This window comes from Drosophila miranda, chromosome XR (genome assembly GCF_003369915.1).
Source record: "Drosophila miranda strain MSH22 chromosome XR, D.miranda_PacBio2.1, whole genome shotgun sequence".
NCBI lineage: Eukaryota > Metazoa > Arthropoda > Insecta > Diptera > Drosophilidae > Drosophila > Drosophila miranda.
This window is the reverse complement of record NC_046674.1, coordinates 39974453-40046541: the sequence shown is the minus strand read 5'-3', so window position 1 is coordinate 40046541 and position 72089 is coordinate 39974453. Positions and strand designations below refer to the sequence as shown.

The window sequence follows — 72089 nt, the reverse complement described above, 5'->3', positions numbered from 1 at the left end:
CTGACCAACTCCAAGGAATCCTCTTTTGTGAAAGCTACCGCCCTGTCTTCCAACATCTCCAGCGATCTCAGCAAAAAGTAAGTGCCACCAGAAGTGATCATCTGCTGACCAAACACCATGTAATATGGCGTAGCACCTACTCCCGAGTGGATGGACGATCTCAGCGCGCAACAAATGCTGCTTAAATTCTCGTCCCAATCTTTTTGATCCGGACGCACATACGCTCTGATGGCGGCAATCACTGAGCGATTGACTCTCTCGGAGGCATTTGCCTGTGGCGCGTGTACCGCTGTCAAGGTATGTGAGATACGGTGGCTTTTTAAAAGGCCTTGGAATTTTTCAGCCCTGAATTGGGATCCATTGTCGGACACTATGGTTTCGGGCACCCCGAAAGTATGAAAGAGATCCTCCTGCAAGTATTTGATAACTACATCAGCTGTCAGCTTCTTAACGGCTTTGAGGAAAACAAATTTAGAATAATGGTCTAACACGATAAAAATAGCGACGTGACCACTTCGAGACCTAGGATATGGACCAAGAAAATCAATGTAAAGTCGCTGAAAGAATCTTTCTGATTCGGCCGGCTTTCCCATGGGTGGCCGCAAAGTAAAGTTCGGCGCTTTTGTGGTCTTACATTCACTGCAATTGTTCACATAAGCTTTGACGTCGTTAACCAATCCTGGCCAAAAGTAGTACCTACGGACGCGCTCCAAGGTCTTATGAATACCCCCATGCGAGGCTAACGGATCATCATGTGACTGTTTTAAGATCTCGCTGATCAAATCCTTAGGCACCCATAATTTCCAGGCAATTCGCATGCTCAGCTCTTCGGTAAACTAAGTTGTCGACCACTTTTACGTCTGGCAATCGTTCCTGGTTGCTCTCTACACGCTCCACCAGTTCACGATACCCTGCCGCTCTGAAGTGAGGAGATTCTAGATCCACCAGAAGCCCACTACTCTTGTCTATCGCTGCGATCTCATCCTGGTGAACCCTTGACAATGCATCTGGGACTATGTTCTGGGTTCCCTTTCGGTGCTCGATGCTAAATCGGAAACCTTGCAGTTTTAGTGCCCATCGAGCTAACCTCGAGTGCAGATCATTTTGGGACATCAACCACTTCAGTGATGCATGATCCGTTATCACGGTGAATTGATGACCTTCGACATAAGCTCTGAACTTTTTTATGCACACTAAGGCCGCCAGGCACTCTAGCTCGGTCACTGTATAATTGCGCTGGGCTTTATTCAGCTTTTTAGACACGAAAGCTATCGGCATTTCATCCGCTTCCTCCGTCTTCTGGACTAGTACACCCCCTACTCCCGTATTGCTCGCATCGCAATGTATATAGAAGGGCTTTCCAAAGTCAGGACTTCTTAAAACTGGAGCTTTGCACAGCGTTTCTTTTAATTTCTCAAAGGCCTCTATTCCACCCTGGGACATGACGAATTGTTTTTTTTGTTTTAGCAAGTCTGTTAAAGGGGCGGATAGCGAAGCAAAATCATGTATAAATTTCCTATACCACCCGGCCATTCCAAGGAAGCTCCTCAGGGCTCGGAGAGTTCTTGGGAGCGGAAACTTAGTAATAGCGGAAATCTTTTCCGGGTCTGTTTTAATACCGCCTTCGCCAATTACGTGACCTAGATATTTTACGGATCTCCTACAGAATCTGCTCTTCTCTATATTTATGGTCAGCCCTGCGTGACGGATGTGTTCTGCCATCGAACGCAGTACCTCAAGATGCGAGGGAAATGTGTCTGAAATGACCAGCAGGTCATCTTAGTAGACAAACACTTGATTTCGAAGAGCTGCGGGTATTACCTTATCCATGAGTCTGGACATGGTTTGTCAGGCGTTGCATAAACCAAAAGGCATGACCTTGTATTGGTACAACGGCCTCCCTGGTATGGTGAATGCAGTCTTGTCTCTCGACGCCACCTCCAAAGGTATTTGCCAAAATGCATCTTTCAAGTCCAGGCTAGTTACATATTCTGCCTTGGGCAATCTACTCAAGATGCCATCAATTTGGGGCAACGGGTACGCATCTTTTTCTGTCACCGCGTTTACTTTTCGACTGTCTAGACAAAGACGAGCTTTCCCAGGCTTTTGGACCAGAACCACCGGAGAAGACCAAGCGCTTCCTGACTCCTCAATCACCCCTAATCTCAGCATCCTATCAACTTCCCCGTACAGCAATTTCTCAACGGCCGGTGAGACTGAGAAATGTCTCTGCTTTACGGGCTTCGCATTCCCCACATCGATGGTATGACAAAGCATATCTGTCCTTCCCAGACCCGACACAGCGAAAGATGGAAATAGGGAAATCACCTGGTTTAACGCTGCCTCCTGAGCAGAAGTAAGTGTATGAACATCTGAACTCTCGCAAATTTCGGAAATCTTCCATTCGGACGGTAATAATTTGAAAAGGGACCAAAAATCAATACCTAAATATAAATCTTGACTTAAATTAGGAATTATGAATAGCTCTATCGTTTTCGACTCCCCGCGGTACTCTATCTTAGTTGTTATCTTGCCTACTATTTGATGCTTCTTTCCATCTGCCGTAAAAGCATTGGACGACACCACTTTAAATGGTTTCTTACTGCATACTACCTCCTTTGCCAATTGACCACCCACGCAACTCATTCCGGCGCCAGTATCTAGCAATCCTACTACGGTTCTATCCAGTAACTTGACCTCGGCATACGGCCTCTTGTCTCCTTCCTTTTTCCTTATTTCATTAATACATTTGAGAGATTTAAAATGGGCCTTAATTCTACGTGCATTTCTAGTTAAACTCCTTGACTTAACAATTTCCACTGGAGGTGCTAACTTCTCACCCTCTATCAAATTTATATGCCATCCCACTATCGGTGGCTCCGCCTCCCAAAAATCCCGAGAAGGCTCTTCTTGCGTTTTGCCACTTGCTACATCTAGTTTTGTTTCGTCGACCCCCTCTGCGGAACACTGGTCAGCCGACGAGACTCTGCCGTGTTCTCCTTGGTGTTTTTTTGACACTTTTTGCAAGATGGCTTATACGTGTTCGGCGCTCCGCAGCCAAAGCAGAATATTTTCCGTTTAGCAACGCAGTCGTGGTAACGGTGTCCTTCTTTTCGACAATTCCAACACACCAAGGATAAAGCCGCTATCTCCTCCCCAAACTCCGATTCCGAGAATTCTTCCGCATCCTCTCCCAAGGCTTCGTCCACTAGCTCCGAGATTTGCTTTCGAAATGGAGCAGGTTTTTGATAGCCATGAGTCCGACGCACCTCTTCCATAAAACATTCTCGCCTCCGACATATATCCCGTAGTGCTTCTATTGAGTCTATTTTCTGATTCAGGATCTCATGCTGTATTTCCGGCCGCAAATTTCGACGAACGATCTCGACCAGAGTTTTATGAGAAAGAGGCTGCTCTAACCTGTCAGTGAGCTTTTGGATTGCGTCAAAAAATACCTCGAAAGTCTCTTTTTCTCTTTGTTTCCTATCGCGAATCATCTGTCTGATGTCTACGTCCGATCTAGAGATCTGCTGATCTAGAGAGCGAAGTCCGGAGTGGAGGGGTGTAAACTGCGCTCTGGTTCCCCTCGGGAATTTCTAGCAATTGGTCCAAAGAAGCGTTCCTATTCAGGCTCCCTACTGACGGCTGCGGAATTTGCGCATTAGAAGCTAACCGAGCTTCGACAGTGGTACTTATCATTTGAGACATCTTCTCCGTCAGGTTGATAAGTAATTCATTCTGCATACCCCTAATAGCCGCCGTGATCTCCCTAGACACTTGATTTGAGCTAAACGCTTGATTTGAAGTAGACGCTTGACCCTCCGACCCCGCTTGGGATTGCTTACTGCCTCCCGCGAGAACTGACTTTGTCTGCTGTCTAGTCTTGCCAGGCACCCGAGGAGGCTGACCAACCGTTGGGGCAATACAAACCGCATTGCAAACTGGACAGGTTGTTTGGGTCTTAAGGTATGTTCGCATGCATGTTTTATGGAATTCATGCTGACAAGGAGTTCTATAAACATCTTCGGGGGCCATTGTGTCTTTGCACAGCCTGCAACAGATTGCTGAGGCGCTTGCCCCTTCATCATCAGACCGATCCAAGCCCATCTCTCTTTTTATAGGTGTTTACTACAAAAAACTATCTGCTTAACTCTGAAATGATATGTATGTATGTTTTCTTATATATATGTAATGAAGAAAATTTAAAAGTGAAATAAAATTTGAAAATTAATTAAAAAAATTCTCAACTCAACAGTTTAAAACAAAAAAAATATTACAAAAAAATCCTAATGGTTTGATCTCCCAGCTAGCCTGGCTCCCTGCAGAGCCTCTCTTAATTGTCCGAATTAATTCACCAAGTACAGCTAAAGAGGAAAATACTTTCTGGCAAGTTAGAACACCTAAGCCGTGGGCAGTGGTAATTCTACGTTCTGCGCACCTGCGTCCAACAGCGCTTATAGAAACAGTGATCCAAACTGCCAAACAAAGATAAGACAATGCAAACTGAGGCACTTAATAAAATGAGCCGTGGACAGGAGTGCACTTAAGCTAAATGCATCACCAGTGAATCCATGACGGTTCAGTTATCCTTTGGTCCCTCAGGCATAAAGTTGAGTAGCCCTCACAGCGCAGACTGAAATGACATGGACAAAAGATAGCTTCTTAAAGCTATTCTAGTAGTGTTCCTATTAATCACGACAATCAGGCTATTTGTACACAAATAAGTAAAACTCACTCAGAACCCTTAGAATCGTGGCCCGGAAACCTGCCCTGGGGCTTAGTTTTCTATCGGTATTCCAAAGATCCGTAAGAGAACCGAATGACAGCGGAAAAAGAAACCCAACTTTGTCTTCAATAAAGACATCGAACAGTCGCCAAGGAAAATTTAAAAAGTGAAGTTTTGTTTTAGGCCATTGCTCGTGAACCACACCCCTAAGTACAAATTTTAATAATTCCTACCTAACAGTGAGGCCCCACGTTGGGCGCCAAAAATAATAATAAATGTAACGTGCAACCACGATGTAGGCGAGATGGTCCTCTCAGATTGGAGCGGCACGCTGTCAATTTTCCGGCTACTGGCTCGTCGGCCACGAGTGTGGTGCTCTTATGTATTTTGCTCCTAAGCTGAGGCCTACCCTATTATTATTTTACATTTAATGCGTTTCACTAAGCTATTTGAAACCGGACGGAAAGCACAACACCTAAAACGAAAGACAATGACTGCACTGGTGAACGGACAACGACAAGAATTCCTCAGCTGTTCATGAGGAGTGATGTTCGCCCACCCTACCTTGGTCTTGTTGTGCCCGATAACACATGATTTGCTACAAGACCCCTTATATTATGGGGGACCTACAGGGGCTTGCTGCAGGAGATCAAACACTATTGCTTCTACTCACACATTATAAACATTTCTTCATTGCTTATGACTAAAATTCTTGATCCCTTGTAATTAAGTTTATTCATTAGTTTCTCCCTTCCCCGAGTATTGGCTACGACTTAATTTTAAATAAAATAGAGTGAAGTAATGTAATTAAGTAAGAAGCTTAGATTAGATATGTTTGAGAACAGATAATTTGAATAGGAATGAAAACAAAAGAAATGTAAGAAATTTTAATCTGAGCATTCGCTGGCATATCGATCCATCAAAAGGGAAGGTGTAATACGCGAGAGACGTAGGGAAAAGAATCAAGAGGAGAGCAATTATCTACGACTTTCCGATGCCCTCTCTTTTCATCCCACTAATTGGGTGTGCTCCCGTGACGAACCTTCAGAGCATTCGCCACACAAAAAAATGGAAGATAATTTATTTGTTTAATTAAAACTACTTACAGGAACCTCCATCGACGAAGCGCTTCCGACTTGGGTTTCTGAAAAGTTAAAAAAAAAGAGAACACACACAATTCGCACACACAAAAAAAAGTGAGACGACGACCGAGTGGCTCAGGCAGGTCGAGCTAATTTTACTGTGAATTTTTATCTCTCTTCTTCCCGTCCCTCACGCCCCTTCCGCATTCCTCTGCGCTCAGTCTCGCATTCCTCTTTGCGGATCACCGGCGCTTATCGAGCACCGGTATGTGGGGGCTCGCCCTCAGCGGCTAAGTTAGGTGGAGAAAAAGGGAAAGGGATAGAGAGATCAAAAAGCCTAAATGAAGAGGGACAATGAAATAACCCGGGTAAAAATGCTTAGAGCATATGACTGTGTTACGTTATTTTTTTTTTTTTGTTATTCTTGCTATTTTTTTTTGTTTCTTTTGGACCAGGCTAGATCTCTGTGACAATTTCAACTTCGATCAGCCACTAACTGCCGAACACTTTTTCCTCTCTGCCTCCCCCCTACGCGCGGGGTATGGACGCATACGCGGAGCGATGAAACAAACCGACGCGGCTGCCGTCTGCCGGGCACTAGCTGGCCTCTCCTCTCTGGCTCGCCGAATTGCTCCAAGGCGACGTCCCAAAGCTCCGGCGAATTTCTATGACCTGCAGCTGGTTGTCGTGGAAGACGAGCCTCCTCCAATTTCCAACCTAGGGAAATTTGCACACACAGAACACCTTTATACACTTCACTCGGCTGTTTTTCTTTTCAACTTACCCAAACGGGTGCCCCGTCGAAAGGGTGTATTGCAAGGGTATCACTATACAACGCCTCACTGCCTGAGATATGTTTCCTTGTCGTTATTTAATTTAAAAGGTTTCTCTCTCTCTTTTTTTTTTGAATATTTAAAAACTCCGCTGCCACTTTAGAAAATGAACACCATCCAATGCTGTCGACCAGGCTTGGAATGCTGCAATGGCGTCCAATGACATCTATTTGTAGCCTCTCTTTTCGTCGAACTTCGACTTCGAACCCGCTCTCCTTTCGACGAGGAAGTCTGACCTGGCTCTGACCCACTCTCTGATCCCAGGCCCTCTTTGCCGACTGTTAAAGAGAATTTCTCTTGCCTCTCGTCAGATGGCGGACCCCCAAAAACCCTAGGCCTCCTCACAGCAGCTACAAGCCTCACCGTACACAACAGACAGGTAATAATAAATACAGAAACCCAGAAACAGATAAACCAGCTCACTGTCACGGTAAACCAAATAATTAAAGCAAAAAAGGCTGATTTGATAGACACACCACACTTATATGAGGCATTATTGGCCAGAAATAGAATGTTAATAAATGAAATCCAAAATTTAATGCTCACAATCACTCTGGCAAAAGCCAATATCATAAACCCAACTATCTTTGATCACGATGACCTAAAATCTGTGCTTATCGAACATCCCACAGAAATTCCTATAGTTAGTCTGATGGAAGCATCTAGTATTAAGATTCTACAGTCCGAAAATATTGTCCACATTTTAATCAAATATCCCAGAATTAAGCTTATATGTAGAAAGGTCAGCATCCTCCCCGTGTCCCATGAGCATACAATACTTCAGCTTCAAGATGACACCGTAGCTGAATGCGACAAGGACGTTCTAGCAGTAACAAGCTGCACCACAGCAACCTACGCATCGATCTGCAAGTTGGCCACACACGACACCTGCGCACGCGAATTGCACGCCGGACGCACAGCGCGTTGTAACACGCAGCCCAGTCACCTGGAAAGTATCACAATGGTAGACGATGGCTTCATGGTCTTGAATGAGAGTCCCGCTAACATCAGCACCGATGACGGCTCGACAATATCAGTCAACGGTACGTTCCTCATCACATTTGAGCGCGTAGCTGTCATCAACGGAACGAAATACGTGAACCAACGTGAGATCATAGACAGGATGCCGGGCATAGTAGCTTCGCCAACACTTACAATCATTGGCCACGACCCAGTCCTGAGCTTGCCACTATTACGAAGGATGAACAACCACAACCTACATGTCATCCAGGAACTTCAAGAAGAGGTAGCATCGGCCGGGTCACCTAGGGCATGGTGTTCTGCCGCAGTTGGGTTCAGCCTGAGTCTCAGCAGTTCCATCCTCCTCTACCAGAAGTTGAGGAGAAGACGAGCCTCACAGAAGATACAGGAAATCGTGGACAACTACAAGATGAACGGGGACGGTCATACTTCTGAGGGGAGAGTAGTTAACGAGTGCCCCTCGCACATTGTTGTGTAACATAAACAACCGCAAATGTTAGCCAACAGTTGCACTCAAGATGCCAAATCAGCGAACTTCAGTTCAGCGCCCTGAATGTGACGGTCAACCGGCGGTAATCTGATATCTTGCACATGCCGCAAGATCAGCATTATCGCTTATGCCAAGTCGGCTTACCGACTGTAGCTTTGTAGCTCTAAGTACATATATTTTGTAGCTTTGCATTCTTTGGCAATTAAATACTTTTGATTCAGCTTATGACCCAGCTTGCTGGTGGCTCCTAGTTTTAGTTCTGTTCTTATAACGAAAGCTAACGCTTGTTAATAAACCTTGCTCCGGCAACCAGCCGTAAACACTTTGAATTATTAATTCTATACCACTGTACCACAAGGCCAGTGATAAGAGAGACAGTTATCTCTCCAACATAATCTTATAAAGGATTCTATACCACGGAACCCGCACGAGGACCACCGCATCAAGCAGCTAAGGCTACTTGGACATACGGACAACTTAATTTACACATGTGTTTTTTTGCGTGGTCCGCGCAAATCTTCAATTTTCTCCTTCCATATGTCAATCAGCAGGCTCTCAAGCGCGGCACTCCATTTCACCCTGCCGCCTGCTGTTGTTCTCTTGTTTGCTGCATTGTGTAATAATATTATATATTATAAACAATAAAAAACAAATATATCTATTCAACGTACCACTGGAGGAGTTTTCTGGCACTAAATCCATTTTATTAATAAGTTTTTCGAAAATTTGTTTTGCTGTCCTTCCGAGCTGTTCTGTTGTTTTTGTTTTTTGTTAATTTTGTCACAATCATTGTTTACGTTTTCGCAGTGAATACCATTTTTCCATTGTGAATGACAATTATTCAGAGTTGCATTTGAAAACCATCGGCTAACTATCGCATAGAAACGTGCGGTCTTGGAACATCCAAAATGGATGGTGGACTAACTGGGAAACTTTCGGGACGGCAAAACCTTACGGACCATACCCGAAATGGATGGTGGATGGTGGATGGTGGATGGTCGTCAGTGTGAATAGCCTATAACTCTGACATTCCAGCAGACATTAGTTGCATATCCTTCCAATATGGGGCCAAGTCATAGTATACGATCATGGTCCACTCAGAAGTTTCTATTCTTGATGTTCCAAGCTTCTCATAGAATATTCCAGGCTTGTTTGCGAATTGTGTCACATTTATTGACTGTGACAATGCTTATAGAAGCATGAGCAACAGCACTAATAATGTTGATGTTAATGTGGGTAACAATATTTTTGTTCGCTGTGTGGGTGGCTCATTAATCTCCGCGGTGTCATTGATCACGTTGTGGCAACGTTTGACTGCCACATCTTCTGGTGTTTGTAGGAGGGCGGATCACCGGAGCGGCTTTCCAGCGACGAGTGGGAAAATATCCAAAAGAAGAAGTCAGAGTGGTTCCAATATGTTCCATGTATTTATGTATATATGTAGATTGTAGGTGCGCGTATGTGCACGACGGCAGCTTGTAGCGGGGTGGGAAACGTAACTCCCTGTAGCTTACATGCTAAGACTACCGTGAGCGACGTGCGGATCGTGGGAGCGCACCGAACCGAGAGCCCGAGAGCGAGGCAGAGGGCTATGTAACTGGCTGTTAACTGAGCGCGGCACCCAGCAGCGATAACAGGCTGTTAGCCTGGGGTGCTAACAGCTCGGTTGCTCTGTTACAGCTTCTGCTCTGAACATTCTCCCCCCCCCCCCCCCTTGCAAGGCTGCAAAAGGTGGACGGAAGATGTTTTTTTTTGTGGAAATGGAAATGTGCTGGAAATGCTTCGTCGAGAGAAGCGCGTGTGTGGCCCATCGTCCCGGTGCAACAACGTATGATGGTTCCGGTGACACACTTTGCACCGATCGCTGCTTCGGCAGTCTCTTCCAGAGTGCTGGTGAGCCAGGCAGTTGGCGCAGTAGCTGTTAGCAAGGACCGCTCGGAGCCTCTTTTCGGAACATAGTTGGAGAAAGCGGCGGCACTTCCGTAGTGGATGGATTTCTGAACAGAGTCGGCACTGGTAGGAATTGATGCCTCGTGAACGTCTGATTTCCAAGGTGCGGCTGGCACGTGGACGTGGAATAAAGGAGTCGAAGACACATTAGTACCGAGCTTGGAACGGATGAGAGGCACATTTAGGACATTGAAAATAGCCACGCGGTTGCATGGTCTGATGAGGCTATGTTGGTCTAAGGACGGATTCACATTCAAGTTCAAGCTTGAATTCGGAACGGAGCACTGAGCCTTCATACAGTGAACATTTTGGAAATATTCCCTTCGGTCAAGGAGACCGTTCGAGAAATTCTGCGGAGGGAGCTGGAAGGAAATTGCTTTTGTAGAAGGACCCCGAGTCTTTTATCCGTTTGATAGGTTGTGTAACGCACCTGCTTCTTGGTTCGCTTGAGTTTCGTGGGCTCGCTCAGCGGTCGGCCGATTCGTCGCAACGTATTTTTATTGTTGCCCCCAACAACAAATGATAAGACCTTCCTTTTCTTTAATCGAATTTCTCTTTATTCGTAATTATATTAGGACTTAGGGCTGGATGCTACAATTCAGCTTATCTATGGATCTCCACCACGCGTGGGCTCTCGTCGGGTGTGCCAGCGTTGAGGCTAATGATTGGGGCAGTTTGACCTCCGCTATTGCTTTGGCCCGCCACGCAAATCCGCACTCTACGTCTCGCACTCCCCTCTTAGCTTCCGCCGGCAACTGTGGATCACCTCTTAACTTAGACTCACTCTGGGGGCAGGCGGGGCCTGTCTTCCTGTTGCTATTCACTTCACTGCACTTCTTCGAACCGTACTGGGTATCACTCTTACGTTTCGGCGGGGTTTCAACGTGCGCGCGCGATCACTTCTCCACGGAAAAAGAGCCCCGCTTCGTTGCCGCAGCCTCCTTTTATAGCCCCTTGACGGGCCCCGGCTCGGCGTTGGTAGTTTTCCATCGCCGTCTCCTGGTTTCCACGGCCTTCGTAACGGGGCCTGGCCGGTGGCGTGATCCCATGCCCATATTTGGTCATGCGTCGGATCGCTGCCGGCCCGATCCCGCCGTCTCCTCTGCCTCTCGCGTTTCTCTCGCTCCGAGAGCGGGACACTTCTCCTCTCGGGGCCCTTGGCCTCTTCGCCGCACCCGGATATCCGTGGGTATCTGGGCTGACCTTCGCCTTATCCAGCCAGCCATCAGCCTTTATCCGACCGTCCCACCGCCTTTATCCGGCTATGCTTTGGTCGAATTCGGCCTGTGAGAACCGCGGTTCCTCACACCCCCCTCTTTCTTCCCGCAGCGGAATACTCCCGTTTTCCGCGACCTTGCGACGGAGTGTGCTTTCGCCATTCAAACGGCCCCATTTTACGCGCGCTCCTTACTGCATCTGGGATCACGGGCGCCCTGGCGCCCTCTGGCGCCTTTGCTCGGGCGGCGCTGCCAGCCCTTGCAATTTTCTGGCTGGGGCCGAATCCCTGCCTATCGATAAGGTGTAGGGGCGTTTAGGCGATCCACTCGATATCTCTCCCCAGTAAGTATTCCACTTTTCTCTTTTTCGTCTTCTCTTTATTCATTTTCTTCCCGCGTGTTTCGCCCTTGTCTTTTCCTTTTTTTTCCCTTTTGCTCTTTTTTTCCTTTCCCCTTTTTTTCCCTTACTTTTGTTCGCGGAACACCTCCGTGCGTGTGGCCGACATCGCAATGCGGTACCGGGTACCCCGCTCGCTCACCAGCTTCTTCACCCTCCTACCCACGAGGCGAATCTGGGTCTGCGCGCGGACCACCGCCGCCGGCCACTCCTCCCGCGGGATATCCGTTCAGTGGACCGCGGCTGCCGGTGCCGAGCTCTGCCGTTGCAGGGCCGGTCGCTTCGGTCCTGCACAGGGCTCCGGGCAGGAGGCCTGCCGCTTCAGAGCCGGGCGCTCGGCCGCCGTCGACCTCTCCGGTGCGGGCCACACCCACGGTCCGCGCTCCCACGCCTCGAGTTCCACCTCCGTCGGTGCTGTCGCCGCCGTCGCTGCTGCCTCGGCCGTTGCTGTCTGGGCCGCCGTCGCCGTTTCCGCGGCCCGCGTCTCTGCTTCTGCCGCTGCCTCGACCGTCGCCGTCTGGGCCGCCATCGCCGTTTCCGCGGTCTGCGTCCCTGCTGCCGCCGTCGCCGCCTTTGCCGCTGCCTCGGCCGTCGCTGTCTGGACCGCCGTCGTCGTTTCCGCGGTCTGCGTCCCGGCTGCTGCGTCGCCGCCTCTGCCGTTCACGTCGCCGCCTCCGCCGTCGCCGTGTCTGCCGCTGCTTCGGCCGTCGCCGTCTGGACCGCCGTCGCCGTCTGGGCCGCCGTCGCCATTTTCGCGGCCTGCGTCTCTGCTGTCACCTTCGCCGCTTCTGCAGTCCGCGTCGCTGCCTCCGCCGTCGCCATTGCTGCCGCTGAGGTCGTGGGGGCGGGTCCGGGGTCCCTCCTCCGCGGGTCCCTGTTGTTGCTGCCGCGTGGACTCTCCTACCACACGCGGGAGCCGGCCTCTGGCTGGGCTTCGCTCGGGGCGGGCCCCGAGGTCCACGTGATGTGCAGGGTCTGGTGGTGCCACACCATCCCCTGGCGCACGGCGGTCCACACCTCCTGCGATACATACGGTCCCATTACGGCCGCCTCCGGTCCCCTCCACTGTGGTTGCTGCTGCCACTGCTCCTGCCCCTGCTGCTGGTGATGCGGCTGCTGGTGCTGCTGTTGCTGCTGCTGGTGCTGCTGCTGCTGGTGCTGCTGCTGCTGGTGCTGCTGGTGCTGCTGCTGCTGGTGCTGCTGCTGCTGGTGCTGCTGGTGCTGCTGGTGCTGCTGGTGCTGCTCCTCCTCGGCCTGCGGCTGCCGCCTCTCGGGGCCCTCGTCATCCTCGGCCGGTGGCGTAGGTTGCCACAGCTCGCCCTCCTCCTCCTCGGCCTGCTGCAGCCGCCGCTGCCACTCGGCCTCGGGGTTCGTAGCCTGCTTGCCCGTGGCCTGGGGCGGCGTTCCCTCGGTCTCTGCCTCGTCGGTCCGGGGCTGCATCGGCGGCAGCACCACCCGGAATGGTGGGGGTGGCGGCACCTCGTCGCTCTCTTGGCCGTGCTCCTCCGTACTGGCGGCTCTTTCCGCCTGTCGCCGCCGCGCCTCCATCCGCTCGTCCCTCCGCCGCCTGATCGCCCGCGCCCTCTCCAGCACTTGGTGCATCCGGCGCTTCTCCTCCGGCGCCGCCTCCTGAAACCTCCGCCTCACCGCCTCGATTTTGTCGCGCAGGGTCAGCGGCCTTCCATTCCTCGTCTCCGGCTCCGCCCCTTGCTGCCGTCTCCATCTGGCCTTCTCCTGAGCGGTTGGCGCGCGCGGGCCGTCGGTGCATATGACCTCGTCGTCGCCCTCCTCGGCGCCCTCATCCAGTGACACCGTCGGCGACACCGAGTCGTGCCCCGATGGCGCCGGTGACACCAACGGCGAGGCCAGCAGTTGAAGGAACTGGGAGCCATCGCACCAATCCTTCTCGTCGCTACGCGAGAGCAGAGACGCCCGTCGCTGACGAGAAGTACCGGCGCGATAGCCCCCTTCTCCCACGATCGCCTGTTGCTCCTCCAGGAAGGCCCTAATATCCTCCATCTTCTTCCTGCCATCCTCGTGGTTGAGCCCGCGTTTCATCTCCATTTTTTTATTCTTGCTACTTTTTCTTGCGTTCTTTCTGGTGATAATTACCTTCAAGTGTTCGCTGTTCCGTTTTCCACCCGCCTATATACACGCGTTGCATTGCCAATCGTTCCCTCTACCGGTGCCGGTGCTCCGTGTTTCGGTCTCTCCTGCCTGGTTCTAACGGTTGTTGCGTTTGTACTCATGGCCCTCAGCCTCGTCTCTCTGCCGGCCGCGCTCTCTAACGGCATCTTTCCTCTGGTTGTGTGAGTGCCGTCGCGCTCTCCGCTCTCTATCCGATTTCGCCTTATCCCTTTTTTTTTTTTGGATACTGTTGTGTTCTCGCCGCGTTTCTCTGTTGGCTCATGGATAACACTTTTCCATCTTTGATGGAATGAACGGGAACATGATTATTTTGCTTTTTATTCCCCCATTTTATTTTTGCTTATTCACAATTTTTATTTAGCCCTTTATTCTTGTTTATTTTAATTGCTATTTAATGGATTAATGGATTGCTAATTATTTACTTTTAATCGTTAGAAAAATTGTTATTTATTCTTACATGCCACCGCCGACCTGTCTTCTTCATCCCGTGCTGCTCGGACCCTCCTTGGCCTGGGTGAGTTCTCCCGACCCGGATGACTTTTACTCAATCCTTTCTCCCTTTCCAGCTCGCCCTCTGCCCTCAATGCGGGCCGCTTGCCGCGATTCCGCTCGTGAACAATGGGTCCTCCGACCCTCCGGCCGGGCTGGAATCTTTGGCTCACATCCCAGGGCAACTCCTATGCGCCACCGGCCGGACTCTTTTGACAGGTGTCTCCCTCACACAGTGGCTCGGACCCGAGGATCATCCGACTCCTCGCCCGGTAGTCCACGCATGAGCGGCACCCGTCGTTCCGGCCCGACGCTCGTAGTTGCCCCGTGAGTCCGCGTTGAGGCGTGAGCCTGGCCCCTGGGTTTTTCCTGGTCATCCGCTGTCTGAGATTACACTCCCCGACCCTGGATTCGCCTCCCAGCTTTGGGTGACGCGTTTCCGTTTCAGGTTTGCTAAGCTTTTCCTCTTCTCGTTTTATTTTCCTTTCTTTTTACTAATTTTCGCTTTTTATACCCGATACTCAAAATGAGTATTGGGGTATATTAGATTTGTGGTAAAAGTGGATGTGTGTAACGTCCAAAAGGAATCGTTTCCGACCCCATAAAGTATATATATTCTTGATCAGCATCAATAGCCGAGTCGATTGAGCCATGTCTGTCTGTCCGTCTGTCCGTCTGTCCGTCCGTCCGTCTGTCCGTCTGTCCGTCTGTCCGTCCCCTTCAGCGCCTAGTGCTCAAAGACTATAAGAGCGAGAGCAACGATGTTTTGGATCCAGACTTCTGTGATATGTCACTGCTACAAGAATATTTCAAAACTTTGCCCCGCCCACTTCCGCCCCCACAAAGGGCGAAAATCTGTGGCATCCACAATTTCGACGATACGAGAAAATTAAAAACGCAGAATCGTAGAAGATGACTATATCTTCTAGAGTGCAAAATCTGAACCAGATCGTATAATTATTATAGCCAGAATCAAGAAAACAATTTAATTTTTTCTCGCCCTATCTCTCTCTAACACACACGTAGAATAGCCGGCTTTGCTTAGAGTAAAACATTAGCGCCTAGATCTCAGAGACTATAAAAGCTAGAGCAACCAAATTTGGTATCCACACTCCTAATATATCGGACCGAGACGAGTTTGTTTCAAAATTTCGCCACACCCCCTTCCGCCCCCGCAAAGGATGAAAATCTGGGGATATTCACAAATCTCAGAGACTATTAAGGCTAGAGTAACCAAATTTGGTATCCGCACTCCTGTTAGATCTCACTATAAAACGTATATCTCAAAATTTCGTTTAATATTAGCGGCGTCTGCCGGAGGAGAGCCATACTGACTTAGTATCGGGTATAACTGTAGAGTTGCGGTGTCCGCAGCAACTCACAGCGTTCCCCCTCGTTTTTTTTCAGATTTCTCCAACCACAGTCTTCCTATTCGCCTTTTTTTTTTTTTTAATCTAAGTGCACAAGTCCATCACCCTGCGTGCTGACGAGTCTCGTGCGTGTCCTGCGCGGCACCCTTCCCCAGTGTCCTGCGTGGCACTCTACCGTTCCTGGTCCTGCGTGACCCTTTAGGGCGACCTATTACAGCCATTCTCCTTCACCCCTGTGTCTCTCGCTCCTCGGGTTGGGGTTTCAGATCTCGTATGTGTGCCGTTCTCTTCTTCCTGTCGCCCTCCTTTCTTAGGTTGCAGATAACCGGGGATATAAAGTCCTCTATCTGGTATGGCCCATCGTACCTTGGTGCCAGCTTCGCGGCGAATCCCTCCGCTGCATTGGAAAGGTGGTGCTGTTTGGCCCACACGACCTCTCCCACTTTGGGTCTCCACGGTCTTCTTCTCATGTTGTAATGCCTGGCCTGATCCTGGGCTGCCCTTTCCAAGTTGCGTCGAACCAACTGAAACAGCTCCTTTAATTTCTTCGCATTTTCATCCGGCGTCTCTGTGCCTTGTCCCGTGCCTACCGTCTCCTCGTCATATAGGGCCTTTGGCAGCCGGGGTTCCCTTCCTTGCACCACGAACGCCGGTGAATATCCCGTTGTATCCGACACTCCCGAGTTCATGGCCAGCATCAGCTCCGGCCATTTTTCATCCCAACACCTTTTATCACCCTCGGTGAACTGAGCTATCATGGTCTTTACCGTTCTGTTCGTTCGCTCTGTCGGATTCTCTTGCGGCGTGTATGGCGCCGTAAACTGGTGGCGAACTCCTAGCTGCTCCAGGAATCTTGTAAATGCCCTGCTTGCAAACTGCACCCCATTGTCCATAATGAAGACTTTGGGCGTGCCAAAACGGGCTATTATGCGCTCTCGACAGGCCTTTATTAGTGCCTCTGCTGTGGCCTTCCTCAGCGGCACCAACTCGGTCCACTTGGAGAATCGATCCACCAGCACCAACAGCATCGAGTTCCCATGTTTCGACCTCGGCAGAGGACCCACAAAGTCCGCGCATACCGTTGCCCATGGTTCTTCCGGCACCTGTGTCAACATTTCTCCTGCCGCTTGTAGCTGACTTGGCTTAAAGCGAAGACATAGTTCGCACTTCCGCACGTAGGCCCTCACGTCCCTGTACATCCCTGGCCAGTAATATCTTGCCGCCACCCGTGCCGCGGTTCTCCTTCCGCCGGCGTGGCCTGCTTCCGGGCTATCGTGGCTTTCCTTTAAAACCCTTTCTCGGGCATATTTCGGCACACATAACTTCCACGAGGCGACTTCTTCGCTCCCTGCCCGGTGAGGAATGTGCCGGTACAAGTTTCCCCCCTTCTCCACATAGTCGGGGTACTTCGGGGATTCTTTTCTGATCTTTTCTACCATGCCCTCTAACCACTTGCAGGGCGGCTCGCCTACTGGTTGTGTTCCCTCCTCATTTCTTATCCGACGGCCTCGCTGCTCCACCGGTTGTCGGGAGAGTGCGTCGGCTACCACGTTGAGCTGTCCTTTCCTGTACGCGACTTCAAAGTCGTACTGCTGTAGCTCTAATGCCCATCTCGCCACTCTTCCCGACGGACTTTCTATGCTATTTAGCCATTTCAGAGCCATGTGGTCCGTGACCACCTTGAAGCGATATCCTTCCAAGTATGGCCTCAACCGGCGGATGGCCCATACAATGGGCAGACATTCTTTCTCGGTCGCCGAATAGTTCCTTTCGGGTCCATTTAGCGTCCTGCTAGCATATGATATTACCCGTTCGCCCCTTTCCGTCTCCTGCGTGAGAATCGCACCCAGCCCGTAATCACTGGCCTCTGTCTGCAGAATGAACTTCTTCGAGAAGTCGGGGCACGCCAGCACGGGGTCCGCCACTAGTCGTCTCTTCACCTCCTCGAACGCTTCCTGCCGTATTTGTGTCCAGACCCATTCCGTCTTCTTCTTGAGGAGCCCGGTCAGGGGCTGCACGAGGGTGGCGAAGTCGGGCACGAACCTCCGGTACCATGAGGCCACTCCCAAGTACTGTCTCAGCTCCTTGACATTTGTCGGCGGTTTCAATTCGGCTATGGCTGCGACTTTCTCGGGGTCTGTACATATCCCCTCGCCGGTCACCTTGTGGCCTAGATACCGCATCTCTTTCCTAAAGAACTCGCACTTGTCTGCGTTCAGCCGTAGGTTAGCCAAGCGCAGCCGTCGAAACACCTCTTTCAGGTTTCTTCGGTGTTCTTCCTCTGTTCGCCCGATGACCACTATGTCATCCTGGTACGCGAATGCGTGCGGCATCATTTCTGGCCCAATCACTTGGTCTACCGCCCGTTGAAAGGTGGCCGACGCGGAGTGTAACCCAAACGGCATCACCTTCCATTGGTATAGCCCCTTTCCGGGCACCGTGAACGCCGTGATCGGCCGGCTGCTCTCGGCCAGGGGGATCTGCCAATATCCATCCTTCAGATCTAGGCTACTTATGAATTTCGCTTCCCGCAGTTGATCGAGGATGTAATCGATCCTGGGCATTGGGTACGCGTCCTTTACTGATCTCGCGTTAACTTGACGAAAGTCCACGCACAATCTCCATTTGCCATTTTTCTTCTTTACCATCACTATAGGCGAACTGTAGGGGCTCTTTGACGGCTCTATGCATCCCATTTCTAATAGTTCGTCCACTTTCTGGTTAATCTCGGCCTGCATTTTGGGGTTCTTCGGGTAATATCTTTGCTTAATCGGTTGCGGGTCACTCATGGTGATTGTGTGCACCGCCACATTAGACACCCCCTCGATCTTGGAAAATGCCTCTAACTCTCGGGCTAAGAATTCCTCCACTGGCTCTTCCCTCGCCCCCTCATTCTGCCTCATGCCCGCTGACACCCCTCTGGCGGCCACTCTTAGGGTCGTGTCCGTTTCGTTGTCGGACTCCGGAGCCGTGTCTCCAGCTTCGGCCTTCGCCACGGACAGTCTTTCCTCCTGGTCTCCTCGTTCCCGATCTTGGGCAGGGATCACCACCCTGTGCCCTGCACAGGTCACCACTGCCCCGACCGCGCGGAGAAAATCCCATCCCAACACTAACTCATCAATCACACCCGGCAATACGAGTAGCACCATTGGGATCTCCTTGTTCCCAAAGCATACCTTCGTTTCAATCTGGCACGTGACCTCCTGGCTATGGCCATCCGCCAACCTCACCCTTTTCCTTGCCGCCGCCTCCCGGCCTTCACCCTTTAGTCGGTCCGCCAGCTCGCGGCTCACGAAACTGCTGGTAGCTCCTGTATCCACCGTGGCTTGCAGCTCCATGCCCGCGACCTCCACTAATGCGGATAACTGTTCCTCCTCGCTGGTCAGCCTGCCGACTAGGCTTGAGGGACCGTTTCTTGCGACCCTGGCACGGCCCTCCGCGGCGTGGGTCGCGGGGCGTTTCCCGTCTTCCTGCAGCATTGCCATGCCGAGATGCCCACTTTTCCGCATCTCCAGCAGTAGGTGAGAGGTCGGCCGTTGCACTCCCGGCTCCAATGATCCGCGCTCCCACACCTTCGGCACGCCTGGGCCGGATTCTTGACATAACCGTTCTCGATATTGCCGTTGGTCGGTGTCGGCATAAGGACACGCGCTCCGCTTTCCTCCCGTGCTGCTCCGTCCAGCGGGCCGTCTTTGCATCGCCGACATGCCGTCGTCTCGGCTGGCTTGTGGAAGGGATTCGCTGCCCGGGCTTTCACGGTTGGATTCTCCCGTTGGAACTTTAGGCGGTCCCTCTCCAACGCCTCGAACTCGTCTGCCAGTTCCATCATGGTGTCGAGGTCCTTGCACCGGTGCGGCCTCATATACGCTCTCAGATCGGGCATGCTATTCTCACGAATCAGCTCCGTTTGCTCCTCTTGGGGACATTTCAGGGGTCGCATAAGTGTCTGCATCTCTACCATATACTCTTTGAATGGCTCGCCCCATTTCTGTTTCCGCATCCTCACTTCCTGCAGCAACTTCTCAAAATATCCCCGCGGCAGAAAGTAAGCCTGGAAGCTGGACGAGAACTCTTTCCACGTTCTCCACTGTCGATTGTTCGCCACGAACCACATCAGCGCCCGCCCTTTTAGCAGCTCCGGCATCGCCCTTGGGATCAGATCCGGATCCAGACCGTACGTCTCGGCGGACCACTCGACCTGCTCCAAGAACTCGAGAGGCATCGTCGTCCCGTCGAACCGGAACGACCACTCTCTCACCTGTTTCGCCACTCTAGCGTAGTCCAGGTGTGCTGGCCGTATGGTGGCTGGTTCGGTATGTCGACTGGGGACCTCCACAGCGCCGCCGCGGCTGCGCCAGGTGGGGGTGCCAGGTGCTCGTACGCGGCTTGTTTGTCGTCCGCCCGGGGTGTCGGCGAGGACCTGTCCGCCCGACACTCCCATACCTCAATCAGATCGGCCCACTCCGACTCATCTTCGTGTTCCCTCATCCACTCCTTAAATGTTCTTCTCATTTCGTCCACTGTGCCCTCCAGCCGCACGCCGAAGGCGTGGCCGCATTGGACAAGCTCCTCCTTTCTCAACCGGTGGATCCATTGTCCCTTCCCCATTCTCTCGTCTATATTTCTCCTCCCTTTGTCCTACTATTTGTCGTTGTAGGCCCCACGTTGGGCGCCAGTTGTAACGCACCTGCTTCTTGGTTCGCTTGAGTTTGCTGGGCTCGCTCAGCGGTCGGCCGATTCGTCGCAACGTATTTTTATACCCGATACTCAAAATGAGTATTGGGGTATATTAGATTTGTGGTAAAAGTGGATGTGTGTAACGTCCAAAAGGAATCGTTTCCGACCCCATAAAGTATATATATTCTTGATCAGCATCAATAGCCGAGTCGATTGAGCCATGTCTGTCTGTCCGTCTGTCCGTCTGTCCGTCCGTCCGTCTGTCCGTCTGTCCGTCCCCTTCAGCGCCTAGTGCTCAAAGACTATAAGAGCGAGAGCAACGACGTTTTGGATCCAGACTTCTGTGATATGTCACTGCTACAAGAATATTTCAAAACTTTGCCCCGCCCACTTCCGCCCCCACAAAGGGCGAAAATCTGTGGCATCCACAATTTCGACGATACGAGAAAACTAAAAACGCAGAATCGTAGAAGATGACTATATCTTCTAGAGTGCAAAATCTGAACCAGATCGTATAATTATTATAGCCAGAATCAAGAAAACAATTTCATTTTTTCTCGCCCTGTCTCTCTCTAACACACACGTAGCATAGCCGGCTTTGCTTAGAGTAAAACATTAGCGCCTAGATCTCAGAGACTACAAAAGCTAGAGCAACCAAATTTGGTATCCACACTCCAAATATATCGGACCGAGACGAGTTTGTTTCAAAATTTCGCCACACCCCCTTCCGCCCCCGCAAAGGATGAAAATCTGGGGATATTCACAAATCTCAGAGACTATTAAGGCTAGAGTAACCAAATTTGGTATCCGCACTCCTGTTAGATCTCACTATAAAACGTATATCTCAAAATTTCGCCCCACCCCCTTCCGCCCCCACAAAGGACGAAAATCTGTTGCATCCACAATATTGAGGATACGAGAAAACTAAAAACGCAAAATCATAAATGACCATATCTATCAGATTGCTGAATCTGGATCAGATCAGATCATTTTTATAGCCAAAAGGAACAAATCAATTTGCACTGGCTACGCAGCACCCGACGTCACGCTCAGACTGATTTTCTGTCTCTCTCGCACGCACTCCTTGTCGTGTCGTTTAATATTAGCGGCGTCTGCCGAAGGAGAGCCATACTGACTTAGTATCGGGTATAACTGTAGAGTTGCGGTGTCCGCAGCAACTCACAGCGTTCCCCCTCGTTATTGTTGCCCCCAACGACAAATGATAAGACCTTCCTTTTCTTTAATCGAATTTCTCTTTATTCGTAATTATATTAGGACTTAGGGCTAGATGCTACAATTCAGCTTATCTATGGATCTCCACCACGCGTGGGCTCTCGTCGGGTGTGGCAGCGTTGAGGCTAATGATTGGGGCAGTTTGACCTCCGCTATTGCTTTGGCCCGCCACGCAAATCCGCACTCTACGTCTCGCACTCCCATCTTAGCTTCCGCCGGCAACTGTGGATCACCTCTTAACTTAGACTCACTCTGGGGGCAGGCGGGGCCTGTCTTCCTGTTGCTATTCACTTCACTGCACTTCTTCGAACCGTACCGGGTATCACTCTTACGTTTCGGCGGGGTTTTAACGTGCGCGCGCGATCACTTCTCCACGAAAAAAGAGCCCCGCTTCGTTGCCGCAGCCTTCTTTTATAGCCCCTTGACGGGCCCCGGCTCGGCGTTGGTAGTTTTCCATCGCCGTCTCCTGGTTTCCACGGCCTTCGTAACGGGGCCTGGCCGGTGGCGTGATCCCATGCCCATATTTGGTCATGCGTCGGATCGCTGCCGGCCCGATCCCGCCGTCTCCTCTGCCTCTCGCGTTTCTCTCGCTCCGAGAGCGGGACACTTCTCCTCTCGGGGCCCTTGGCCTCTTCGCCGCACCCGGATATCCGTGGGTATCTGGGCTGACCTTCGCCTTATCCAGCCAGCCATCAGCCTTTATCCGACCGTCCCAACGCCTTTATCCGGCTATGCTTTGGTCGAATAAGGCCTGTGGGAACCGCGGTTCCTCACAGTTGTCTTGAAATTTGACTCGAAAACGATGAGATATGATTCATCACCTTAGGCACTGGGCCTGTAAGTACCCAGCCGAAAATGGTTTCCTGAATTTTGCGGGATCGGATAGGATGGCAGGTTACCCGCCAGTTCCGGCAGCACGTAGGCTGTGGCGTTTAAGTGCAAGCCCGGCATCGTCGGGAAACGGATGGCCAAATGACAGAGCTTCTTGGCTTGAGCGGATACTGCCTGATTGAGGCCCGAGACCTGTGCCTGGATGAGTTGGAACGGCAACTTGATTCTATTGAAGAGACGTTCCGTGATAAACGTTGTCTCGGATGCCGGGTCGATTAAAGCGCGGGCGCGGAAACTTGTCCCCAGATGGCAAATATCAATGATTGCCGTGCCCAGAAGGACAGCTTTTTGGCCAGAGGCGAAATAATTTTGAACGCTGGGCGGCGCGTCAGAAGAACTCGGATTTGGTACGACAGTGGATTCACTCAAAATTGGATTGCCACGGTGCAGCAGCGTGTGGTGTCGGTCCCCACAAGTACTGCAGTTATGGACACTTTGACATTCCCGGATCTGATGGCCTCGCGCGAAGCAGTTCTGACAAAGCTGTCTTTGTTTGATGCAGCTGGAACGAGCATCAGCCTTCATCTGGAGGAAGTGAGGGCATAGCCGTATTGGGTGATTCTCTTTCGAGCAGAGATCACACGTGCTCCTCTTTGTATTCACTGCGGTCTTGAACGAGTGAACTTCCTTGGGACCGGAACGGATTGCTTCCGGAAGGGGACGGATGCGAATCGCTTTTCGAACTCTGTAAAGCGGACGGGTTGCCCTCGATGGCTTCGAGCGTCAGATATCTCTGGCTGAGGAAGGATTCCATCTCCTTCCATGAAGGAATCTATTTCTTTGTGGTGACGGAATCTTCCCACAAAGCCCGTGTCAACCTCGGTAATTTGGAGGCGCAAATGGTCACCAGCAAGCTGTCCCAATTTTCGGTTGAGACCTTGGAGTGGGCCAGTGCGGTTAAGACCCCTTGGATCGTGCTGAGAAGCTCCTTTAGAGCACGACTTGACTCGGAACCGATGGAAGCCAACGAAAAGAGAATGTTTATCTGGTTGGTCACAAGGAGCCTGTTGTTCTCGTACCGGTCACGAAGGGCATTCCACGCCGCCTCGGAACCGTCATTGGTGAGTGGAGACTTTCCCACTATGGCCTTCGGATCACCACTAGTCTTAATGGTGAGATGGTACAACTTCTCCACGGGAGACAGCCTGGGATTTTGTACATAGATCGCAGTAGAAAGGTCTCGGAACGTAGGCCAGCGGACGTAGTCCCAAGCGAATACTTCTATGTCGCATGGGGGGAGTCTGCAGCCGCCGTGAAAATCTGGCTGTGCGGAAGGACGGACTGCTGGTTGTTGGAGCTGATCAGTGAGATCAGCAACGCACTGTTCGTACACTGTAAAGCAGTCATCGAATTTGGATTGAAGGTCCGCTTCAGCCTGCGGACCCTCTTCAGCCACAAATGCGAAACAGTTCTTATGCTCTGCCTCAACATCGGCCCACATGGTTCGGATTTGGTCACGGCGTACCGTGGCAAGCGAGGCGGATGGAGTGCGGGGATTCGGAAGGTTTATTCGCTCTCCGAAATGCATAAGCTTGCGTGAGGCTGCTTCGAATTTAGCCATTGCGGCAGTGGCGGCGGATTGAGCCATTGTGCGGGAGTGTCGAGAGCCGCTTGGGTTGCTTTGCGTACGCGCTGGCACCTTAAGTGTGACCGGTGACGGGAACAGGACCGATTTGGTCTTCGAACCAGCGGAGCTTGTGGAGGGCCCCGGAGTACCTGGGGACTTCACTTTGCGAGTCACCGAGGTGGGCGTTTCTGGGGCGGAAGAGCTGCGTGGCCTTTTGACACTTGGAGAGGTCACCGGCAGAAGTTGTTTGCTCTCCTCGCGACCTGTTGGCATATTCGGCGCTCACACGCAGAAAAGAGAAAACATCCAAATCGGATGCGGAAGTGTGGAGCGGATGGCTACAACCTTGGCTGGATTCGGAGAGTAGATACGGACACCACAAGAGCAGAAAGAAATATTTATTTTCCAAAGCCACTATGGTCGTAATAGACGGAAAGGTCTCAGGCTTTTGCTAGAATGCAATTGTTGGATCAACTCGGATTGTTTAGGTTTACTCTTGGTAGAGGCTCCCAAACTATGAGTGATCCCAATTGGAGAAGAGCTGAGGAGAGGAACGGTCACATTGGCTGGCAATATTCGAAAATATTGTCAGTATGGTGTTCCTCCGTTTACCTTTGCAACGAATTAGGTAGTGGGATGTTGACTGCGGATGGAATGCAGAAGGAATTTTATTTCTTTCTAGTCATCAAGCTGACTGCTGTATGTGTGGTGGAAGCCTATCGGAACAAATAACATAAGAAAATACACTTGGTATTTGGCACTCGGGCGCATTCAATGGACGTTGAACCGAAAAACCAGTGGAAACAGTTATAAACTGTGGGTTTTGGATTTACTAGTTGTCAAAGCTTTTGGCATTTGTTTCACGATTTAATACAGCTGAGGAAGCCGTATTTATTCGGACGCTGCTCAAACTCGATACTATCGGTATTGATGGTGATCGATCGGTCGCCCAGCTCTGGTCCCACGGGTGATGTACAGAATCAACAATTGCAAATTGAAATGCAATTAATCGCCAAACCACGTACCGTGCCTGGATTGGCGACAATTTATCTTTGATTCGGAGGTGCTTATGCGTACGGAGGATACCGTGCAGCGCAGCAGGACTGGATATATGTGCTACGATCGCGCAATATGCCGAATTGTATGGAGTTGAACGAAAGTAGATGAATATGTAGATGTCGATAATTGTGTAATTTGTACGTATGTATGGAATCAGCTGGTAGCTGGGAGAGGTAGGAATATTATTTACAGACCACTATATATGACTGGATCGGAGGCGGAACGCAGGAGTTAGCTCGGATAAAATTAAACCTTTGAAAATAATCGGAGGCCACAACCGTTGGCGGAACGAAGTATGGTTTAATTTGGAGCTAGAGCGATAACTACATACATATGTACATATGTATGCATGCGGGGGCCGGCGTATTAGCCGGCGGCTTGGATTGAGCTTGCTGCGGGTGAATTATTGTAAATTCACTGTGGCGCGACTGGATGCACAGACCACGGAACTGGGAAACCAACCGTTTAACTTGGTATAGGGATGTGGGTACATAGTAGCATTCGAAGAAACGGAGAACCAACAGGTGGAGCCACTGGAGATGGGCAAGTGACGAATTTGTACTTATCTTGGATTGGAATGATCCGCCGATGCTGGCTGGGGTGCACTTCTCCTTTTGGTTAGGAGAAGATCCGGCTCGAAGGACCAATGTTTGTAGGAGGGCGGATCACCGGAGCGGCTTTCCAGCGACGAGTGGGAAAATATCCAAAAGAAGAAGTCAGAGTGGTTGCAATAAATATGTTCCATGTATTTATGTATATACATATGTAGATTGTAGGTGCGCGTATGTGCACGACGGCAGCTTGTAGCGGGGTGGGAAACGTAACTCCCTGTAGCTTACATGCTAAGACTACCGTGAGCGACGTGCGGATCGTGGGAGCGCACCGAACCGAGAGCCCGAGAGTGAGGCAGAGGGCTATGTAACTGGCTGTTAACTGATCGCGGCACCCAGCAGCGATAACAGGCTGTTAGCCTGGGGTGCTAACAGCTCGGTTGCTCTGTTACAGCTTCTGCTCTGAACATTCTCCCCCCCCCCCCCCCTTGCACGGCTGCAAAAGGTGGACGGGACGCCACGGCTGCGTGTATGAGTTGCCGTGGAAGATGTTTTTTTTTGTGGAAATGGAAATGTGCTGGAAATGCTTCGTCGAGAGAAGCGCGTGTGTGGCCCATCGTCCCGGTGCAACAACGTATGATGGTTCCGGTGACACACTTTGCACCGATCGCTGCTTCGGCAGTCTCTTCCAGAGTGCTGGTGAGCCAGGCAGTTGGCGCAGTAGCTGTTAGCAAGGACCGCTCGGAGCCTCTTTTCGGAACATAGTTGGAGAAAGCGGCGGCACTTCCGTAGTGGATGGATTTCTGAGCAGAGTCGGCACTGGTAGGAACCTGCCTCGTGAACGTCTGATTTCCAAGGTGCGGCCGGCACGTGGACGTGGGTCCATCTCTGGAGACGGAAAACTACGCTGGAATAAAGGAGTCGAAGACACATTAGTACCGAGCTTGGAACGGATGAGAGGCACATTTAGGACATTGGAAATAGCCACGCGGTTGCATGGTCTGATGAGGCTATGTTGGTCTAAGGACGGATTCACATTCAAGTTCAAGCTTGAATTCGGAACGGAGCACTGAGCCTTCATACAGTGAATATTTTGGAAATATTCCCTTCGGTCAAGGAGACCATTCGAGAAATTCTGCGGAGGGAGCTGGAAGGAAATTCCTTTTGTAGAAGGACCCCGAGTCTTTTATCCGTTTGATAGGTTGTCTTGAAATTTGACTCGAAAACGATGAGATATGATTCATCACCTTAGGCACTGGGCCTGTAAGTACCCAGCCGAAAATGGTTTCCTGAATTTTGCGGGATCGGATAGGATGGCAGGTTACCCGCCAGTTCCGGCAGCACGTAGGCTGTGGCGTTTAAGTGCAGGCCCGGCATCGTCGGGAAACGGATGGCCAAATGACAGAGCTTCTTGGCTTGAGCGGATACTGCCTGATTGAGGCCCGAGACCTGTGCCTGGATGAGTTGGAACGGCAACTTGATTCTATTGAAGAGACGTTCCGTGATAAACGTTGTCTCGGATGGCGGGTCGATTAAAGCGCGGGCGGGGAAACTTGTCCCCAGATGGCAAATATCAATGATTGCCGTGCCCAGAAGGACAGCTTTTTGGCCAGAGGCGAAATAATTTTGAACGCTGGGCGGCGCGTCAGAAGAACTCGGATTTGGTACGACAGTGGATTCACTCAAAATTGGATTGCCACGGTGCAGCAGCGTGTGGTGTCGGTCCCCACAAGTACTGCAGTTATGGACACTTTGACATTCCCGGATCTGATGGCCTCGCGCGAAGCAGTTCAGACAAAGCTGTCTTTGTTTGATGCAGCTGGAACGAGCATCAGCCTTCATCTGGAGGAAGTGAGGGCATAGCCGTATTGGGTGATTCTCTTTCGAGCAGAGATCACACGTGCTCCTCTTTGTATTCACTGCGGTCTTGAACGAGTGAACTTCCTTGGGACCGGAACGGATTGCTTCCGGAAGGGGACGTATGCGAATCGCTTTTCGAACTCTGTAAAGCGGACGGGTTGCCCTCGATGGCTTCGAGCGTCAGATATCTCTGGCTGAGGAAGGATTCCATCTCCTTCCATGAAGGAATCTATTTCTTTGTGGTGACGGAATCTTCCCACAAAGCCCGTGTCAACCTCGGTAATTTGGAGGCGCAAATGGTCACCAGCAAGCTGTCCCAATTTTCGGTTGAGACCTTGGAGTGGGCCAGTGCGGTTAAGACCCCTTGGATCGTGCTGAGAAGCTCCTTTAGAGCACGACTTGACTCGGAACCGATGGAAGCCAACGAAAAGAGAATGTTTATCTGGTTGGTCACAAGGAGCCTGTTGTTCTCGTACCGGTCACGAAGGGCATTCCACGCCGCCTCGAAACCGTCATTGGTGAGTGGAGACTTTCCCACTATGGCCTTCGGATCACCACTAGTCTTAATGGTGAGATGGTACAACTTCTCCACGGGAGACAGCCTGGGATTTTGTACATAGATCGCAGTAGAAAGGTCTCGGAACGTAGGCCAGCGGACGTAGTCCCAAGCGAATACTTCTATGTCGCATGGGGGGAGTCTGCAGCCGCCGTGAAAATCTGGCTGTGCGGAAGGACGGACTGCTGGTTGTTGGAGCTGATCAGTGAGATCAGCAACGCACTGTTCGTACACTGTAAAGCAGTCATCGAATTTGGATTGAAGGTCCGCTTCAGCCTGCGGACCCTCTTCAGCCACAAATGCGAAACAGTTCTTATGCTCTGCCTCAACATCGGCCCACATGGTTCGGATTTAGTCACGGCGTACCGTGGCAAGCGAGGCGGATGGAGTGCGGGGATTCGGAAGGTTTATTCGCTCTCCGAAATGCATAAGCTTGCGTGAGGCTGCTTCGAATTTAGCCATTGCGGCAGTGGCGGCGGATTGAGCCATTGTGCGGGAGTGTCGAGAGCCGCTTGGGTTGCTTTGCGTACGCGCTGGCACCTTAAGTGTGACCGGTGACGGGAACAGGACCGATTTGGTCTTCGAACCAGCGGAGCTTGTGGAGGGCCCCGGAGTACCTGGGGACTTCACTTTGCGAGTCACCGAGGTGGGCGTTTCTGGGGCGGAAGAGCTGCGTGGCCTTTTGACACTTGGAGAGGTCACCGGCAGAAGTTGTTTGCTCTCCTCGCGACCTGTTGGCATATTCGGCGCTCACACGCAGAAAAGAGAAAACATCCAAATCGGATGCGGAAGTGTGGAGCGGATGGCTACAACCTTGGCTGGATTCGGAGAGTAGATACGGACACCACAAGAGCAGAAAGAAATATTTATTTTCCAAAGCCACTATGGTCGTAATAGACGGAAAGGTCTCAGGCTTTTGCTAGAATGCAATTGTTGGATCAACTCGGATTGTTTAGGTTTACTCTTGGTAGAGGCTCCCAAACTATGAGTGATCCCAATTGGAGAAGAGCTGAGGAGAGGAACGGTCACATTGGCTGGCAATATTCGAAAATATTGTCAGTATGGTGTTCCTCCGTTTACCTTTGCAACGAATTAGGTAGTGGGATGTTGACTGCGGATGGAATGCAGAAGGAATTTTATTTCTTTCTAGTCATGGCCGTCAGCCATCGGGTGCTACAGGGGGACAAACGGATGACGGGCCGGCTCGCACAACTGTGAACTCGGAACTGAGGCGCAGCCGCTCCGGTTAGTAATACCCGGTGCGGTCTGCGTCTCACACCCCCCCCTAGGACACTGAGGGTTGCGAGCGAACCGTCACCCGCCGTAACTGTGCACACCGGTGGAAGTGCGACTATACTCTCCCCGTGAGGGCGGCTGGAAACAGGTCCTAGCACGGTCATGTCTCTGCTATGATGCTGGCGAATGGTAGTCGGGCGGAGAGAAGAAAACTCTCAGTGAAATTACCCCAATCCAAGGTGACACTGTTATATGCCGAGGGATGCATGGCCGGGGGGGTGCCCGGTCGCTAATATGCGGACTCTGGATACCTGCCGACCTCCAGTTTAAATCAGGCTTCCCGGGGCACGCGGGCTATGCCTCGGGTGACCATCCCCTTCCCGCCTACTCGTGGGAACTACTATGCCAAATAATAAACAAATAAAAACCAACAAAGCCGCAAAGGAGCTCGGTACTCCTCTTAAAGTACCGGAGGGACAAGCCAATCCCTCTGCACCAGCGCCTGGGAAACCGGGTCCAAAGAAGACGGGGAAGGAGACTGAGTCGGTCCACCGTCTTCAGGCAGCAGCCGCAGTGACGGGGGGCCCGAAAAGCCAATCGGGTCCTTCCAAGTCGGGTGGCTCCAAGGGCGAAGCGGATACCGGGGTGGCTGCCAAGCAGAGCGTAATCGCGGCTGGTGAGCGCACCGGGACCGAAGAACCCATGGGAGCCCCGGCGGGCAGCGTCTCTGCACCACGGGGTGGAAAGCCGTCGTACCAGGACAGGAGACGAGCGGCTTTCATCCTGTCCAACGAAGACCCGAACTTCAAGGCGTCAGCCGAAGGAAAGGAGCAGAGGCTGTGGGCCTGCTCAATCCTTCCACTGTTCCAGCCAGCCAAAGCCGGAAAGGGCGCAGCCAAGGCCGCCAACAAGCGGCAACGCTCAGCGGAGGACCCCGCAAATCAGCCTCGTGCGAGGAAGACAACCCGGCGTCGGATGCGGCGTCCATGATGTCGGACGATATCTTGGACGACTACGCGTTCGACGAGAGCGACCTAGCCAGAGGTCTCAGCCACATCGTTGTCGGGGAGGAGCCGGAGTCCCCTGACAGCGATCTAGAAGTAACAATGGTGGAGGCGAGCCTCAGGAATGTCGTTGACGCTCCTGCAGATAAACCTCCACCATTGTAAGGCAGCATGCGCTGCTCTACTGCTCCACCTGGCCAAGGATGGAGCCGACATAGTCCTCATTTAGGAGCCCTGGATCCTCGGAAACAGGGTCTCCGGTCTGAGGACTTCTGACTACAAGCTATATGTAGCTGAAACCGCAGGTAAAATTCGTACCTGCATTCTTGCAAAAAGAGAGTTGCACCTATTTTTGCTCCCAAATTTCAGCAATGAAGACCACACCGCAGTGAGCCTCGAAGGCCAGGAGCGCTCACTGAGGATCTGCTCCGCATACATGGGGCATGAACAACCAGACCCCCCTCCACACGCGCCTTCACACGTCTTCAGGCAGCAGCCGCAGTGACGGGGGGCCCGAAAAGCCAATCGGGTCCTTCCAAGTCGGGTGGCTCCAAGGGCGAAGCGGATACCGGGGTGGCTGCCAAGCAGAGCGTAATCGCGGCTGGTGAGCGCACCGGGACCGAAGAACCCATGGGAGCCCCGGCGGGCAGCGTCTCTGCACCACGGGGTGGAAAGCCGTCGTACCAGGACAGGAGACGAGCGGCTTTCATCCTGTCCAACGAAGACCCGAACTTCAAGGCTTCAGCCGAAGGAAAGGAGCAGAGGCTGTGGGCCTGCTCAATCCTTCCACTGTTCCAGCCAGCCAAAGCCGGAAAGGGCGCAGCCAAGGCCGCCAACAAGCGGCAACGCTCAGCGGAGGACCCCGCAAATCAGCCAGGCCAAGCCCAGCAAGCCAAGCGGGTGAAGACCCACCTCACGAACCGGTCGTTCGCTGAGGTGGCGAGGGGCAGGACCCTGATCGGTGTCCTGGACAGGGGCGCCGAGGACGGCCATGTCCTCGCGATAAGTGGCACCTGGTGGAGAACGAGCTCCAGGACCGGTTCCTACTGGAACTGGAGGAGAACGGCGGACCACCGCCAAAGTGTGAGGACGCAGGGTGGCATCAAGGCAAGGTGAAAGCCATCGCCTGCCAAGACGCTCGCTCTGCGGCCCTCTACATGAAGGCGGTGGCGGCCCTAAAAGAGGTCAATCCAGGGGCGAAACTGGAGGCCGTGAAGTGGGAAGATGTCCCTAGTCGCCCGAGAGCCAGAGCGTGGGTCTCGGCTAAGCCTGCAGAGCCTGAGAAGATCCTCAGGTTACTGCAGGTCTGCAACCCCCACCTTCCTACAGCCGATTGGAAGGTGGCAAAGGTGGAGGATATCCAAGGGCAGAGGCGCCAGGTTATCCTCGTCCTAAATGAGGAATCCATTGATCTCCTCGCAAAGTCGGACGGTGTAGTGGATTATGGCTACAAGAAGGTCACCATATCCACTTACAAGTCCGATCGCAAGGGCAGGCAAGTGGAGGTCGAGCCAGACCCGGAGCTGCCGGAGATCCCGAAAGAGAGGGCCTCGTGCGAGGAAGACAACCCGGCGTCGGATGCGGCGTCCATGATGTCGGACGATATCTTGGACGACTACGCGTTCGACGAGAGCGACCTAGCCAGAGGTCTCAGCCACATCGTTGTCGGGGAGGAGCCGGAGTCCCCTGACAGCGATCTAGAAGTAACAATGGTGGAGGCGAGCCTCAGGAATGTCGTTGACGCTCCTGCAGATAAACCTCCACCATTGTAAGGCAGCATGCGCTGCTCTACTGCTCCACCTGGCCAAGGATGGAGCCGACATAGTCCTCATTCAGGAGCCCTGGATCCTCGGAAACAGGGTCTCCGGTCTGAGGACTTCTGACTACAAGCTATATGTAGCTGAAACCGCAGGTAAAATTCGTACCTGCATTCTTGCAAAAAGAGAGTTGCACCTATTTTTGCTCCCAAATTTCAGCAATGAAGACCACACCGCAGTGAGCCTCGAAGGCCAGGAGCGCTCACTGAGGATCTGCTCCGCATACATGGGGCATGAACAACCAGACCCCCCTCCACACGCGCCTCTCCGGGCTCTAATCGCAGACTGCTCGGCCAAGGACATCGGCCTAATTGTGGGGTGCGATGCCAATGCACATCACTGTCAGTGGGGAAGCACTGACACAAACGAAAGGGGTGAGTACCTTTTCAGTTACTTACTGACCACTCAGATGGTCTTACTAAACCGGGGTAGTGATCCCACCTTTATCATTAAAAACCGCAAGGAGGTCCTGGACCTCACGCTTGCCTCTCATGAGATACAGCGTAACATTGTATCCTGGAGGGTCCTGGAAGAGCACTCCTTCTCGGACCACAGGTACGTGGAAACTGTCTTCTCCTTCTCAGTACCGAAGCCAGTCCGATTCCGAAACATCAGGCGGACAAACTGGACTCGGTACTCTGATTACCTCTGTCGTGTTCTCCCTGAGCCCCCATCTGAGGAGGAGTTCTCCACGGAGGCCACGACTCGTCTTCTTAAGATCTTTACCGACGCCTGCAATAAGGCGCTCGACAAAGCATGCCCCTCTGGCAAGAACAGAGGCCGGAAGAAACCTGAATGGTGGAATCCGAAACTGGGTGAACTCCGGAAAGCCTCCCGGAGACTCTTCAATAAAGCTAAGGCTGAAAACGTTGAGCAAAACTGGGCCGAATACAAGGCCAGTCTGTCAACCTACAACAAAGAACTTAGAAAAGCCAAACGCGCCTCCTGGCGTAAGTTCTGCAGCGAAATCGAGAGTAACTCAGAAGCCTCACGCTTGCGCAGAGTTCTCTCGAAGACAACACCCACCCTGGGCTACTTGAAGAACACCGACCAGTCGTGGACTACGTCCAGCGAGGAGTCGCTAAATCTTCTCCTAAATACCCACTTCCCTGGCTGCGATGAAAACAGACCCAACTACCTCGCGCCTCCTTCTGTCGCCTCAAATGCCATCTTGGGACTGCTAAGCCAGGAAAACATTTCCTGGGCGATCAGAAGCTTTAAACCCTACAAGTCCGCGGGGCCAGACGGCATTTTCCCTGCCCAACTGATTCACGCGGGACATAAAGCCATTAACTGGCTCAAAATAATTTACGAGGGAATCTTCTCCCACGGGTGCATTCCTGACACCTGGCTTCAGACCAAAGTCGTATTCATACCCAAGGCAGGCAAGCCCTCGCACACTGCCCCAAAAGATTTCAGACCCATAAGTCTATCGTCTTTTCTTCTAAAGGCGATGGAGCGGCTCCTGGGGCTGCATCTAACGGCGTGCATTCCGTCCAGTCTGATCTCAGACTCCCAGCATGCCTATCGGAAGGGAAGATCCACCGAAACGGCCCTACACTCGATCACATCGATCATCGAAGCATCCCTTAATTTTAAGGAGTACACCCTAGTAGCCTTCCTCGACATAGAAGGCGCCTTTAACAACATCCTTCCGACCGCCATCACGGGCGCACTGACGGATCTGGGCGTTGACTCCAGGACGGTGAGCCTGATCGATCAGATGCTACAATGCAGGACGGTTGAGGCATCACTGGGGACGTCAACGTGTACCAGATTTGTCAGCAGACGCACACCGCAGGGCGGAGTCCTCTCGCCCCTCCTATGGAACGTGGCAGTGAACACACTGCTGCGGGAGATAGAGGGGGGTGGCTGCCGTGTGGTGGCGTACGCGGACGATGTTGCCATAGCATTCTCCGGAAAATTTCCGCAGACATTGTGTGAGTGCATGACAAGTACTCTCACGAAAATGTCGAAATGGGCAGACAAATGCGGGTTAGGCGTCAACCCGTCTAAAACGGAACTGGTGCTTTTCACTAGGAAGTACAAAGTTCCGGTACTGATTCCCCCAAGACTATGTGGGGAAACGCTAGTCTTCAGCAACAACGCCAAGTATCTTGGCCTAATCCTCGATAGAAAGCTCGATTGGAAATTGAGCATAGAGGATAGAGTAAAGAAGGCCACAGTGGCCCTCTATACCTGCAGGAAAGCCATCGGACTAAAATGGGGAATGACCCCCTATATAGTTCGGTGGCTCTACACCGCCATCATACGACCAATCATGCTCTATGGAGTGGTGGTATGGTGGCCAGCCTTGGACAGAAGGACATGCCTCAATAAACTCAGCAGAGTTCAACGCATGGCAGAGCTATGCATAACTGGCGGGCTACGCACTACTCCAGGGGAAGCCCTGGATACTGTGCTGGACCTCCTCCCTGTGGATCTCATGGGAAAGAAGGTGGCAACACTTTCCGCCCTCAGAATGAGAGAAGCCAGACTGTGGAAAGCATCCGCGGTTGGGCACTCGGGAATCCTGATGAGACTCCCGCAATTACCAGAGAGGACAGATTACTGTATCCCCAGTGATCACCTCTCGACGCCCTTCCAGGTATCACTCCCATCTAGGGAGGACTGGGAGATGGGCGAACCAGGACCTGCAAATGCGGTCCACTTCTACACTGATGGCTCAAAGCTAGACGGCCGCGTGGGAGGCGGAGTCTACTGCAGCGAGCTGAACATCAGTCATTGCTTCAGGCTCCCGGATCACTGTAGTGTGTTCCAAGCGGAGGTTGAAGCCATCAAGGAGGCCATTTCGATTGTCTCCAAATTACTTCTAGATACGCACTTAGTGTGCGTCTTCTCGGACAGCCAAGCAGCTATCAAAGCTCTAGGCTCAATATCGTCGAACTCAGCGACTGTAAATGACTGCCGCAGGTCTCTGCACGAGATCGCAGAGCAGTTAGATCTCTTCCTTATATGGGTCCCCGGCCACAGGGACATCGAGGGGAATGACGCCGCCGACGAGCTAGCCAGGCAGGGTACTACGATTCCTCTCCTACCGGAGAGGGAGCAAGTAGCGATGCCCTTGGCTACCTGCAGGCTCCTAACGCACGAATTGTTCGAGCAAAATGCCAATAGGAGATGGCAGCAAACCGTTTCCTGTAAAGTCTCAAGATTGATATGGCCATATCGATCGAAGAAGCGCTCAGCAGAGCTGTATAAACTCAGCAGAGCACAGTGCTCTGCAGTTACTAGAGCCATTACGGGACACTGGCAGATCGGCACTCACGCGTCTAGACTGTCAATCCCTCATAACGACTTCTGCAGGAGTTGTCGCGACGAGGAGGAGGAGGAATCGGTCCCCCACTTCTTCTGCCACTGCCCAGCCCTTGGAAATCGTCGTCTTCGTATTCTCGGGGCCGCTTTCCTCACGGACATTTCGGACCTGTCCGTAATCAAACCAGGGACCTTGTCCAAATACATCCAAGCCACCGGATGGGACTGCCCTTAACCTGCAGTAGTATGCTCTCACGGTTCGGGCAACGCGAAGGGGCACATGCCCATGCGGCAACACAACGGACCTTTTATAGGTCCAAGTGAGCTTGGGGGCGGGAGGCTCTTATCCCCCCCCCTCCCGGCTACCGCCTTAACCTAACCTAACCTAGTCATCAAGCTGACTGCTGTATGTGTGGTGGAAGCCTATCGGAACAAATAACATAAGAAAATACACTTGGTATTTGGCACTCGGGCGCATTCAATGGACGTTGAACCGAAAAACCAGTGGAAACAGTTATAAACTGTGGGTTTTGGATTTACTTGTTGTCAAAGCTTTTGGCATTTGTTTCACGATTTAATACAGCTGAGGAAGCCGAATTTATTCGGACGCTGCTCAAACTCGATACTATCGGTATTGATGGTGATCGATCGGTCGCCCAGCTCTGGTCCCACGGGTGATGTACAGAATCAACAATTGCAAATTGAAATGCAATTAATCGCCAAACCACGTACCGTGCCTGGATTGGCGACAATTTATCTTTGATTCGGAGGTGCTTATGCGTACGGAGGATACCGTGCAGCGCAGCAGGACTGGATATATGTGCTACGATCGCGCAATATGCCGAATTGTATGGAGTTGGACGAAAGTAGATGAATATGTAGATGTCGATAATTGTGTAATTTGTACGTATGTATGTATGGAATCAGCTGGTAGCTGGGAGAGGTAGGAATATTATTTACAGACCACTATATATGCCCTGATCGGAGGCGGAACGCAGGAGTTAGCTCGGATAAAATTAAACCTTTGAAAATAATCGGTGGCCACAACCGTTGGCGGAACGAAGTATGGTTTAATTTGGAGCTAGAGCGATAACTACATACATATGTACATATGTATGCATGCGGGGGCCGGCGTATTAGCCGGCGGCTTGGATTGAGCTTGCTGCGGGTGAATTATTGTAAATTCACTGTGGCGCGACTGGATGCACAGACCACGGAACTGGGAAACCAACCGTTTAACTTGGTATAGGGATGTGGGTACATAGTAGCATTCGAAGAAACGGAGAACCAACAGGTGGTGCCACTGGAGATGGGCAAGTGACGAATTTGTACTTATCTTGGATTGGAATAATCCGCCGATGCTGGCTGGGGTGCACTTCTCCTTTTGGTTAGGAGAAGATCCGGCTCGAAGGACCAATGTTTGTAGGAGGGCGGATCACCGGAGCGGCTTTCCAGCGACGAGTGGGAAAATATCCAAAAGAAGAAGTCAGAGTGGTTCCAATAAATATGTTCCATGTATTTATGTATATACATATGTAGATTGTAGGTGCGCGTATGTGCACGACGGCAGCTTGTAGCGGGGTGGGAAACGTAACTCCCTGTAGCTTACATGCTAAGACTACCGTGAGCGACGTGCGGATCGTGGGAGCGCACCGAACCGAGAGCCCGAGAGTGAGGCAGAGGGCTATGTAACTGGCTGTTAACTGAGCGCGGCACCCAGCAGCGATAACAGGCTGTTAGCCTGGGGTGCTTACAGCTCGGTTGCTCTGTTACAGCTTCTGCTCTGAACATTCTCCCCCCCCTTGCAAGGCTGCAAAAGGTGGACGGGACGCCACGGCTGCGTGTATGAGTTGCCGTGGAAGATGTTTTTTTTTGTGGAAATGGAAATGTGCTGGAAATGCTTCGTCGAGAGAAGCGCGTGTGTGGCCCATCGTCCCGGTGCAACAACGTATGATGGTTCCGTTGACACACTTTGCACCGATCGCTGCTTCGGCAGTCTCTTCCAGAGTGCTGGTGAGCCAGGCAGTTGGCGCAGTAGCTGTTAGCAAGGACCGCTCGGAGCCTCTTTTCGGAACATAGTTGGAGAAAGCGGCGGCACTTCCGTAGTGGATGGATTTCTGAGCAGAGTCGGCACTGGTAGGAATTGATGCCTCGTGAACGTCTGATTTCCAAGGTGCGGCTGGCACGTGGACGTGGGTCCATCTCTGGAGACGGAAAACTACGCTGGAATAAAGGAGTCGAAGACACATTAGTACCGAGCTTGGAACGGATGAGAGGCACATTTAGGACATTGGAAATAGCCACGCGGTTGCATGGTCTGATGAGGCTATGTTGGTCTAAGGACGGATTCACATTCAAGTTCAAGCTTGAATTCGGAACGGAGCACTGAGCCTTCATACAGTGAATATTTTGGAAATATTCCCTTCGGTCAAGGAGACCGTTCGAGAAATTCTGCGGAGGGAGCTGGAAGGAAATTGCTTTTGTAGAAGGACCCCGAGTCTTTTATCCGTTTGATAGGTTGTCTTGAAATTTGACTCGAAAACGATGAGATATGATTCATCACCTTAGGCACTGGGCTTGTAAGTACCCAGCCGAAAATGGTTTCCTGAATTTTGCGGGATCGGATAGGATGGCAGGTTACCCGCCAGTTCCGGCAGCACGTAGGCTGTGGCGTTTAAGTGCAAGCCCGGCATCGTCGGGAAACGGATGGCCAAATGACAGAGCTTCTTGGCTTGAGCGGATACTGTCTGATTGAGGCCCGAGACCTGTGCCTGGATGAGTTGGAACGGCAACTTGATTCTATTGAAGAGACGTTCCGTGATAAACGTTGTCTTGGATGCCGGGTCGATTAAAGCGCGGGCGCGGAAACTTGTCCCCAGATGGCAAATATCAATGATTGCCGTGCCCAGAAGGACAGCTTTTTGGCCAGAGGCGAAATAATTTTGAACGCTGGGCGGCGCGTCAGAAGAACTCGGATTTGGTACGACAGTGGATTCACTCAAAATTGGATTGCCACGGTGCAGCAGCGTGTGGTGTCGGTCCCCACAAGTACTGCAGTTATGGACACTTTGGCATTCCCGGATCTGATGGCCTCGCGCGAAGCAGTTCAGACAAAGCTGTCTTTGTTTGATGCAGCTGGAACGAGCATCAGCATTCATCTGGAGGAAGTGAGGGCATAGCCGTATTGGGTGATTCTCTTTCGAGCAGAGATCACACGTGCTCCTCTTTGTATTCACTGCGGTCTTGAACGAGTGAACTTCCTTGGGACCGGAACGGATTGCTTCCGGAAGGAGACGGATGCGAATCGCTTTTCGAACTCTGTAAAGCGGACGGGTTGCCCTCGATGGCTTCGAGCGTCAGATATCTCTGGCTGAGGAAGGATTCCATCTCCTTCCATGAAGGAATCTCTTTCTTTGTGGTGACGGAATCTTCCCACAAAGCCCGTGTCAACCTCGGTAATTTGGCGGCGCCAATGGTCACCAGCAAGCTGTCCCAATTTTCGGTTGAGACCTTGGAGTGGGCCAGTGCGGTTAAGACCCCTTGGATCGTGCTGAGAAGCTCCTTTAGAGCACGACTTGACTCGGAACCAATGGAAGCCAACGAAAAGAGAATGTTTATCTGGTTGGTTACAAGGAGCCTGTTGTTCTCGTACCGGTCACGAAGGGCATTCCACGCCGCCTCGAAACCGTCATTGGTGAGTGGAGACTTTCCCACTATGGCCTTCGGATCACCACTAGTCTTAATGGTGAGATGGTACAACTTCTCCACGGGAGACAGCCTGGGATTTTGTACATAGATCGCAGTAGAAAGGTCTCGGAACGTAGGCCAGCGGACGTAGTCCCAAGCGAATACTTCTATGTCGCATGGGGGGAGTCTGCAGCCGCCGTGAAAATCTGGCTGTGCGGAAGGACGGACTGCTGGTTGTTGGAGCTGATCAGTGAGATCAGCAACGCACTGTTCGTACACAGCAAAGCAGTCATCGAATTTGGATTGAAGGTCCGCTTCAGCCTGCGGACCCTCTTCAGCCACAAATGCGAAACAGTTCTTATGCTCTGCCTCAACATCGGCCACCATGGTTCGGATTTGGTCACGGCGTACCGTGGCAAGCGAGGCGGATGGAGTGCGGGGATTCGGAAGGTTTATTCGCTCTCCGAAATGCATAAGCTTGCGTGAGGCTGCTTCGAATTTAGCCATTGCGGCAGTGGCGACGGATTGAGCCATTGTGCGGGAGTGTCGAGAGCCGCTTGGGTTGCTTTGCGTACGCGCTGGCACCTTAAGTGTGACCGGTGACGGGAACAGGACCGATTTGGTCTTCGAACCAGCGGAGCTTGTGGAGGGCCCCGGAGTACCTGGGGACTTCACTTTGCGAGTCACCGAGGTGGGCGTTTCTGGGGCGGAAGAGCTGCGTGGCCTTTTGACACTTGGAGAGGTCACCGGCAGAAGTTGTTTGCTCTCCTCGCGACCTGTTGGCATATTCGGCGCTCACACGCAGAAAAGAGAAAACATCCAAATCGGATGCGGAAGTGTGGAGCGGATGGCTACAACCTTGGCTGGATTCGGAGAGTAGATACGGACACCACAAGAGCAGAAAGAAATATTTATTTTCCAAAGCCACTATGGTCGTAATAGACGGAAAGGTCTCAGGCTTTTGCTAGAATGCAATTGTTGGATCAACTCGGATTGTTTAGGTTTACTCTTGGTAGAGGCTCCCAAACTATGAGTGATCCCAATTGGAGAAGAGCTGAGGAGAGGAACGGTCACATTGGCTGGCAATATTCGAAAATATTGTCAGTATGGTGTTCCTCCGTTTACCTTTGCAACGAATTAGGTAGTGGGATGTTGACTGCGGATGGAATGCAGAAGGAATTTTATTTCTTTCTAGTCATCAAGCTGACTGCTGTATGTGTGGTGGAAGCCTATCGGAACAAATAACATAAGAAAATACACTTGGTATTTGGCACTCGGGCGCATTCAATGGACGTTGAACCGAAAAACCAGTGGAAACAGTTATAAACTGTGGGTTTTGGATTTACTAGTTGTCAAAGCTTTTGGCATTTGTTTCACGATTTAATACAGCTGAGGAAGCCGTATCTATTCGGACGGTGCTCAAACTCGATACTATCGGTATTGATGGTGATCGATCGGTCGCCCAGCTCTGGTCCCACGGGTGATGTACAGAATCAACAATTGCAAATTGAAATGCAATTAATCGCCAAACCACGTACCGTGCCTGGATTGGCGACAATTTATCTTTGATTCGGAGGTGCTTATGCGTACGGAGGATACCGTGCAGCGCAGCAGGACTGGATATATGTGCTACGATCGCGCAATATGCCGAATTGTATGGAGTTGGACGAAAGTAGATGAATATGTAGATGTCGATAATTGTGTAATTTGTACGTATGTATGTATGGAATCAGCTGGTAGCTGGGAGAGGTAGGAATATTATTTACAGACCACTATATATGACTGGATCGGAGGCGGAACGCAGGAGTTAGCTCGGATAAAATTAAACCTTTGAAAATAATCGGAGGCCACAACCGTTGGCGGAACGAAGTATGGTTTAATTTGGAGCTAGAGCGATAACTACATACATATGTACATATGTATGCATGCGGGGCCGGCGTATTAGCCGGCGGCTTGGATTGAGCTTGCTGCGGGTGAATTATTGTAAATTCACTGTGGCGCGACTGGATGCACAGACCACGGAACTGGGAAACCAACCGTTTAACTTGGTATAGGGATGTGGGTACATAGTAGCATTCGAAGAAACGGAGAACCAACAGGTGGTGCCACTGGAGATGGGCAAGTGACGAATTTGTACTTATCTTGGATTGGAATGATCCGCCGATGCTGGCTGGGGTGCACTTCTCCTTTTGGTTAGGAGAAGATTCGGCTCGAAGGACCAATGTTTGTAGGAGGGCGGATCACCGGAGCGGCTTTCCAGCGACGAGTGGGAAAATATCCAAAAGAAGAAGTCAGAGTGGTTCCAATAAATATGTTCCATGTATTTATGTATATACATATGTAGATTGTAGGTGCGCGTATGTGCACGACGGCAGCTTGTAGCGGGGTGGGAAACGTAACTCCCTGTAGCTTACATGCTAAGACTACCGTGAGCGACGTGCGGATCGTGGGAGCGCACCGAACCGAGAGCCCGAGAGTGAGGCAGAGGGCTATGTAACTGGCTGTTAACTGAGCGCGGCACCCAGCAGCGATAACAGGCTGTTAGCCTGGGGTGCTTACAGCTCGGTTGCTCTGTTACAGCTTCTGCTCTGAACATTCTCCCCCCCCTTGCAAGGCTGCAAAAGGTGGACGGGACGCCACGGCTGCGTGTATGAGTTGCCGTGGAAGATGTTTTTTTTTGTGGAAATGGAAATGTGCTGGAAATGCTTCGTCGAGAGAAGCGCGTGTGTGGCCCATCGTCCCGGTGCAACAACGTATGATGGTTCCGTTGACACACTTTGCACCGATCGCTGCTTCGGCAGTCTCTTCCAGAGTGCTGGTGAGCCAGGCAGTTGGCGCAGTAGCTGTTAGCAAGGACCGCTCGGAGCCTCTTTTCGGAACATAGTTGGAGAAAGCGGCGGCACTTCCGTAGTGGATGGATTTCTGAGCAGAGTCGGCACTGGTAGGAATTGATGCCTCGTGAACGTCTGATTTCCAAGGTGCGGCTGGCACGTGGACGTGGGTCCATCTCTGGAGACGGAAAACTACGCTGGAATAAAGGAGTCGAAGACACATTAGTACCGAGCTTGGAACGGATGAGAGGCACATTTAGGACATTGGAAATAGCCACGCGGTTGCATGGTCTGATGAGGCTATGTTGGTCTAAGGACGGATTCACATTCAAGTTCAAGCTTGAATTCGGAACGGAGCACTGAGCCTTCATACAGTGAATATTTTGGAAATATTCCCTTCGGTCAAGGAGACCGTTCGAGAAATTCTGCGGAGGGAGCTGGAAGGAAATTGCTTTTGTAGAAGGACCCCGAGTCTTTTATCCGTTTGATAGGTTGTCTTGAAATTTGACTCGAAAACGATGAGATATGATTCATCACCTTAGGCACTGGGCTTGTAAGTACCCAGCCGAAAATGGTTTCCTGAATTTTGCGGGATCGGATAGGATGGCAGGTTACCCGCCAGTTCCGGCAGCACGTAGGCTGTGGCGTTTAAGTGCAAGCCCGGCATCGTCGGGAAACGGATGGCCAAATGACAGAGCTTCTTGGCTTGAGCAGATACTGTCTGATTGAGGCCCGAGACCTGTGCCTGGATGAGTTGGAACGGCAACTTGATTCTATTGAAGAGACGTTCCGTGATAAACGTTGTCTTGGATGCCGGGTCGATTAAAGCGCGGGCGCGGAAACTTGTCCCCAGATGGCAAATATCAATGATTGCCGTGCCCAGAAGGACAGCTTTTTGGCCAGAGGCGAAATAATTTTGAACGCTGGGCGGCGCGTCAGAAGAACTCGGATTTGGTACGACAGTGGATTCACTCAAAATTGGATTGCCACGGTGCAGCAGCGTGTGGTGTCGGTCCCCACAAGTACTGCAGTTATGGACACTTTGGCATTCCCGGATCTGATGGCCTCGCGCGAAGCAGTTCAGACAAAGCTGTCTTTGTTTGATGCAGCTGGAACGAGCATCAGCATTCATCTGGAGGAAGTGAGGGCATAGCCGTATTGGGTGATTCTCTTTCGAGCAGAGATCACACGTGCTCCTCTTTGTATTCACTGCGGTCTTGAACGAGTGAACTTCCTTGGGACCGGAACGGATTGCTTCCGGAAGGAGACGGATGCGAATCGCTTTTCGAACTCTGTAAAGCGGACGGGTTGCCCTCGATGGCTTCGAGCGTCAGATATCTCTGGCTGAGGAAGGATTCCATCTCCTTCCATGAAGGAATCTCTTTCTTTGTGGTGACGGAATCTTCCCACAAAGCCCGTGTCAACCTCGGTAATTTGGAGGCGCCAATGGTCACCAGCAAGCTGTCCCAATTTTCGGTTGAGACCTTGGAGTGGGCCAGTGCGGTTAAGACCCCTTGGATCGTGCTGAGAAGCTCCTTTAGAGCACGACTTGACTCGGAACCAATGGAAGCCAACGAAAAGAGAATGTTTATCTGGTTGGTTACAAGGAGCCTGTTGTTCTCGTACCGGTCACGAAGGGCATTCCACGCCGCCTCGAAACCGTCATTGGTGAGTGGAGACTTTCCCACTATGGCCTTCGGATCACCACTAGTCTTAATGGTGAGATGGTACAACTTCTCCACGGGAGACAGCCTGGGATTTTGTACATAGATCGCAGTAGAAAGGTCTCGGAACGTAGGCCAGCGGACGTAGTCCCAAGCGAATACTTCTATGTCGCATGGGGGAGTCTGCAGCCGCCGTGAAAATCTGGCTGTGCGGAAGGACGGACTGCTGGTTGTTGGAGCTGATCAGTGAGATCAGCAACGCACTGTTCGTACACAGCAAAGCAGTCATCGAATTTGGATTGAAGGTCCGCTTCAGCCTGCGGACCCTCTTCAGCCACAAATGCGAAACAGTTCTTATGCTCTGCCTCAACATCGGCCACCATGGTTCGGATTTGGTCACGGCGTACCGTGGCAAGCGAGGCGGATGGAGTGCGGGGATTCGGAAGGTTTATTCGCTCTCCGAAATGCATAAGCTTGCGTGAGGCTGCTTCGAATTTAGCCATTGCGGCAGTGGCGGCGGATTGAGCCATTGTGCGGGAGTGTCGAGAGCCGCTTGGGTTGCTTTGCGTACGCGCTGGCACCTTAAGTGTGACCGGTGACGGGAACAGGACCGATTTGGTCTTCGAACCAGCGGAGCTTGTGGAGGGCCCCGGAGTACCTGGGGACTTCACTTTGCGAGTCACCGAGGTGGGCGTTTCTGGGGCGGAAGAGCTGCGTGGCCTTTTGACACTTGGAGAGGTCACCGGCAGAAGTTGTTTGCTCTCCTCGCGACCTGTTGGCATATTCGGCGCTCACACGCAGAAAAGAGAAAACATCCAAATCGGATGCGGAAGTGTGGAGCGGATGGCTACAACCTTGGCTGGATTCGGAGAGTAGATACGGACACCACAAGAGCAGAAAGAAATATTTATTTTCCAAAGCCACTATGGTCTTAATAGACGGAAAGGTCTCAGGCTTTTGCTAGAATGCAATTGTTGGATCAACTCGGATTGTTTAGGTTTACTCTTGGTAGAGGCTCCCAAACTATGAGTGATCCCAATTGGAGAAGAGCTGAGGAGAGGAACGGTCACATTGGCTGGCAATATTCGAAAATATTGTCAGTATGGTGTTCCTCCGTTTACCTTTGCAACGAATTAGGTAGTGGGATGTTGACTGCGGATGGAATGCAGAAGGAATTTTATTTCTTTCTAGTCATCAAGCTGACTGCTGTATGTGTGGTGGAAGCCTATCGGAACAAATAACATAAGAAAATACACTTGGTATTTGGCACTCGGGCGCATTCAATGGACGTTGAACCGAAAAACCAGTGGAAACAGTTATAAACTGTGGGTTTTGGATTTACTAGTTGTCAAAGCTTTTGGCATTTGTTTCACGATTTAATACAGCTGAGGAAGCCGTATCTATTCGGACGGTGCTCAAACCGATACTATCGGTATTGATGGTGATCGATCGGTCGCCCAGCTCTGGTCCCACGGGTGATGTACAGAATCAACAATTGCAAATTGAAATGCAATTAATCGCCAAACCCCGTACCGTGCCTGGATTGGCGACAATTTATCTTTGATTCGGAGGTGCTTATGCGTACGGAGGATACCGTGCAGCGCAGCAGGACTGGATATATGTGCTACGATCGCGCAATATGCCGAATTGTATGGAGTTGGACGAAAGTAGATGAATATGTAGATGTCGATAATTGTGTAATTTGTACGTATGTATGTATGGAATCAGCTGGTAGCTGGGAGAGGTATTAATATTATTTACAGACCACTATATATGACTGGATCGGAGGCGGAACGCAGGAGTTAGCTCGGATAAAATTAAACCTTTGAAAATAATCGGAGGCCACAACCGTTGGCGGAACGAAGTATGGTTTAATTTGGAGCTAGAGCGATAACTACATACATATGTACATATGTATGCATGCGGGGGCCGGCGTATTAGCCGGCGGCTTGGATTGAGCTTGCTGCGGGTGAATTATTGTAAATTCACTGTGGCGCGACTGGATGCACAGACCACGGAACTGGGAAACCAACCGTTTAACTTGGTATAGGGATGTGGGTACATAGTAGCATTCGAAGAAACGGAGAACCAACAGGTGGAGCCACTGGAGATGGGCAAGTGACGAATTGGTACTTATCTTGGATTGGAATGATCCGCCGATGCTGGCTGGGGTGCACTTCTCCTTTTGGTTAGGAGAAGATTCGGCTCGAAGGACCAATGTTTGTAGGAGGGCGGATCACCGGAGCGGCTTTCCAGCGACGAGTGGGAAAATATCCAAAAGAAGAAGTCAGAGTGGTTCCAATAAATATGTTCCATGTATTTATGTATATACATATGTAGATTGTAGGTGCGCGTATGTGCACGACGGCAGCTTGTAGCGGGGTGGGAAACGTAACTCCCTGTAGCTTACATGCTAAGACTACCGTGAGCGACGTGCGGATCGTGGGAGCGCACCGAACCGAGAGCCCGAGAGTGAGGCAGAGGGCTATGTAACTGGCTGTTAACTGAGCGCGGCACCCAGCAGCGATAACAGGCTGTTAGCCTGGGGTGCTAATAGCTCGGTTGCTCTGTTACAGCTTCTGCTCTGAACATTCTCCCCCCCCCTTGCACGGCTGCAAAAGGTTGACGGGACGCCACGGCTGCGTGTATGAGTTGCCGTGGAAGATGTTTTTTTTTGTGGAAATGGAAATGTGCTGGAAATGCTTCGTCGAGAGAAGCGCGTGTGTGGCCCATCGTCCCGGTGCAACAACGTATGATGGTTCCGTTGACACACTTTGCACCGATCGCTGCTTCGGCAGTCTCTTCCAGAGTGCTGGTGAGCCAGGCAGTTCGCGCAGTAGCTGTTAGCAAGGACCGCTCGGAGCCTCTTTTCGGAACATAGTTGGAGAAAGCGGCGGCACTTCCGTAGTGGATGGATTTCTGAGCAGAGTCGGCACTGGTAGGAATTGATGCCTCGTGAACGTCTGATTTCCAAGGTGCGGCTGGCACGTGGACGTGGGTCCATCTCTGGAGACGGAAAACTACGCTGGAATAAAGGAGTCGAAGACACATTAGTACCGAGCTTGGAACGGATGAGAGGCACATTTAGGACATTGGAAATAGCCACGCGGTTGCATGGTCTGATGAGGCTATGTTGGTCTAAGGACGGATTCACATTCAAGTTCAAGCTTGAATTCGGAACGGAGCACTGAGCCTTCATACAGTGAATATTTTGGAAATATTCCCTTCGGTCAAGGAGACCGTTCGAGAAATTCTGCGGAGGGAGCTGGAAGGAAATTGCTTTTGTAGAAGGACCCCGAGTCTTTTATCCGTTTGATAGGTTGTCTTGAAATTTGACTCGAAAACGATGAGATATGATTCATCACCTTAGGCACTGGGCTTGTAAGTACCCAGCCGAAAATGGTTTCCTGAATTTTGCGGGATCGGATAGGATGGCAGGTTACCCGCCAGTTCCGGCAGCACGTAGGCTGTGGCGTTTAAGTGCAAGCCCGGCATCGTCGGGAAACGGATGGCCAAATGACAGAGCTTCTTGGCTTGAGCAGATACTGTCTGATTGAGGCCCGAGACCTGTGCCTGGATGAGTTGGAACGGCAACTTGATTCTATTGAAGAGACGTTCCGTGATAAACGTTGTCTTGGATGCCGGGTCGATTAAAGCGCGGGCGCGGAAACTTGTCCCCAGATGGCAAATATCAATGATTGCCGTGCCCAGAAGGACAGCTTTTTGGCCAGAGGCGAAATAATTTTGAACGCTGGGCGGCGCGTCAGAAGAACTCGGATTTGGTACGACAGTGGATTCACTCAAAATTGGATTGCCACGGTGCAGCAGCGTGTGGTGTCGGTCCCCACAAGTACTGCAGTTATGGACACTTTGGCATTCCCGGATCTGATGGCCTCGCGCGAAGCAGTTCAGACAAAGCTGTCTTTGTTTGATGCAGCTGGAACGAGCATCAGCATTCATCTGGAGGAAGTGAGGGCATAGCCGTATTGGGTGATTCTCTTTCGAGCAGAGATCACACGTGCTCCTCTTTGTATTCACTGCGGTCTTGAACGAGTGAACTTCCTTGGGACCGGAACGGATTGCTTCCGGAAGGGGACGGATGCGAATCGCTTTTCGAACTCTGTAAAGCGGACGGGTTGCCCTCGATGGCTTCGAGCGTCAGATATCTCTGGCTGAGGAAGGATTCCATCTCCTTCCATGAAGGAATCTCTTTCTTTGTGGTGACGGAATCTTCCCACAAAGCCCGTGTCAACCTCGGTAATTTGGAGGCGCAAATGGTCACCAGCAAGCTGTCCCAATTTTCGGTTGAGACCTTGGAGTGGGCCAGTGCGGTTAAGACCCCTTGGATCGTGCTGAGAAGCTCCTTTAGAGCACGACTTGACTCGGAACCGATGGAAGCCAACGAAAAGAGAGTGTTTATCTGGTTGGTCACAAGGAGCCTGTTGTTCTCGTACCGGTCACGAAGGGCATTCCACGCCGCCTCGAAATGACCAATGACGATTGGTGAGTGGAGACTTTCCCACTATGGCCTTCGGATCACCACTAGTCTTAATGGTGAGATGGTACAACTTCTCCACGGGAGACAGCCTGGGATTTTGTACATAGATCGCAGTAGAAAGGTCTCGGAACGTAGGCCAGCGGACGTAGTCCCCAGCGAATGGGGGAGTCTGCAGCCGCCGTGAAAATCTGGCTGTGCGGAAGGACGGACTGCTGGTTGTTGGAGCTGATCAGTGAGATCAGCAACGCACTGTTCGTACACTGCAAAGCAGTCATCGAATTTGGATTGAAGGTCCGCTTCAGCCTGCGGACCCTCTTCAGCCACAAATGCGAAACAGTTCTTATGCTCTGCCTCAACATCGGCCACCATGGTTCGGAATTGGTCACGGCGTACCGTGGCAAGCGAGGCGGATGGAGTGCGGGGATTCGGAAGGTTTATTCGCTCTCCGAAATGCATAAGCTTGCGTGAGGCTGCTTCGAATTTAGCCATTGCGGCAGTGGCGGCGGATTGAGCCATTGTGCGGGAGTGTCGAGAGCCGCTTGGGTTGCTTTGCGTACGCGCTGGCACCTTAAGTGTGACCGGTGACGGGAACAGGACCGATTTGGTCTTCGAACCAGCGGAGCTTGTGGAGGGCCCCGGAGTACCTGGGGACTTCACTTTGCGAGTCACCGAGGTGGGCGTTTCTGGGGCGGAAGAGCTGCGTGGCCTTTTGACACTTGGAGAGGTCCCCGGCAGAAGTTGTTTGCTCTCCTCGCGACCTGTTGGCATATTCGGCGCTCACACGCAGAAAAGAGAAAACATCCAAATCGGATGCGGAAGTGTGGAGCGGATGGCTGCAACCTTGGCTGGATTCGGAGAGTAGATACGGACACCACAAGAGCAGAAAGAAATATTTATTTTCCAAAGCCACTATGGTCGTAATAGACGGAAAGGTCTCAGGCTTTTGCTAGAATGCAATTGTTGGATCAACTCGGATTGTTTAGGTTTACTCTTGGTAGAGGCTCCCAAACTATGAGTGATCCCAATTGGAGAAGAGCTGAGGAGAGGAACGGTCACATTGGCTGGCAATATTCGAAAATATTGTCAGTATGGTGTTCCTCCGTTTACCTTTGCAACGAATTAGGTAGTGGGATGTTGACTGCGGATGGAATGCAGAAGGAATTTTATTTCTTTCTAGTCATCAAGCTGACTGCTGTATGTGTGGTGGAAGCCTATCGGAACAAATAACATAAGAAAATACACTTGGTATTTGGCACTCGGGCGCATTCAATGGACGTTGAACCGAAAAACCAGTGGAAACAGTTATAAACTGTGGGTTTTGGATTTACTAGTTGTCAAAGCTTTTGGCATTTGTTTCACGATTTAATACAGCTGAGGAAGCCGTATCTATTCGGACGGTGCTCAAACTCGATACTATCGGTATTGATGGTGATCGATCGGTCGCCCAGCTCTGGTCCCACGGGTGATGTACAGAATCAACAATTGCAAATTGAAATGCAATTAATCGCCAAACCCCGTACCGTGCCTGGATTGGCGACAATTTATCTTTGATTCGGAGGTGCTTATGCGTACGGAGGATACCGTGCAGCGCAGCAGGACTGGATATATGTGCTACGATCGCGCAATATGCCGAATTGTATGGAGTTGGACGAAAGTAGATGAATATGTAGATGTCGATAATTGTGTAATTTGTACGTATGTATGTATGGAATCAGCTGGTAGCTGGGAGAGGTATTAATATTATTTACAGACCACTATATATGACTGGATCGGAGGCGGAACGCAGGAGTTAGCTCGGATAAAATTAAACCTTTGAAAATAATCGGAGGCCACAACCGTTGGCGGAACGAAGTATGGTTTAATTTGGAGCTAGAGCGATAACTACATACATATGTACATATGTATGCATGCGGGGGCCGGCGTATTAGCCGGCGGCTTGGATTGAGCTTGCTGCGGGTGAATTATTGTAAATTCACTGTGGCGCGACTGGATGCACAGACCACGGAACTGGGAAACCAACCGTTTAACTTGGTATAGGGATGTGGGTACATAGTAGCATTCGAAGAAACGGAGAACCAACAGGTGGAGCCACTGGAGATGGGCAAGTGACGAATTGGTACTTATCTTGGATTGGAATGATCCGCCGATGCTGGCTGGGGTGCACTTCTCCTTTTGGTTAGGAGAAGATTCGGCTCGAAGGACCAATGTTTGTAGGAGGGCGGATCACCGGAGCGGCTTTCCAGCGACGAGTGGGAAAATATCCAAAAGAAGAAGTCAGAGTGGTTCCAATAAATATGTTCCATGTATTTATGTATATACATATGTAGATTGTAGGTGCGCGTATGTGCACGACGGCAGCTTGTAGCGGGGTGGGAAACGTAACTCCCTGTAGCTTACATGCTAAGACTACCGTGAGCGACGTGCGGATCGTGGGAGCGCACCGAACCGAGAGCCCGAGAGTGAGGCAGAGGGCTATGTAACTGGCTGTTAACTGATCGCGGCACCCAGCAGCGATAACAGGCTGTTAGCCTGGGGTGCTAACAGCTCGGTTGCTCTGTTACAGCTTCTGCTCTGAACATTCTCCCCCCCCCCCCCCCCCCCCCCCTTGCACGGCTGCAAAAGGTGGACGGGACGCCACGGCTGCGTGTATGAGTTGCCGTGGAAGATGTTTTTTTTTGTGGAAATGGAAATGTGCTGGAAATGCTTCGTCGAGAGAAGCGCGTGTGTGGCCCATCGTCCCGGTGCAACAACGTATGATGGTTCCGGTGACACACTTTGCACCGATCGCTGCTTCGGCAGTCTCTTCCAGAGTGCTGGTGAGCCAGGCAGTTGGCGCAGTAGCTGTTAGCAAGGACCGCTCGGAGCCTCTTTTCGGAACATAGTTGGAGAAAGCGGCGGCACTTCCGTAGTGGATGGATTTCTGAGCAGAGTCGGCACTGGTAGGAATTGATGCCTCGTGAACGTCTGATTTCCAAGGTGCGGCCGGCACGTGGACGTGGGTCCATCTCTGGAGACGGAAAACTACGCTGGAATAAAAGAGTCGAAGACACATTAGTACCGAGCTTGGAACGGATGAGAGGCACATTTAGGACATTGGAAATAGCCACGCGGTTGCATGGTCTGATGAGGCTATGTTGGTCTAAGGACGGATTCACATTCAAGTTCAAGCTTGAATTCGGAACGGAGCACTGAGCCTTCATACAGTGAATATTTTGGAAATATTCCCTTCGGTCAAGGAGACCGTTCGAGAAATTCTGCGGAGGGAGCTGGAAGGAAATTGCTTTTGTAGAAGGACCCCGAGTCTTTTATCCGTTTGATAGGTTGTCTTGAAATTTGACTCGAAAACGATGAGATATGATTCATCACCTTAGGCACTGGGCTTGTAAGTACCCAGCCGAAAATGGTTTCCTGAATTTTGCGGGATCGGATAGGATGGCAGGTTACCCGCCAGTTCCGGCAGCACGTAGGCTGTGGCGTTTAAGTGCAGGCCCGGCATCGTCGGGAAACGGATGGCCAAATGACAGAGCTTCTTGGCTTGAGCGGATACTGCCTGATTGAGGCCCGAGACCTGTGCCTGGATGAGTTGGAACGGCAACTTGATTCTATTGAAGAGACGTTCCGTGATAAACGTTGTCTCGGATGGCGGGTCGATTAAAGCGCGGGCGGGGAAACTTGTCCCCAGATGGCAAATATCAATGATTGCCGTGCCCAGAAGGACAGCTTTTTGGCCAGAGGCGAAATAATTTTGAACGCTGGGCGGCGCGTCAGAAGAACTCGGATTTGGTACGACAGTGGATTCACTCAAAATTGGATTGCCACGGTGCAGCAGCGTGTGGTGTCGGTCCCCACAAGTACTGCAGTTATGGACACTTTGGCATTCCCGGATCTGATGGCCTCGCGCGAAGCAGTTCAGACAAAGCTGTCTTTGTTTGATGCAGCTGGAACGAGCATCAGCATTCATCTGGAGGAAGTGAGGGCATAGCCGTATTGGGTGATTCTCTTTCGAGCAGAGATCACACGTGCTCCTCTTTGTATTCACTGCGGTCTTGAACGAGTGAACTTCCTTGGGACCGGAACGGATTGCTTCCGGAAGGGGACGGATGCGAATCGCTTTTCGAACTCTGTAAAGCGGACGGGTTGCCCTCGATGGCTTCGAGCGTCAGATATCTCTGGCTGAGGAAGGATTCCATCTCCTTCCATGAAGGAATCTCTTTCTTTGTGGTGACGGAATCTTCCCACAAAGCCCGTGTCAACCTCGGTAATTTGGAGGCGCAAATGGTCACCAGCAAGCTGTCCCAATTTTCGGTTGAGACCTTGGAGTGGGCCAGTGCGGTTAAGACCCCTTGGATCGTGCTGAGAAGCTCTTTTAGAGCACGACTTGACTCGGAACCGATGGAAGCCAACGAAAAGAGAATGTTTATCTGGTTGGTCACAAGGAGCCTGTTGTTCTCGTACCGGTCACGAAGGGCATTCCACGCCGCCTCGAAACCGTCATTGGTGAGTGGAGACTTTCCCACTATGGCCTTCGGATCACCACTAGTCTTAATGGTGAGATGGTACAACTTCTCCACGGGAGACAGCCTGGGATTTTGTACATAGATCGCAGTAGAAAGGTCTCGGAACGTAGGCCAGCGGACGTAGTCCCAAGCGAATACTTCTATGTCGCATGGGGGGAGTCTGCAGCCGCCGTGAAAATCTGGCTGTGCGGAAGGACGGACTGCTGGTTGTTGGAGCTGATCAGTGAGATCAGCAACGCACTGTTCGTACACTGTAAAGCAGTCATCGAATTTGGATTGAAGGTCCGCTTCAGCCTGCGGACCCTCTTCAGCCACAAATGCGAAACAGTTCTTATGCTCTGCCTCAACATCGGCCACCATGGTTCGGATTTGGTCACGGCGTACCGTGGCAAGCGAGGCGGATGGAGTGCGGGGATTCGGAAGGTTTATTCGCTCTCCGAAATGCATAAGCTTGCGTGAGGCTGCTTCGAATTTAGCCATTGCGGCAGTGGCGGCGGATTGAGCCATTGTGCGGGAGTGTCGAGAGCCGCTTGGGTTGCTTTGCGTACGCGCTGGCACCTTAAGTGTGACCGGTGACGGGAACAGGACCGATTTGGTCTTCGAACCAGCGGAGCTTGTGGAGGGCCCCGGAGTACCTGGGGACTTCACTTTGCGAGTCACCGAGGTGGGCGTTTCTGGGGCGGAAGAGCTGCGTGGCCTTTTGACACTTGGAGAGGTCACCGGCAGAAGTTGTTTGCTCTCCTCGCGACCTGTTGGCATATTCGGCGCTCACACGCAGAAAAGAGAAAACATCCAAATCGGATGCGGAAGTGTGGAGCGGATGGCTACAACCTTGGCTGGATTCGGAGAGTAGATACGGACACCACAAGAGCAGAAAGAAATATTTATTTTCCAAAGCCACTATGGTCGTAATAGACGGAAAGGTCTCAGGCTTTTGCTAGAATGCAATTGTTGGATCAACTCGGATTGTTTAGGTTTACTCTTGGTAGAGGCTCCCAAACTATGAGTGATCCCAATTGGAGAAGAGCTGAGGAGAGGAACGGTCACATTGGCTGGCAATATTCGAAAATATTGTCAGTATGGTGTTCCTCCGTTTACCTTTGCAACGAATTAGGTAGTGGGATGTTGACTGCGGATGGAATGCAGAAGGAATTTTATTTCTTTCTAGTCATCAAGCTGACTGCTGTATGTGTGGTGGAAGCCTATCGGAACAAATAACATAAGAAAATACACTTGGTATTTGGCACTCGGGCGCATTCAATGGACGTTGAACCGAAAAACCAGTGGAAACAGTTATAAACTGTGGGTTTTGGATTTACTAGTTGTCAAAGCTTTTGGCATTTGTTTCACGATTTAATACAGCTGAGGAAGCCGTATCTATTCGGACGGTGCTCAAACTCGATACTATCGGTATTGATGGTGATCGATCGGTCGCCCAGCTCTGGTCCCACGGGTGATGTACAGAATCAACAATTGCAAATTGAAATGCAATTAATCGCCAAACCACGTACCGTGCCTGGATTGGCGACAATTTATCTTTGATTCGGAGGTGCTTATGCGTACGGAGGATACCGTGCAGCGCAGCAGGACTGGATATATGTGCTACGATCGCGCAATATGCCGAATTGTATGGAGTTGGACGAAAGTAGATGAATATGTAGATGTCGATAATTGTGTAATTTGTACGTATGTATGTATGGAATCAGCTGGTAGCTGGGAGAGGTAGGAATATTATTTACAGACCACTATATATGACTGGATCGGAGGCGGAACGCAGGAGTTAGCTCGGATAAAATTAAACCTTTGAAAATAATCGGAGGCCACAACCGTTGGCGGAACGAAGTATGGTTTAATTTGGAGCTAGAGCGATAACTACATACATATGTACATATGTATGCATGCGGGGGCCGGCGTATTAGCCGGCGGCTTGGATTGAGCTTGCTGCGGGTGAATTATTGTAAATTCACTGTGGCGCGACTGGATGCACAGACCACGGAACTGGGAAACCAACCGTTTAACTTGGTATAGGGATGTGGGTACATAGTAGCATTCGAAGAAACGGAGAACCAACAGGTGGTGCCACTGGAGATGGGCAAGTGACGAATTTGTACTTATCTTGGATTGGAATGATCCGCCGATGCTGGCTGGGGTGCACTTCTCCTTTTGGTTAGGAGAAGATTCGGCTCGAAGGACCAATGTTTGTAGGAGGGCGGATCACCGGAGCGGCTTTCCAGCGACGAGTGGGAAAATATCCAAAAGAAGAAGTCAGAGTGGTTCCAATAAATATGTTCCATGTATTTATGTATATACATATGTAGATTGTAGGTGCGCGTATGTGCACGACGGCAGCTTGTAGCGGGGTGGGAAACGTAACTCCCTGTAGCTTACATGCTAAGACTACCGTGAGCGACGTGCGGATCGTGGGAGCGCACCGAACCGAGAGCCCGAGAGTGAGGCAGAGGGCTATGTAACTGGCTGTTAACTGAGCGCGGCACCCAGCAGCGATAACAGGCTGTTAGCCTGGGGTGCTTACAGCTCGGTTGCTCTGTTACAGCTTCTGCTCTGAACATTCTCCCCCCCCCTTGCAAGGCTGCAAAAGGTGGACGGGACGCCACGGCTGCGTGTATGAGTTGCCGTGGAAGATGTTTTTTTTTGTGGAAATGGAAATGTGCTGGAAATGCTTCGTCGAGAGAAGCGCGTGTGTGGCCCATCGTCCCGGTGCAACAACGTATGATGGTTCCGTTGACACACTTTGCACCGATCGCTGCTTCGGCAGTCTCTTCCAGAGTGCTGGTGAGCCAGGCAGTTGGCGCAGTAGCTGTTAGCAAGGACCGCTCGGAGCCTCTTTTCGGAACATAGTTGGAGAAAGCGGCGGCACTTCCGTAGTGGATGGATTTCTGAGCAGAGTCGGCACTGGTAGGAATTGATGCCTCGTGAACGTCTGATTTCCAAGGTGCGGCTGGCACGTGGACGTGGGTCCATCTCTGGAGACGGAAAACTACGCTGGAATAAAGGAGTCGAAGACACATTAGTACCGAGCTTGGAACGGATGAGAGGCACATTTAGGACATTGGAAATAGCCACGCGGTTGCATGGTCTGATGAGGCTATGTTGGTCTAAGGACGGATTCACATTCAAGTTCAAGCTTAAATTGGGAACGGAGCACTGAGCCTTCATACAGTGAATATTTTGGAAATATTCCCTTCGGTCAAGGAGACCGTTCGAGAAATTCTGCGGAGGGAGCTGGAAGGAAATTGCTTTTGTAGAAGGACCCCGAGTCTTTTATCCGTTTGATAGGTTGTCTTGAAATTTGACTCGAAAACGATGAGATATGATTCATCACCTTAGGCACTGGGCTTGTAAGTACCCAGCCGAAAATGGTTTCCTGAATTTTGCGGGATCGGATAGGATGGCAGGTTACCCGCCAGTTCCGGCAGCACGTAGGCTGTGGCGTTTAAGTGCAAGCCCGGCATCGTCGGGAAACGGATGGCCAAATGACAGAGCTTCTTGGCTTGAGCGGATACTGTCTGATTGAGGCCCGAGACCTGTGCCTGGATGAGTTGGAACGGCAACTTGATTCTATTGAAGAGACGTTCCGTGATAAACGTTGTCTTGGATGCCGGGTCGATTAAAGCGCGGGCGCGGAAACTTGTCCCCAGATGGCAAATATCAATGATTGCCGTGCCCAGAAGGACAGCTTTTTGGCCAGAGGCGAAATAATTTTGAACGCTGGGCGGCGCGTCAGAAGAACTCGGATTTGGTACGACAGTGGATTCACTCAAAATTGGATTGCCACGGTGCAGCAGCGTGTGGTGTCGGTCCCCACAAGTACTGCAGTTATGGACACTTTGGCATTCCCGGATCTGATGGCCTCGCGCGAAGCAGTTCAGACAAAGCTGTCTTTGTTTGATGCAGCTGGAACGAGCATCAGCATTCATCTGGAGGAAGTGAGGGCATAGCCGTATTGGGTGATTCTCTTTCGAGCAGAGATCACACGTGCTCCTCTTTGTATTCACTGCGGTCTTGAACGAGTGAACTTCCTTGGGACCGGAACGGATTGCTTCCGGAAGGGGACGGATGCGAATCGCTTTTCGAACTCTGTAAAGCGGACGGGTTGCCCTCGATGGCTTCGAGCGTCAGATATCTCTGGCTGAGGAAGGATTCCATCTCCTTCCATGAAGGAATCTCTTTCTTTGTGGTGACGGAATCTTCCCACAAAGCCCGTGTCAACCTCGGTAATTTGGAGGCGCAAATGGTCACCAGCAAGCTGTCCCAATTTTCGGTTGAGACCTTGGAGTGGGCCAGTGCGGTTAAGACCCCTTGGATCGTGCTGAGAAGCTCTTTTAGAGCACGACTTGACTCGGAACCGATGGAAGCCAACGAAAAGAGAATGTTTATCTGGTTGGTCACAAGGAGCCTGTTGTTCTCGTACCGGTCACGAAGGGCATTCCACGCCGCCTCGAAACCGTCATTGGTGAGTGGAGACTTTCCCACTATGGCCTTCGGATCACCACTAGTCTTAATGGTGAGATGGTACAACTTCTCCACGGGAGACAGCCTGGGATTTTGTACATAGATCGCAGTAGAAAGGTCTCGGAACGTAGGCCAGCGGACGTAGTCCCAAGCGAATACTTCTATGTCGCATGGGGGGAGTCTGCAGCCGCCGTGAAAATCTGGCTGTGCGGAAGGACGGACTGCTGGTTGTTGGAGCTGATCAGTGAGATCAGCAACGCACTGTTCGTACACAGCAAAGCAGTCATCGAATTTGGATTGAAGGTCCGCTTCAGCCTGCGGACCCTCTTCAGCCACAAATGCGAAACAGTTCTTATGCTCTGCCTCAACATCGGCCACCATGGTTCGGATTTGGTCACGGCGTACCGTGGCAAGCGAGGCGGATGGAGTGCGGGGATTCGGAAGGTTTATTCGCTCTCCGAAATGCATAAGCTTGCGTGAGGCTGCTTCGAATTTAGCCATTGCGGCAGTGGCGGCGGATTGAGCCATTGTGCGGGAGTGTCGAGAGCCGCTTGGGTTGCTTTGCGTACGCGCTGGCACCTTAAGTGTGACCGGTGACGGGAACAGGACCGATTTGGTCTTCGAACCAGCGGAGCTTGTGGAGGGCCCCGGAGTACCTGGGGACTTCACTTTGCGAGTCACCGAGGTGGGCGTTTCTGGGGCGGAAGAGCTGCGTGGCCTTTTGACACTTGGAGAGGTCACCGGCAGAAGTTGTTTGCTCTCCTCGCGACCTGTTGGCATATTCGGCGCTCACACGCAGAAAAGAGAAAACATCCAAATCGGATGCGGAAGTGTGGAGCGGATGGCTACAACCTTGGCTGGATTCGGAGAGTAGATACGGACACCACAAGAGCAGAAAGAAATATTTATTTTCCAAAGCCACTATGGTCGTAATAGACGGAAAGGTCTCAGGCTTTTGCTGGAATGCAATTGTTGGATCAACTCGGATTGTTTAGGTTTACTCTTGGTAGAGGCTCCCAAACTATGAGTGATCCCAATTGGAGAAGAGCTGAGGAGAGGAACGGTCACATTGGCTGGCAATATTCGAAAATATTGTCAGTATGGTGTTCCTCCGTTTACCTTTGCAACGAATTAGGTAGTGGGATGTTGACTGCGGATGGAATGCAGAAGGAACTTTATTTCTTTCTAGTCATCAAGCTGACTGCTGTATGTGTGGTGGAAGCCTATCGGAACAAATAACATAAGAAAATACACTTGGTATTTGGCACTCGGGCGCATTCAATGGACGTTGAACCGAAAAACCAGTGGAAACAGTTATAAACTGTGGGTTTTGGATTTACTTGTTGTCAAAGCTTTTGGCATTTGTTTCACGATTTAATACAGCTGAGGAAGCCGTATTTATTCGGACGCTGCTCAAACTCGATACTATCGGTATTGATGGTGATCGATCGGTCGCCCAGCTCTGGTCCCACGGGTGATGTACAGAATCAACAATTGCAAATTGAAATGCAATTAATCGCCAAACCACGTACCGTGCCTGGATTGGCGACAATTTATCTTTGATTCGGAGGTGCTTATGCGTACGGAGGATACCGTGCAGCGCAGCAGGACTGGATATATGTGCTACGATCGCGCAATATGCCGAATTGTATGGAGTTGGACGAAAGTAGATGAATATGTAGATGTCGATAATTGTGTAATTTGTACGTATGTATGTATGGAATCAGCTGGTAGCTGGGAGAGGTAGGAATATTATTTACAGACCACTATATATGACTGGATCGGAGGCGGAACGCAGGAGTTAGCTCGGATAAAATTAAACCTTTGAAAATAATCGGAGGCCACAACCGTTGGCGGAACGAAGTATGGTTTAATTTGGAGCTAGAGCGATAACTACATACATATGTACATATGTATGCATGCGGGGGCCGGCGTATTAGCCGGCGGCTTGGATTGAGCTTGCTGCGGGTGAATTATTGTAAATTCACTGTGGCGCGACTGGATGCACAGACCACGGAACTGGGAAACCAACCGTTTAACTTGGTATAGGGATGTGGGTACATAGTAGCATTCGAAGAAACGGAGAACCAACAGGTGGTGCCACTGGAGATGGGCAAGTGACGAATTTGTACTTATCTTGGATTGGAATGATCCGCCGATGCTGGCTGGGGTGCACTTCTCCTTTTGGTTAGGAGAAGATTCGGCTCGAAGGACCAATGTTTGTAGGAGGGCGGATCACCGGAGCGGCTTTCCAGCGACGAGTGGGAAAATATCCAAAAGAAGAAGTCAGAGTGGTTCCAATAAATATGTTCCATGTATTTATGTATATACATATGTAGATTGTAGGTGCGCGTATGTGCACGACGGCAGCTTGTAGCGGGGTGGGAAACGTAACTCCCTGTAGCTTACATGCTAAGACTACCGTGAGCGACGTGCGGATCGTGGGAGCGCACCGAACCGAGAGCCCGAGAGTGAGGCAGAGGGCTATGTAACTGGCTGTTAACTGAGCGCGGCACCCAGCAGCGATAACAGGCTGTTAGCCTGGGGTGCTTACAGCTCGGTTGCTCTGTTACAGCTTCTGCTCTGAACATTCTCCCCCCCCTTGCAAGGCTGCAAAAGGTGGACGGGACGCCACGGCTGCGTGTATGAGTTGCCGTGGAAGATGTTTTTTTTTGTGGAAATGGAAATGTGCTGGAAATGCTTCGTCGAGAGAAGCGCGTGTGTGGCCCATCGTCCCGGTGCAACAACGTATGATGGTTCCGTTGACACACTTTGCACCGATCGCTGCTTCGGCAGTCTCTTCCAGAGTGCTGGTGAGCCAGGCAGTTGGCGCAGTAGCTGTTAGCAAGGACCGCTCGGAGCCTCTTTTCGGAACATAGTTGGAGAAAGCGGCGGCACTTCCGTAGTGGATGGATTTCTGAGCAGAGTCGGCACTGGTAGGAATTGATGCCTCGTGAACGTCTGATTTCCAAGGTGCGGCTGGCACGTGGACGTGGGTCCATCTCTGGAGACGGAAAACTACGCTGGAATAAAGGAGTCGAAGACACATTAGTACCGAGCTTGGAACGGATGAGAGGCACATTTAGGACATTGGAAATAGCCACGCGGTTGCATGGTCTGATGAGGCTATGTTGGTCTAAGGACGGATTCACATTCAAGTTCAAGCTTAAATTGGGAACGGAGCACTGAGCCTTCATACAGTGAATATTTTGGAAATATTCCCTTCGGTCAAGGAGACCGTTCGAGAAATTCTGCGGAGGGAGCTGGAAGGAAATTGCTTTTGTAGAAGGACCCGAGTCTTTTATCCGTTTGATAGGTTGTCTTGAAATTTGACTCGAAAACGATGAGATATGATTCATCACCTTAGGCACTGGGCTTGTAAGTACCCAGCCGAAAATGGTTTCCTGAATTTTGCGGGATCGGATAGGATGGCAGGTTACCCGCCAGTTCCGGCAGCACGTAGGCTGTGGCGTTTAAGTGCAAGCCCGGCATCGTCGGGAAACGGATGGCCAAATGACAGAGCTTCTTGGCTTGAGCGGATACTGTCTGATTGAGGCCCGAGACCTGTGCCTGGATGAGTTGGAACGGCAACTTGATTCTATTGAAGAGACGTTCCGTGATAAACGTTGTCTTGGATGCCGGGTCGATTAAAGCGCGGGCGCGGAAACTTGTCCCCAGATGGCAAATATCAATGATTGCCGTGCCCAGAAGGACAGCTTTTTGGCCAGAGGCGAAATAATTTTGAACGCTGGGCGGCGCGTCAGAAGAACTCGGATTTGGTACGACAGTGGATTCACTCAAAATTGGATTGCCACGGTGCAGCAGCGTGTGGTGTCGGTCCCCACAAGTACTGCAGTTATGGACACTTTGGCATTCCCGGATCTGATGGCCTCGCGCGAAGCAGTTCAGACAAAGCTGTCTTTGTTTGATGCAGCTGGAACGAGCATCAGCATTCATCTGGAGGAAGTGAGGGCATAGCCGTATTGGGTGATTCTCTTTCGAGCAGAGATCACACGTGCTCCTCTTTGTATTCACTGCGGTCTTGAACGAGTGAACTTCCTTGGGACCGGAACGGATTGCTTCCGGAAGGGGACGGATGCGAATCGCTTTTCGAACTCTGTAAAGCGGACGGGTTGCCCTCGATGGCTTCGAGCGTCAGATATCTCTGGCTGAGGAAGGATTCCATCTCCTTCCATGAAGGAATCTCTTTCTTTGTGGTGACGGAATCTTCCCACAAAGCCCGTGTCAACCTCGGTAATTTGGAGGCGCAAATGGTCACCAGCAAGCTGTCCCAATTTTCGGTTGAGACCTTGGAGTGGGCCAGTGCGGTTAAGACCCCTTGGATCGTGCTGAGAAGCTCTTTTAGAGCACGACTTGACTCGGAACCGATGGAAGCCAACGAAAAGAGAATGTTTATCTGGTTGGTCACAAGGAGCCTGTTGTTCTCGTACCGGTCACGAAGGGCATTCCACGCCGCCTCGAAACCGTCATTGGTGAGTGGAGACTTTCCCACTATGGCCTTCGGATCACCACTAGTCTTAATGGTGAGATGGTACAACTTCTCCACGGGAGACAGCCTGGGATTTTGTACATAGATCGCAGTAGAAAGGTCTCGGAACGTAGGCCAGCGGACGTAGTCCCAAGCGAATACTTCTATGTCGCATGGGGGGAGTCTGCAGCCGCCGTGAAAATCTGGCTGTGCGGAAGGACGGACTGCTGGTTGTTGGAGCTGATCAGTGAGATCAGCAACGCACTGTTCGTACACAGCAAAGCAGTCATCGAATTTGGATTGAAGGTCCGCTTCAGCCTGCGGACCCTCTTCAGCCACAAATGCGAAACAGTTCTTATGCTCTGCCTCAACATCGGCCACCATGGTTCGGATTTGGTCACGGCGTACCGTGGCAAGCGAGGCGGATGGAGTGCGGGGATTCGGAAGGTTTATTCGCTCTCCGAAATGCATAAGCTTGCGTGAGGCTGCTTCGAATTTAGCCATTGCGGCAGTGGCGGCGGATTGAGCCATTGTGCGGGAGTGTCGAGAGCCGCTTGGGTTGCTTTGCGTACGCGCTGGCACCTTAAGTGTGACCGGTGACGGGAACAGGACCGATTTGGTCTTCGAACCAGCGGAGCTTGTGGAGGGCCCCGGAGTACCTGGGGACTTCACTTTGCGAGTCACCGAGGTGGGCGTTTCTGGGGCGGAAGAGCTGCGTGGCCTTTTGACACTTGGAGAGGTCACCGGCAGAAGTTGTTTGCTCTCCTCGCGACCTGTTGGCATATTCGGCGCTCACACGCAGAAAAGAGAAAACATCCAAATCGGATGCGGAAGTGTGGAGCGGATGGCTACAACCTTGGCTGGATTCGGAGAGTAGATACGGACACCACAAGAGCAGAAAGAAATATTTATTTTCCAAAGCCACTATGGTCGTAATAGACGGAAAGGTCTCAGGCTTTTGCTGGAATGCAATTGTTGGATCAACTCGGATTGTTTAGGTTTACTCTTGGTAGAGGCTCCCAAACTATGAGTGATCCCAATTGGAGAAGAGCTGAGGAGAGGAACGGTCACATTGGCTGGCAATATTCGAAAATATTGTCAGTATGGTGTTCCTCCGTTTACCTTTGCAACGAATTAGGTAGTGGGATGTTGACTGCGGATGGAATGCAGAAGGAACTTTATTTCTTTCTAGTCATCAAGCTGACTGCTGTATGTGTGGTGGAAGCCTATCGGAACAAATAACATAAGAAAATACACTTGGTATTTGGCACTCGGGCGCATTCAATGGACGTTGAACCGAAAAACCAGTGGAAACAGTTATAAACTGTGGGTTTTGGATTTACTTGTTGTCAAAGCTTTTGGCATTTGTTTCACGATTTAATACAGCTGAGGAAGCCGTATTTATTCGGACGCTGCTCAAACTCGATACTATCGGTATTGATGGTGATCGATCGGTCGCCCAGCTCTGGTCCCACGGGTGATGTACAGAATCAACAATTGCAAATTGAAATGCAATTAATCGCCAAACCACGTACCGTGCCTGGATTGGCGACAATTTATCTTTGATTCGGAGGTGCTTATGCGTACGGAGGATACCGTGCAGCGCAGCAGGACTGGATATATGTGCTACGATCGCGCAATATGCCGAATTGTATGGAGTTGGACGAAAGTAGATGAATATGTAGATGTCGATAATTGTGTAATTTGTACGTATGTATGTATGGAATCAGCTGGTAGCTGGGAGAGGTAGGAATATTATTTACAGACCACTATATATGACTGGATCGGAGGCGGAACGCAGGAGTTAGCTCGGATAAAATTAAACCTTTGAAAATAATCGGAGGCCACAACCGTTGGCGGAACGAAGTATGGTTTAATTTGGAGCTAGAGCGATAACTACATACATATGTACATATGTATGCATGCGGGGGCCGGCGTATTAGCCGGCGGCTTGGATTGAGCTTGCTGCGGGTGAATTATTGTAAATTCACTGTGGCGCGACTGGATGCACAGACCACGGAACTGGGAAACCAACCGTTTAACTTGGTATAGGGATGTGGGTACATAGTAGCATTCGAAGAAACGGAGAACCAACAGGTGGTGCCACTGGAGATGGGCAAGTGACGAATTTGTACTTATCTTGGATTGGAATGATCCGCCGATGCTGGCTGGGGTGCACTTCTCCTTTTGGTTAGGAGAAGATCCGGCTCGAAGGACCAATGTTTGTAGGAGGGCGGATCACCGGAGCGGCTTTCCAGCGACGAGTGGGAAAATATCCAAAAGAAGAAGTCAGAGTGGTTCCAATAAATATGTTCCATGTATTTATGTATATACATATGTAGATTGTAGGTGCGCGTATGTGCACGACGGCAGCTTGTAGCGGGGTGGGAAACGTAACTCCCTGTAGCTTACATGCTAAGACTACCGTGAGCGACGTGCGGATCGTGGGAGCGCACCGAACCGAGAGCCCGAGAGTGAGGCAGAGGGCTATGTAACTGGCTGTTAACTGAGCGCGGCACCCAGCAGCGATAACAGGCTGTTAGCCTGGGGTGCTAACAGCTCGGTTGCCCTGTTACAGCTTCTGCTCTGAACATCTGGAAATAGTGGTGCTAGACGAGTAATAGGGCGCTTGTAGGGCAGCCAGATGCTGTCCTAACGTCGACCACTCGTACGTGGTTGTCCTGTCCAGGATATGTCTTAATGATGCGACGGTACGTTTGGTGAAGCGGTCTTCCATTTGTGCCGAGCTTGCAATTCTTGGAGGTATTCTGTAGACCATTGTTTCCAGAATGAATGCGTTAGGCGCGACACCACTTCCCAGCGCTTTACCAGTGGTTTTCCTTGATGATCAGCATTGACGTGAGGTGGCGTTGTCAATGGTTCCCCAATCAAGAAGTGTCCTGGGGTGAGCGTTGTTGTGTCAGTGGGATCATTTAACATTGAAGTGATGGGTAGAGAATTGAGAATCGCTTAAATTTCGATTATCACTGTGTTTAGTTCCTCAATGTCAATGTTGTTATCAACAGTTTTTTTTTCTGATTTTACCGCCGCTTCCCAGAGGCCGCCAAACGATGGAGCCCTGGGAGGAATGAATTTAAACTCCACTTGTTTTTTGTTGCAATGATTCGTGAATATGGATTCTTCTAATTCTTTAAGCTGGTTGTTTACATTCACAAAGTTCGTTGCATTGTCGCAATAAATAGTTTGGCACTTCCCACGTCTGCTTAAAAATCGACGCAGGGCGGCCAAGAATGCGTCTAAGGTCAGATCGCTTACCAGCTCCAGGTGCACTGCCTTTGTGGAAAAACAGCAGAACACGGCGATGTATGCCTTATCTGGTCTTTTAACTCGGATCTTATGGTAGATCTAGATTGGTCCACAGTAGTCGACGCCTGCATTGAGAAATGGGCGTGCTTGTGTGACTCTTTGTGCTGGAAGATTGCCCATGATCTGGTGCATCAGCTTTGGTCTAGCCTTGGTGCATCTAACACAGCTGTGAATGATGCTTCTAGCCATTGTCTTGTCATTGATGATCCAATATTGTTGTCTTGCAATCGCCTTCAATGCTTGAGCACCACAATGCATGTTCTTCTCATGGAGTTCACGCAAGATCATTTTGACGATTGGGTCATTGTATGGTAGCAAAACTGGGTGTTTTGCGTTGTATGGAAGTATAGCTTTTTCAAGTCTACCACCAACTCGGATGAGCTCATAGTCTCCTAGGAAGGGGGAAAGCGATATGATCGAGCTCTTTCTATCCACATTCTTATAGCGTTGTAACTGTTTGAACTCTGCTGTAAATTCGACTTGTTGGATGGTTCGCAGGATTATAGTGCGGGCATGATTCAGTTCTCCTGCGCAGAGTGTCGTTGTATGCGCTCTGTTAGTTTTGTAGCAGAAGCGTAAAATATATGCTACAATACGTTGCAGTCTATAAAACGAGTTGGTATGTCTGCACGTATATAATTCGTCCCCAAGTGCGTAAGGTGCGATTGGCAAGCTGACATGTTTAGCCTTTCTCTCAAGATTGCTGAGTTCTATGATGGGTGCCTTCATCCATTTGTCTCGAGATCCGTGCAGAAAAAATGGTCCATATAACCACAAAGTGTGATCTGCCAATCTGCTTGCTGCGATCCCCCTCGACAAGACATCGGCTGCGTTGTTGGCCGATGACACATAACGCCATTGTGACTGGTTTGCTAACGCCTGGATTTTGGCTATTCGATTTTCCACAAAGGTATGGTATGTTGAGGATGATGCGTTTATCCAGGATAGCAGAACGGTGGAGTCACTCCAAAAGCATCCTGGAACCGTGTTAATGTCCATGTGTCCTGTCGGACTCGGTTTGTGAGTTCGGAACCAAGGACTGCAGCACACAGTTCTAACCGTGGTAATGATTGTTTGGCTGTCGGCGCCACACTTGATTTGGAACAGAGCAGTCTTACTGATACTTGGTTGTTTTTGTATGTAGCGCGTACATATGCTGCTGCGCCATATGCTCGTTCTGATGCATCTAGAAAAGTATGGAGCTGGGTAACTGGAATTTCATCATCGTAGATATGCCGGGGAATTTGCATTTTTTTTAATATCTGTAAGTCTTCCCGGTATTCTTTCCATTCGGTTTGGTGTTTATTTATTTATTTATTCGCCAACGGAGTAAAATATCCTTTTATTTATTTATTTATTAAATTAACAAATTATCTGTTAATAATGGTGCTTAGTTACTAAAGGCGGAAAAAGATAAGTTAAAAGTTAGCTAAATTTAAATGATTATAAATATTGCATGCAATTAGTTTAAGAGACAGTTCAGGGGATAGGGTTTGACAGAGGGAGTTATAATTATGGCATAAAACCCTAAAAGGTTCATGATCAGCATAATTAGACCTACATATGGGTAGACGGATAGGCCTAAAAGTACGGGTAGGTCTAGATGGAACGGCCAAGTCAATCTGACCCAAGAGAGTTTGGGAGTCAACAGTCCCAAGAAGGAGCTTGTGCACGAACATTACACCATTGCATATTCTGCGATGGTGCAACGATGGCAGGTCAATAAGATTTAGCCTAGACCGGTAGGGTGGCAAGATTCTACCCGAGTCCCAGTTAAAGTTCCGAAGGGCAAAAATTAAAAATTGCTTTTGCACGGATTCAATAACAGCCTGCTGCTCTTTATACTGCGGGCTCCACACACAAGAACAATACTCCAATATAGGACGTACTAACGAGATGTACAGTTGTTTCGTAACGTACGGGTCGTCAAACTCCTTGGACCAACGCTTGATGAACGCTAAAACACCCTTAGCTTTATTTACAGTTGCAGCTATATGGGTGTTGAAACACATCTTATGATCAAAAAGGACTCCGAGGTCATTTGAACTCGAAATTCGCTCAAGGACATGATTTCCTAGAACATATGAGACAAAATGAGGAGCGCGACGGTAAAATGTCATAAGATTGCATTTGGAAAGGTTCAGAAAAAGAAGATTAGTTGAACACCACAACAGTAGTTCACTTAGATCAAGTTGAAGGCGTGTGTGCAAATACCAATCAGAGTAAGAAAGACAGATTTTGACATCATCAGCATACATTAGTGTAGTAGAGTATGTTATAACTTGAGGAAGGTCGTTCACAAATAAAATAAACAGAAGCGGGCCCAGATGACTTCCCTGTGGCACACCTGAAGTAACATTAACAGTATTTGACAACACGTTAGAAAACAAAACACGTTGAGTACGGTTAGAGAGATAGGACAAAATCCAATCAAGAAGATTCGTTGGGAACCCTAACAAAGAGAGCTTGTGAATAAGCAGAGCATGGTTCACAGAATCGAATGCCTTGCTGAAGTCCGAAAAAACTACATCCGTCTGCAAACCAATTTGAAAACCACGGTGGATTAGGTTAGAAAACTCAAGAAGGTTAGTCGATGTTGACCGATGTCTGAAAAAACCGTGTTGCGACGGAGATATCAAGCTGCAACAAAGATGTTGCAGTTGCCGGGTGACCAGGAACTCAAGAAGCTTCGGGATGGCGGAAAGCTTTGCGATACCACGATAGTTTTCAATGTTTGATCTTGAACCTTTTTTGTGAAGCGGAATGATGTAGGACTCATTCCAAATTACTGGGAGACAAGACTGTTCCAAGGAGAGGTTGAAGAGAAAGGTCAAGGGTTTGCAAAGGGACTGGGCACAGTGTTTTAAGATGCAACTTGGTACCTTATCTGGACCCGCAGAAAACGATATGTCCATAGATGACAAACCTTCCAGAACAACGCTCTCCTCGAAAAAGGGCAGAAAAATGCTGTTAGCTTGAGGTAGCTGGTACGGATACGGAGTGGATGCGTTGTAAATATGAGACGAGTACGTTGTTTGGAAAAAGTTAGCGAATAAATTTGCAATACCAACAGCAGAAGCTTCTGTTTTGTTCTGGTAATGAAGGGACGGAGGTAAAACGTTTGACTTGCGCTTAGAGTTAACGAACGAATAGAATTTTTTAGGATCACTACGAAAGTTACTACTACATTGTGAAAGGTAATGATTATAACACTGACTATTGACGGCAAGGAACAGAGAGCGAGCGGAGGAGTATAGAGCTAAGGCCAACGTGGAGCCCGACTTCTGGTACTTTTTATAGAGCCGGGATTTATTATTATACCCGATACTCAAAATGAGTATTGGGGTATATTAGATTTGTGGTAAAAGTGGATGTGTGTAACGTCCAGAAGGAATCGTTTCCGACCCCATAAAGTATATATATTCTTGATCAGCATCAATAGCCGAGTCGATTGAGCCCTGTCTGTCTGTCCGTCTGTCCGTCCGTCCGTCCGTCCGTCCGTCCGTCCCCTTCAGCGCCTAGTGCTCAAAGACTATAAGAGCTAGAGCAACGATGTTTTGTATCCAGACTTCTGTGATATGTCACTGCTACAAAAATATTTCAAAACTTCGCCCCGCCCACTTCCGCCCCCACAAAGGACGAAAATCTGTGGCATCCACATTTTTAAAGATACGATAAAGCCAAAAACGCAGAATCGTAGAGGATGACTATATGTTTTAGAGTGTAAAATCTCAACCAGATCGTATAATTATTATAGCCAGAATCAAGAAAACAATTTCATTCTTTCTCGCTCTGTCTCTCTCTAACACACAGGTTTCATGGTCGGTTTTGTCAATTGCAAAATATGAGTTCAAGGATCTCAGAACCTATAAGAGCCAGAGCAACCAAATTTGGTATCCACACTCCTGTGATATCGGACCTTGACCGTTTCGCCCGCCCCCGCCCCCTTCCGCCCCCGCAAAGGACGAAAATCTGGGGCATCCACAAATCTCAGAGACTATTAAGGCTAGCGTAACCAAATTTGGTATTCGTACTTCTGTTAGATCTCACTATAAAACGTTTATCTCAGAATTTCGCCCCACCCCCTTCCGCCCACACAAAGGACGAAAATCTGTTGCATCCACAATATTGCAGATTCGAGAAAACTAAAAACGCAGAATCATAGATAATCATAGATCATAGATCTATCAGATTGCTGAATCTGGATCAGATCAGATCATTATTATAGCCAAAAGGAACAAATCAATTTGCAGTGGCTAAGCAGCGCCCGACGTCACGCTAAGACTGATTTTCTGTCTCTCTCGCACGCACTCTTTGTCGTGTCGTTCAATATTAGCGGCGTCTGCCAGAGGAGAGCCATACTGACTAAGAAGCTGGTACAGTTGACCGGGGCCAAGAAGAAGATTCTGCCACCGCCGCCGAAGACAAAATACACATGGGACATGCTGCACGAGCCACCGATGACGAGGGCAAGGTCACCCACAAGCGTCCGCCAGCACCCACCTGGATTCGCAGTAAGTTAGCGTTTTCTTTAGCCAGTGTCTGATCTAATCTAAAATTTTGTGACCCATTTTCAGGCCATGTACGCGGCGAAGCGATTGCCATGCAGAGCCACTGTCCCACCGATGTCATCGACAGCTTCTTCTCGGTGGCCCCCACCACTCCGGACCTGAAACTGATTTTCCCCAACATCGATCCCAGCCAGCTGAAGCGCAACTCCAGCGTGCTCTGGTCCACGCCCCCACGCTACTCGGAGCTCCCAAAATACTAGTTATACACAAACACGTATGTATATAAAATAATCCCCTGTTTTTATACCCGATACTCAAAATGAGTATTGGGGTATATTAGATTTGTGGTAAAAGTGGATGTGTGTAACGTCCAAAACGAATCGTTTCCGACCCCATAAAGTATATATATTCTTGATCAGCATCAATAGCCGAGTCGATTGAGCCATGTCTGTCTGTCCGTCTGTCCGTCCGTCCGTCTGTCCGTCTGTCCGTCCCCTTCATCGCCTACTGCTCAAAGACTATAAGAGCGAGAGCAACGATGTTTTGGATCCAGACTTCTGTGATATGTCACTGCTACAAAAATATTTCAAAACTTCGCCCCGCCCACTTCCGCCCCCACAAAGAACGAAAATCTGTGGCATCCACAATTTTAAAGATATGAGAAAACCAAAAACGTAGAATTGTAGAGAATGACCATATCTTTAAGACTGCGGAATCTGAATTGGATCGTATTTTTATTATAGCCAGCATCAGGAAAACAATTTAATTTTTTCTTGCCCTGTCTCTCTCTAACACACACGTAGCATAGGCGGCTTTGCTTAGAGTAAAACATTAGCGCCTAGATCTTAGAGACTACAAAAGCTAGAGCAACCAAATTTGGTATGCACACTTCTTATATATCGGACCGAGACGAGTTTGTTTCAAAATTTCGCCACACCCCCTTCCGCCCCCGCAAAGGACGAAAATCTGGGGATATTCAAAAATCTCAGAGACTATTAAGGCTAGAGTAACCAAATTTGGTATCCGCACTCCTGTTAGATCTCACTATAAAACGTATATCTCAAAATTTCGCCCCACCCCCTTCCGCCCACACAAAGGACGAAAATCTGTTGCATCCACAATATTGCACATTCGAGAAAACTAAAAACGCAGAATCATAGATAATGACCATATCTATCAGATTGCTGAATCTGGATCAGATCACATCATTTTTATAGCCAATAGGAACAAATCAATTTACAGTGGCTACGCAGCGCCCGACGTCACGCTCAGACTGATTTTCTGTCTCTCTCGCACGCACTCTTTGTCGTGTCGTTTAATTTTAGCGGCGTCTGCCGGAGGAGAGCCATACTGACTTAGTATCGGGTATAACCGTAGAGTTGCGGTGTCCGCAGCAACTCACAACGTTCCCCCTCGTTTTTTAAGTATGACAAATACTTGGAGAACCAGGGAGGCTTGGACGATACAGGTACAGTGATATCTGGAACAAACGTATTAAGGGCGGAGTAAATATAACTATAAAACGAGTTAACAGTTGCATCTATGTTCGGTAATGAATAAAGAAACGACCAATCAACACGCGAGAGATGTAGATCTAAATCGATAAAGTTTGTTTTTGCGAAAACACTTTATGTGACAAGGAGCCATGGAACTGTCAGCACCACCAGATTGTGTACACTCCAGTGATATCAACAAAGTTGGATGGTAAGGATCTTCAGGGAGAGGTATTGGGCTTGCTCTAGATACCGTAGCAAGAGAACCATCGTTAACAAAAACGAGGTCAAGAAGTCTGTCCCTAATGTTTTTAACGGCATTAATTTGGACAAGGGAAATATCCGTTAGCCCATTGATAAAGTCATTATGGCAATTGGGAAACAACAGGTTAGCGTCATTACAAGGCAGCCAAGAAAGAAATGGGAGGTTAAAGTCCCCCATGACAATAATTCGATCATTGCACCCTAATGCAGAAACAACATTATTAATTGCTGAGAGGTGGTGTAAGTAAAGCTCAGAATCAGACCTGGGAGGAATGTAAGAGCAGGTTAAATAGAAAAATGCGGAGCCAACACGAACTTTGACTGCAACAAATTCAATTCCATGAATGTTATTGAATGGGAATAACTCAGATGAGAAAACAGATTTAACTGCAATCAGAACCCCACCTGCAAAAGATGGGCGGTCCATTCTATAAATAGTGTAACTATCAATGAAAATTTCATGATCATTGACAGAGGAGTTAAGCCAGGTTTCGGTAAACGCGATGGCATCGAAATCAAAGGACGCGCTATTAGTATGAATTTGACGCAATTTTCCCAGCAAACTGCGGACGTTCTGATAGTGCATGGAAAAATAGTACATCAGTTTTTTGGAGCATGTTCGGTAATTCTTGGATTCGAGCTCGAATCTTTGAGAAGGAACTCATGCACAATTGTATGCTCAGGCCATATTGACGGTTCTAGAGAACAGTATAGTAAAGAATCAGGGAGAAGAATTTTAAAGGATGATATGTTGCGCTTATGTTTAAATGTAAATTTAGTCACAACTATATCAACAGGCGAAGAGTTAAGTTTAGCGGCAAGATGTTGTTTAACATCCTCCGTTGTAGCATCAGGAATAAGACGAGAAACAAATATTGCTTTCCGAGGGACCACTGCTCTAAGTTGAAGTCCCGAGCGAGAACGA

At 50.4% G+C, this 72089-nt stretch overlaps 1 protein-coding gene across 1 annotated transcript; it reads right to left on the bottom strand.

The window, feature by feature from the left end:
- Window positions 1-27499: 27499 nt before the first annotated feature.
- LOC117186581 lies at window positions 27500-36454 on the bottom strand. The gene is made up of 2 exons (XM_033387543.1): window positions 35796-36454; window positions 27500-29223 (listed from the first exon to the last, which is right to left on the bottom strand). Exon 2 carries the CDS (start codon window positions 28417-28419, stop codon window positions 27751-27753), a length of 669 nt encoding a protein of 222 aa, XP_033243434.1. The 5' UTR covers window positions 28420-29223; window positions 35796-36454; the 3' UTR covers window positions 27500-27750.
- Window positions 36455-72089: the final 35635 nt, after the last annotated feature.

Coding starts and splice junctions, on each gene's coding strand:
- LOC117186581 (XM_033387543.1), bottom strand. CDS start 28,419: ATGTGGGCCGATGTTGAGGCAGAGCATAAGAACTGTTTCGCATTTGTG.